The 72,089-nt window shown below is 36.7% G+C and overlaps 1 pseudogene; it reads left to right on the top strand.

Moving 5' to 3' along the window:
• Positions 1-35,058: 35,058 nt before the first annotated feature.
• LOC143563920 (cysteine-rich receptor-like protein kinase 15) lies at positions 35,059-70,061 on the top strand (annotated as a pseudogene).
• Positions 70,062-72,089: the final 2,028 nt, after the last annotated feature.

The following is a 72,089-nucleotide window of genomic DNA, read 5'->3' as shown; positions in this document are numbered from 1 at the left end:
AGATTATCCTCTGCTGAACCCACTTTAGGTAAGTCTGCATCACTTCACTATAGGCGATGAACAAATATACAAAACTGCATCTACTTTGATTTTTTAACATTTGAGGGTTCATACTTTCGTTTATTATCTTGGTCATGTCATTGAGTTATTTGGATTATAGATTTGTGTGTATTGAAGACGGTATATCAGAGGGTCCTTAATGTATGTTTCTTTGCAACTTGTACGCTTGGGATTTGGTTTATGGTTGGTTTTGGTTTTGGAAGTATATTGTTGCTTGCTTGAAGAAAATATTCATATATTATTAGAAAGTCCAAAATTAGATATAAAATATTCACAAAAAGAAAGATTAAAAAAAATATAAAAAATAACTGAATAAAATTCATAAACAACTCTCTGAATACCACCTGACCGTCCGCTTAACGTATAAACATATTGTCTTTAACTTATGAGAGGATAGAGGGAACATCAAATAGAAATAGTTTTTAAACATATTATCTTTTTATTACTTACAATAATTAAAATACAAATTTAATAATTCAACAAGTAAAGAAGCTGTAAGGAAAGTTCGTGAAGTGGTAAAAAACTAAAATGTAAGTATATTATTATTAGAGCTTTTATGTACTAAAATGTTACTAACTATCATAGTGTATTTGTGTATTTGTATGCAATATTAACTTAGCCTCTCGTCACATTGCTACCACCACAGGACGATTCTAACAATAAACGTAACAAGATGCTCTTAATCCGTAAGATAACCAAAGTCGACAAAATCATTTGCAATGTGGTTGGCCACATGCCACCACACATGCACGCAGATTCAGCTAAATAACTACTCCCTTCGTCCCGGTCAAAGTGTTTTAGTTTGAAAAACATAAAGTTTAAGGTGGATTGAATGATTACCTTTTTGGCTAACCAAATGACAATAATGCTCTTGAAAAATGGGTCCATCATATTGTTTATTAATGCTAGTTGTTTATGCTTAAGGGTAAACTTGGAAATTGGCTAATAAATTTTAAAAGTGGACATTTGTAATGAGACAAATAAAAAAGGAAATATGGACACTTTTAATAGGACGGAGGAAGTATCTTTAAACAGTATGCGTCTGATGTCATTAACCCCTTTATCATATCTTAGTCGAACAAAAGCGATATATATAACCCATTGTAATTAAGTTTCGTTGCCTTCCGTCACCATCTACAAATACAACAGTTATACATTCGTTTGTAAAATTTCAACCTGTTTATGAGAAGAAGTGTCACACCTAATAGAAAACATTAATGTCCTGAATTGTACCTTGCAACTTTAAAAAGTTTTAGAAGATGAAGATGCTCTTAATGCTGAAATAAGCATTATATATTCTGACAATCGAGTAAGAATGGCATATGAGCCCAAGATAGACGTTAGAGATTTGATCTTAATCGGATGTTATTTTTATTGACTATATTATTTGATACCTATATTGAGTATATTCTTTCATATCGTTTTGGTGCTTCGGCAGTTGTACCATAAGATATAGATGTGAAATCCATTTAAAAAATCTACCAAGCTTGAGTTTGTGCGAACTTCTGTTTCTTTATCTGATGTGTTGCTTTAATCTCGTATTTTCTTAAAAGCTGTATTCTAATTTATAATTATATAGAATTACAATTATAAATTATAACGGGGAGCGTGGTGTGGTGGATGGGTAATTTTTTCTCTGAAAATGACTAATTATAACCTGGAGGTGGGGTGGGGATGGCGATGAACGAGTACTACGTTTTCTAATCCGCAACCCAAATCCGTCCGAGTAGCCCAATCACCGTGCCTAAAATTAATATCAATATATCATGCATGACTACATGAATTGTACAATACAAAGGCCTTAAAACAATATGCATATGTTAGTGCATAGATGACCATAATTAGAAATGCGCCATTTGCTATGATGACAACGATCATAATTCACAGCTATAACGGGATAATGTAAAAAGCCGCACAAATGCTGTTAAGTACAAATGATCATATGATCATAATTCAGAACCATATTAAAATACACATCAAACACAAAGATCCAACAAAATAAGCATCACAGTCAATGCCACGGTCCATCCGTCCGGCGACCGTGGTAAGGATGATGCACACGATTAACACTCAACTAACAAAATTCCATAGTCGGTACCCGTACACGGTGTGAGCGTGGATCGTCCATACTAATATAATGAGTTAAGAAGTCAATTTTAAGCTCCGACTAACAAGTGATCAAATTCAAGATCAAAGAATGAGATATGGTAAATGATACAAAGATTACTTAAAAACCTTTTAACAGTGGCGGATCCAGGAATTTTTTTTAGGTGGTTCCCTCTTAATTTATAAGGTGGTTCCTACGCGTCTTCTATATATCCGTACACTATTATTTCGAAACTCGGGTGGTTCCGGGGAACCACCCGTTTGTATGCTGGATCCGCCAATGCCTTTTAAAGATCAAAACAGAGTTTTATAAAATGAAAATAGCTATAAACAAATCTAAAATCCAAATAACTGATCCTAATAAACCAATAGTTACTTGATTAAGAAAATCTCTCTTAACCTACTTTGAGAAACGTAACGTGTATTATAGTTGGTCCATGTAATGGATAAACTTCCGAGTGTGGTTAAAAAGTAAAAAAAAAAGGGGGTGAGATACCATGGGTATTAAAAGAGTGATATTCATTTTCGCATCAAGTTCTGGAGACTCTATGCTCTAACGTGATAAGTCGCATAATAAGTTAAAAATGTATTAGTTCAATTCAATTGATGGTTTTGCGTGTAACTTCACTGAAGTGAAGTGGAGATGAAATGTCAACGATACGACTTTCAATAACAACAATAATTTGGGAATAATGGTGCCCAATTTGGGTTGTAACCAATGTTTTCAGAACCGGCCCGGACATCGACCCGGACACATTACCGGGTCAAAGGTCGGACCGACCCGGGAGGACGGACCGGTGTTTGACCCGGATGACGTCATAAATAATTTAAATATATATATATATATATATGTGTATGTATATATATATATATATATATATATATATATATATATATATATATGCTAAGTATAAAATGAAAACCCATTTGAATTGTGAAAACTCTAGAAACTCATTCTCAACCACATGTTTTTAATTAATGTTTAAATCTTGTGGTTCACAATTAAAGTGAATAAAAAATGTAAATATAAATATAACTTTTTCTCTCTCCTGAAAACATATATAAAAATTAGTAAAAAAATGTTAAAAAATAGCAAAACATTTTTTTTTATGTTTCGATATTTTGTATTAAATGTTACAACATATATTACATGTAACAAAAAAAAACGATGTTACATAGGGTTTTCGCAGGTTTTCACAACTCAAGTGGGTTTTCATTTTAACCTTATCCTATATATATAACTAGTTTGAGGTCCGTGTATTACACGGTTAATTGATGAAATTTTTAAACTTTAAACATTAAGCAAAATACATTCAACAACACAATTATCATATATTGTCAAACATTACCAAAATATTTTAGAAATAAGTAAAAATTTCCTTGTATACTACGTTTGTGATTGTATTGGTCAATATCTTGTTTATTAATAATCAAAATCTTTAGGTCATGTCTGCTTGTAACTCTTGGGCAACGTACAGAAGTCTGTGTGAGAACACGGGTTCTTTCAAGTCCAAATTAACCCTAGATAATGATTGACCTCGGCTTTTGTTAATGGCCATCATGAAACATACTGCAAGGGCACAATGAAGTAGCATTTATTAAAGTAGTAAAATGGGTTAAAAAAAATTGATAAGTGATGAGAGCTTGACAAGTGGCACAATGAAGTAGCCTTTTATTAGAGTAGTAAGATAAGTAAAAATTTCCTCGTATACTACGTTTGTGATTGTATTGGTCAATATCTTGTTTATTAAGAATCAAAATCTTAAGGCAATGTCTGCTTGTAACTTTTGGGCAACGTACAGAAGTCTGTGTGAGAACACGAGTTCTTTCAAGTCCAAATTAACCCTAGATAATGATTGACCTCGGCATTTTTTAATGGCCATCGTGAAACATACTGCAAGGGCATAATGAAGTAGCCTTTTATTAAAGTAGTAAGATGAGTTAAAAAAAAGTGATGAGTGATGAGAGCTTGACAAGTGGCACAATGAAGTAACCTTTTATTAGAGTAGTAAGATTGGGGTTTGTTTTTTGGGTTGGGTGTGTTATGAAAAGAAATAGACAGAATAATAAAAGGATCCAGAAACCATTATTTGGGCGGGTTGACCCAAAATAAAAACCATTTATTGAATATGGGTGATATAATGTTTAATATATGTAAACCCCGTGTACATTTATTTAATATTTTATTAGTTTCGTTCGTTTTCTCGTAAGATTTGTATAATACTAACTTAGTATTATGTTTTAGGGTTTCGGGTTTTAATTCCGGTGAAAAGATGGCGAAAAACGAGCAAAAACAAGCCGAACAGGAGAACCGACGCGTCAGGAAACGAACTGGACTGAACCAGGAGTTATCCGAACCAGCAAAGTGGACCAGACCCCCCTAGGCTGGAGTGCCACGCGACGGGGAGGGGGAAGCCCGCTGCGTGGCACCGCGTGGTGGTGACGGTGCCCAGTTTCCAGAATCTTCCGTTTTAACCTATTTTTGGACCCCTGTTGCCTATAAAAAGACCCCTAAACTCACTATTAATCATACCTTGAAGTCTAGACGAATTTGGTGGGTTCCGTGGAGTCCGAGAGCAGTTTCCGGCAGTTTTGAAGTCGAAGAATCAGCTGGTGTTGCGCGTATTGGTTGAAGGCGAAGAACACGGGTTTTATCTTTGTTTCTTTCGTTTTCAGTATTTTATCGCCATGAATTCTTATTTATTTGTTTCGTTTAAACTTAAGATGCTAGGCTAAATTTCATGAACTGCCTAGGCTTATGATGAACTTATTTTGATGTTTTGATTTGACTTTGGGATTTATTTAAGTTATGGTTTTTATGGTTTAGTAAAAGATTTATCTATAATTGATTGATGCGTATGGATGCTTAGGATTGTTTGATGAGTTTTATTCCATAGTTTTCCTTGATTATTGTTTGTCATATGATAGGATTGCCATTAGGTCAATTACTTTGTGTTCTTGATTATTTTATGATTGATGTCATGATAAGATCCTAGGAATAATATTTTCAAATAAACCTAAGTGTGCTGCTAGCCTAAAATCTGTAAAGTGCTAGGTTATTGATAAGTCTTTACTATTTAATCTTGCTATATTTAGTTCTTCGTAAGGAGTCCGTCTAGGGTTGATTATTTATTATTGTCTATCAAATCAATTAAGCATAGTAAATTGCTTTTGATTTTCGCGATGTAAGGTAGGATTTCGTATAAAGGAACTAAATTATAAACAAATTAGGTGACCGTAAGCGAACTTGATTTTTAATACTGGTGTGCGTTAAAACTTGTTAGAAATCCATAAGTTTCTCTTGAGAAGTGTCAGGGGTCTTATTCAGGTTTTCTTATAAGTGTCTATTTTACAATCTCAGTCCATAACTAAATATTTTCCCAAGTCAATTCATTACTGAAATTTAGGGGAGTCTGGCCTAGGTAGTTTTCTCATCATCATCTTATTTTCATAAACAAACTTCGTTTTCGTTTAAATTACTTGTTTTCTTAATTAGTTTTTAAATATAGTATTAAATTAGTATTTTAAATAAAAAAATCCCTCAAACAAATATAATTAATAAGTCGCGTTTTGTAGTCGAGTCTAATTAGCTAATAAACGTAATTTAAAGAGTATCGTGGGTTCAATATCCGAATTTACTTAACTTTACCAGAGTCGATCGGTTCACTTGCCGGTTAGTAGTTTAGTCGAGTTTTAAAGAGTCTATTGTATTAATTAGTGTTATTTTTTAGTTAATAAATATTAAACTACTTCAAGCACATCAATAGGTTAAAAAAGTAGGAGTGATGAGAGTTTGATAATTGACACAATGAAGTAGTCTTTTATTAAAGTAGTAAGATGGGTTAAAAAAAGTGAGGAGTGATGAGAGCTTGACAAGTGGCACTATTAAGTAGCCTTTTATTATAGTAGTAAGATTATGGTTTGTTATTTGGGTTGGGTGTGCGTTATGAAAAGAAATGAACAGAATAATAAAAGGACCCGGAAACTATTATTTGGGCCGGTTGACCCGAAATAAAAACCATTTATTGAATACGGGTTAAAAAAGTGAGGGGTGATGAGAGCTTGACAAGTGCCATAATAAAGTAGCATTTTATTAGAGTAGTTAGATATATATATATATATATATGTAATTCGTATACATATAAAAAAAATAATAACCGAAAATAATAATAATAATAATAACAAAATTTAATATTTATGTTTTATAAATTGTTTTTTAAATATATATGATTTATGCTTGATCAATAAAGACATCTATGAAACTTGGTTGGTTGGCTCATGGATTAATTATTAAAACTTCTATCTCTAAAATGACCCAAATTCAAATCATGGCAATAAACATTCCATTGTGGATTTAATAGAAAATGAGTTTTACCGGTTCGCCCGCCGGGCTAACCGCCACCCGCAAAATCTGGTTGTAACCGGCTATAGTTTGGGTCAATAATATTCAAAACCGGCTTTATTGGAACAAGCTCGAAAAAAGTCTTGGGTTTGACCTAATTTAAACTATAAAGTTACAATTTGGTTTATAAGAGTTTGTTTTAAGTTTGAAACTCATTAAAACGCGACAGGAGTTGAGATAACATGATAATAATTTAAATATTTATGTTATATATATATATATATATATATATATATATATATATATATATATATATTTGGAAATTAAAATATTTAATCAGCGTTGCATAGAGAAAAGGTGGGATTCTTATTAATATAGTCAACTATATTAAAAGAGAGTTAAATGCCATTTTAGTATCTGTGGCTTGTCTAATTACACAACTTTAGTACTGTTTTTGAATTTATTGCCAATGGCTACTCCAAGTTTCTAAAACTTGCAATTTTAATACTTTTGTCTAACCCTATTTATTTTGTTTATTAAGTCAGGGGTACTTTCATAATTTTGTTATTTTCTTTATTTTTTCTCTTCTTTTTACCCCTTTATATCTAGTTATTTGGTTAGAAACTCCCTGTAATTATTTATAATACTTTAATCAGGAAACCCCAAAATTGAAACTATGAACCCTAGAAATCAAATTACTCCAATTGAACACAAAGCGCCTCTATCAATCAAAATTGATAGGGGGCTTTTGATTAAAGGATGAAAACTAGTAGAAGCCTTGTAACAATTACCCGGATAGGTGAAATATTGATGGAGATTCTCGAGCTTGGAGTTTCGGTTCATCTAGGCTTGAAGTTCGATCGTTCAGAGAGTAATTGAAAGTAGGGAAAGACTCTGTGAATTTCGGAGGGTATTCTAGACGAGTTTATATATGCCAAGACCTATCACAACTGAATGAATTTGATTTGGGTCTTTAGCTCATGTTTAATGGTAAAGTTAATCCTTTTGAAATGATACTGATGCGAGTAAACGCTTGAATCATGGTCGTATAACATTATGGTCTTACAGTTGACGAGGGAATCTAGCCAATTGATTCGATCGGCGGTGAGAAACGAGGTGGAGGCGGGGGAGACCACGGGAAAGATGAGGAGCAGAGGGGATTGGTTAGGTTTGTGTGTTTGGCAAGTATGGCCCCTAGAGTTTGCAAATGGGTTTAATTGATTTCAAACTTTAGTGGTGACAAATTTTGCTTCCAAAGGCATTTAGAAAAATAGAAAAAAATAAAGAAAATAACAAAATTACCAAAATATCCCTGACTTAACAGGCAAAATAGACGGAGTTATAAAAAAATACTATAATTGCAAGTTTTACAAACCTGAAGTAGCCATTTGCATAAAATTCAAAAACGATACTAAAGTTGTATAATTGAACAAACCATAGGTACTAAAATGACACTTAACTCATTAAAAAATCTTAATTCTTTCTCAAATACATACATCAGGTACATGCACATAAGGTGGTGTCAAGTATTATTGTACCGACTAATTATGTAGAAATAATGTATCCCAAATTTTACACGTTAAAGTTTTACATAAGGCCTATAATGTCACAAACATAATTAACTTGAAAAATAACAAGATTTATTGAAGAAATAGTTTAGTGACCGTTTTAATAAATAAATTCCGAAAAAAAAGTTTGAAAAATAAATTTAATACAACCATATGCATCTATGTAAATTAACATACACCTTTGGACCTAGTCATCTATAAGAGCATATTTTGGTTATGTTACATTGATGAATCAATAGCGAGTCCAATAGTGGCTTCAGAAGCTGCAATAGCACCTGCAACGCTCCCATCCGTAGCCGACGTGAAGCTAGGCGTACAACAGACAAGCAGACCTCCAACATAGTGGAGCTGAAGTTCGGCTTCAAGGTTTGGGGCTGCAGACGAAGAGCGGACAAGGGTGGGCCTCTCTCTCTCTCTCTCTCTCTCACACACACACACATATGTATACAATTTTAATTTTTTTAATGAGATTTGTATAGATTTGTTGTAGAAGAAAAAACTGATCGAGTGTATGTTTTAGAAACCAAAAAAAATAAAAATAAATAAATTAAATTTGATGTGGCATGCTGAGGTGGAGGTTTATGGAGGGCAACGTTAGAGATGCTCTAAACAGAATTAAAATTTCGCTTTAGACCCTAAACTAGGTTAAGTCGTTACAGCAATAGAGGAATGTTTATTAATGGAGTCTTTAGCCTTCTCCTTTCTACGAAATTCGGTCAGGATCTTCACTATGGAAATTTGCATACAATTCCTTGTGACTTTGTGATTCTCATTTGGAAAATAAGACCATAGTCCCACATATTCGTGTAGCTCCCTGGTACGAATCTTATAACTTGTTCTTGGATCAATCCGGGTTGTAAGCTTAGCGGAAGTCACTTACAAGAAGCCAAGATCTCGGATCTTGTTTGCTTGTGTTATTTTCTATATAAGGTAAGTTAGAGTGGATAAGTTAGAAGGAGTTGGTAACATGGTTTTTCAAAAGAGTTTTTTTTTTTTTTTTTTTTTTTTTCATGCTTTCTACTATTATAGTAGAAGCATGATCATGCATTTATCTTTATTTCCATGGGTCCAAATGGGCTTTGTTTACAAGTGGCCTTAGCCCAAACCTACATTTAACAAATTAAACGAAAGCAAAGTAAATTACAAACGTTAATTAGGCTAACAAATAAAAACGATACAACTACTTAAATGGGCTCTAAAATCACCCTCTAGTCTTTAGTATTTGTAGCAACTTCCGTATTTAGTCAGTTTCATACTAAAAAGCGCCGGCATGATCGATTAGTTAATTTTCAACAAGATAGAGAATAAACTTGTTGAACTGCCCAACTATTCGATTAGTGTTTGGCCGAGCTGGATCATCAAGCGTGTGTAGAGGAGTCTTGTACAACTTCATGATGTCCGCCTCACTGAATCGCATCAACTCATGCTTATCAAAGAAGAGGTAGGATCGCATCTGTTTGCAGTAAACTACTGCTTCACCAGTCTCACCGTCAAAGTGCCAAGAAGTGAAGTGTGAAAGAGTATCGGGCTCAAAAGGTACTCCATGATAGATTGCAATCCCATCTATCAGCATCTCGTACTTCTAGATCTTCCTTCATTTGTCTGTTACAGGATCAATCTCGGTTGTATGCTTGGATGGTTTCCCTATGTTGAGCTTAAAGTTGGGGAAGTCAACCTAGGCTTGCTTGTGCATGAACCTCTTGAATCATCCCTCAAACCCTTTCTCACCAACACCATCACCCACCGCCCTTACAAAGAAGTTCATGTCAAGATGGAACAGTGTACACATTTCAGTGTATTGCATATAGGTGAGGTCTCCATTCTGTCGTCTAATAACCCAAGACTCGTTGTCGGCATGCTACTTGCGTAACAACATCATTGACTCATCATGATAAGCATCATTTCTGGATCGAATACTTTCTTGGCTTCTGGCTTGGAGCAACTTCAGCGGTAGCAACAACAATGGTAGCAGTAATAGCAGCAGATGAGACGGAATCATTAGCAGTAGAAGTAGACTGAACAGTTAACTTGATCAAGTAGAGAGGATAAGAGATAATCGTGCTTGTAGTCAGAGTCTAAGTCTTTATTTCTATCTTGTGGTTCCGTACCTAAAGCAACATTTGAACTAAAAACATCATGAAAGTCACTTTCTAGCTCAACATCCCGATCCCTTATTTCCTTTGCAGCATCTCTAGTAGACGGATAATCATGGGGTGCATCATCAACATCATCGTGTGGAGCATATTGGTTTCCTGCTCCACTGCCACCACCAATACCATCACCACCAGCATCATCATCATTACCATCTGAGAATACATTATTCGAACGTTATACAAGCCTAGATCTAGTCACAAATCAATACGTCAATCCGTAATACATTATTAATGCGTTACTGGAAGAATACATTAGTCATGGAGAGAATCTGACAGCATAACGTTACATGAGGAATAAATACGGCACATATCTCTATGCTAATTCACTATGGAAGGGCTATATATAGTCAGTTCTCATTCGTTAACATCTATAATGAATGAGGTCTTCCGTAGCGAATGATCTCCCATTCGCTAAAGACCCTTAGCGAATGGGCATACTTTAGTGAATGACCCTTCATTCGTTACACTGTAGCAACGAATGGGCTCTTACATTAACGAATCAGCTTAGTCTTTAACGAATGGACCTCATTCGCTAAACATGCTTATCAAATGAGCCATTTTACATTAAATATAAAGACTAAACTACCCCTAGCTTATTCGAACAACTGCGGACATCAAATCATGCACTAACAGACTCCCCCTTTTCCATAGCTGTCGAATGCTTTATCTTCCAATACTTTTGCTTCCAATAATTTAACCTTCAAATACGTTAACGTCGAATACTTTAAGGAAGAATACGTTAACGTCGAATACGTTAACAACGAATACGTTAAAAGTTGAATACTTTAACGACCAATACTTTAAAGTTGAATACTTTAACTGCAAATCACCAGCCGTAATACTTCAACTCCCCCTTGACTGATGATTCTCGGCCTTATGCGGATAGACATAATATAACTCTTTGTAAGCAAACCAACAACTCGTAAACTTCTAATATCAGATCTCCCCCTCAAGTAAGCATGTCCAGGTGATAATCCCAATCATCCAACATACATATGATATGGATCAATCTTTCAAAGATTTGCATTTCACCTCGTCACACATCTTCATGAACAACCCGATCATTCAACATCTTTCACTACGGTCTTCACTCTCTCGATAACGTTTATCCCAAAATATCAACTCTTTGAAGCTCTTTGACATCCCATTCGCTTGGATGTGCTACTGTTTTGGGCATATGATTCGCAGTTCCAACCGCCATTAATCAATCATGAACGATCAGATTCTTCAATCCAATTACAAGACTCGTTTATTCCTCAATAAGATCAACCCATTCAAGAATTGTCCCCTCCAACAAAAGTAATCCGCCGAATACTCGTAGCCAACATTGTCAGGATCAAAGTCCTTCAGAAAGAAGTAAACGGTCAGACACTCATATCCCAAATAGTCAGGTTTCAATCTCGAACACATCAATCAGCAATCGATGACCAATTGCACTCTTGAAGTCAGTCTAACATAGCTTTCACACGATTTACCGTGGGCACGATAATTGGTACACTAGAGGTACATCCTTCCCGGTCCTCTCGTACTAGGGAAAGGTCTTCTCAATGCTCTAACGCCCTCACCGGATATGGACCGAACTGTCTCACGGCGTTCTGAACCCAGCTCACGTACCGCTTTAATGGGCGAACAACCCAACCCTTGGAACATACTACAGCCCCAGGTGGCGAAGAGCCGACATCGAGGTGCCAAACCTTCCCGTCGATGTGAGCTCTTGGGGAAGATCAGCCTGTTATCCCTAGAGTAACTTTTATCCGTTGAGCGACGGCCCTTCCACTTGGCACCGTCGGATCACTAAGGCCGACTTTCGTCCCTGCTCGACGGGTGTGTCATTGCAATAATTTTCATGAAACCCTTGCAAAGGTAGGAAGATAACAATCAAATAAACTCCTTGAAATTTTTATCTCCCTTTTCTTGACAAATTCGGCATGGTCTTGAAAAAATCTTCAAAGATTTCAAACAAAATCCTCTTTAACTTAATCGGGTACTCCCCCTCGGCAGTAGATAAGCGTGAAATGTCGGCCGGAAAATATGTCATCAAAATTTACAAGAAGAGTGTCCCGCGTATACGGAATATCCCAGAAAAATTTCGTTTAAGAAAAATTTTCCAAAAATATTTTTTTTATCCTCATACGTTAACATTATCCTCTTTCTCTAGAACAGTATCACATTCGACCACATCCATCCTCATTTGTTACACTTGAACGAATGGTTCTCATTCGTTAAATAATCTTCATTCACTAAACCCCATTAACGAATGAATTACATACATTAAACTCCCTCGTTCGTTAACCTTGTTAACGAATGAGCACATATGTTTAACACAACCCACATTCGTTAAATTTGTGAGTGAATAGTATCGCATTCGTTATTCCTCATTCGCTATGAAACTAACGAATGTCAGATAAAAAATAACGAATGAGTATTGGTAATGAATGAGTCCATGACTCTGTAACGAATGAGCACATAACGAATGAGTTGTTGATGGAAGTTACTATAGACGCCGGAAAATATTGTTACATCGCCGAAAAAACGGTTTTCATGCTGGAAAACTCATATTTTCAAGCTCCATTTATGGTGAACAACATCAAATCATCACAATTAACCACCAGATTATCTCCAAACACCCGGAATTCATCCAGGAACATAAATTAACCATCAATTTCAAAATTCACTCTCTAAATGAATCCGAAATCGATCAATCAGTACATGAACACGAAGAACATGAACTGACACGTTTCACGAGCAACTTCCTGGATCTGATACCAAGTTGAGAATACGTTATTCGAACGTTATACGTGACTATATCTAGTCGCAAATCGATACGTCAATCCGTAATACTTTATTAATACGTTAATGGAAGAATACATTAGTTATGGAGAGAATCCGGCAGCATATCGTTACATGAGGAATAAATATGGCACAGATCTCTATGCTAATTCACTATGGAAGGGCTATATATAGTCAGCTCTCATTCGTTACACTGTAGTAACGAATGTGGCCTCTCATTCGTTAACATCTCTAGCGAATGAGGTCTTCCATAGCGAATGACCTCCCAGTCGTTAAACACCCTTAGCGAATGCGCATACTTTAGCGAATGAGCCTTCATTTGTTACACTGTGGTAACGAATGGGCTGAATCAGCTTAGTCTTTAACGAATGGACCTCATTCGCTAAACATGCTTAGCGAATGAGCCATTTTACATTAAATATAAAGACTAAACCACCCCTAGCTTATTTGAATAGTCGCGGACACCAAATCATGCACTAACACCACCGTAAGAGTCATCATCATTATCATCTACCTCGTCATCACCTTCTTCAATTTCAGCTTCCTCCTCCTCCTCCTCCTCATCATCATCATCATCATCATCATTATCATCATCATCATCATCACTATCATCGTTACCAGCAACATCACCAACACCAGAACCACCACCAACAACACCAGCAGCAACTCTGCTAGGACCAGCCTCATCATACTTTCCTTCCTTCCTTCCTCTTTCCTTATTCTTCATCATTTGAGTCTTCCCAGCCTTAGAAAAATTTCTTTACTCGCCTTTTTAGATCAAAAGTGTCTTGATCTGTTTAGGCTCAAAAGCATATTTGGACTTGTCTACCAGATCTTCATATATCTTGATCTGAGCTTCATTTAATTACTTTATTCCTCATTCTTAGCCTTCAAATTCTCGATCTCTAACCCGAGCTGGTTGATCTATGTCCTTATTCTGTCTTCAAAATTGTTTGAGGACTCTAGATCATTCTCCAATGAAGCAACCATAAACTTGAGTCTTTCAACCTCGGTAGTTCGTTCAGCGAGTGAAAACGACTGATCATTCTTTAAGCGTTGTTAATTGTCCACTCTTGGCTGAAGGGTTAAATTCGAAACCTCTTGCCTTGCAATTTTCTCTTTATCTTACTCTCTCTCCTTCTCAAACTTCTCCATTTTCTCCTTTTTCTTCTTCTCAAATTCAATCATCGCCTTCTACCTTTCTGCCCTCTTTTTGTTCGATTCTTCCAATGCCATGATCCTTTCCAATATAAGATATGTGAACACAGGAGACTTCTGAGACTTGCCACTGGATAGAAGGGTTGGGGATAGGATCTTTGGTCAGGTAGTGGAGGGTTAGGTGTATGATTGGGTAGGTTGGGTGGTTGATTGTATAAGCATGGTTATGGTTATGGTTATGGTTATGGTTATGGTTATGGTTATGGTTTGGGTTTGGGTTTGTGTCACACCTGGCCTTGGGGCCTGGACGCATGACCAATAGGTGGTGCCTGTGTTGTAAATATATCAGAGTTGTGTTCTTTTAGCGGAAGTCTTTTAAAATATTCTTTTATAAAATGTCGGGATTTAATACCCGTTTGATAATACAAAACATATTCGAAAAAAATACTTTACATTATTTATAATTCCAAAATCTGAGCCATCAGATAGCGTCTAATGACTATATTTCCAATCTTCTATCCTGTTTTGCTTGTCAGATCTAACCTTTCTGATTTCCTGTAAAATGGGTTGGAAAAATACGTCAGCGATATGCTGGTGAATCGTTGACTCTAAAACATTTTCTGAAATATTGTTACAACACAAATATAGTTTTCTGTACAGCTCAGCAGGGCTCCTGTTTTGTCCCTGGGGCGTACCACTAACATACACACACAAGTCAACGGTACCTCCGGGAGCTGCGCCCATATGGAGATATGGTTTGAAACTGACGCATAGCATGCCTGCTACTTGTCAATTATGTATGAATCCAGACACATGTGCATTTAGTCTGAGTGCTTTTATTTTCTATTTTGTGTTATAATGTTTTATGGGCGTTTTGAGACTCATCAAAATAAATGGTATATTTGTCTTTTCGGCTCTAAGACAGATAACTTATATATCATTTTAGAGTAAAATAAATATGTTCAGACTCTTTTAAGATAAACAATATAATTGTCTTTTCAGCTCTAAGAAAATTAACATCTCTATGTTTTCAGAGTAAAAATTAGTTTAACAAAAAATTAAACATATTCATCTTTCGGCTCAGTTGGTGAATCTATTTAAAGGTTTTTATATTTGTAAATATGTTTTGACTCTTTTGAGACAAACACCAATTTATCCCATAAGAGTACGACCGTTAAAAAAGGATAGCGTATTCGCATTATAAAAGGTTGAACGTATTCACCTGACTTGGCTTCTTGTTTATTTTGAACCTTCTATTATCAATAGCTCGGCTCGGCTACTCAAGATCCGTTCTAACTAATGTCTGTAAGTGCACGGATTTGATGTCCGGAGCTGTTAGAATAGGATAGGGGTAGTTTAATCTTTATATTAATGTATAAAGGCACATTCGCTAAAGATGTTTAGCGAATGACCCTCATTCGTTAAAGACTAGGGCTTTTCGTTAATGTAAGAGCCCATTCGTTACTACAGTGTAAAGAATGGAGGCTCATTCGTTAAGGTATACCCATTCGCTAAGAGTGTTTAGCGAATGGGCTATGGAATGACCTTATTCGTTAGGGATGTTAACGAATGAGATGCCTCATTCGTTACTACAGTTCTAACGAATGAGGTATACCTATAAATAGGCCTTCCATAGTTAGTTTGCATAGAGATCTGTGGCATATTTAACCATTGTAACGTTATGCTGCCGGATTCTCTCTAGGCTTAATGTATTGATCTCCATTAACGTATTGAATGAACACTAGTTAACGTATCGATTTGCGACTAGATCTTAGTTCGTAAACGTTCGTATAACGTTTTAACAACATCACTACTCACCACTATAGCACAATAGATTACAAATATTTCCTATTCCTCTCCTTTATATTTCTATATAGAACCTTTTTATTTGTGAAGAGATTTTAAATTTGTCAGTGTATATATTGCTTAGTGAAGTCAGCAACTTCTGACAGCAATTAGATTAGTGGCATTTAGATAATACGTGTAAGATGTAAATGCGTACAACAATGATCAATTATGAATGGGTCATACAATTATTATTATTATTATTATTATTATTATTATTATAAAATGTGATTATCTGTTCACATATTTGCATTTCACAAAAGTAACGTGGTTTATCAATTAGTTTCTTTTTAATTTTACTTTTAGCTAATTGTCACTTTTATTTTTGAAAACGGCCACATCATATATTTATACATATATATACTTTTGCCTTTAATATTTTTATAAGTTAACACTTTCGTATGAAATTTTGTGGGTGTTACATCCTCCCCACCTTTATTTAAATCTCGTCCTCGAGATTTGTTATGTAAAGAATTTGTTAGGCCTGACAAGTTAAACTGTGGTCGGCTTCGGACAACTCAACCTAGTTTAAGTGTGGTTGATCAGTCTATGCCTACACCAGGGTCGAGCCACTTGACACCTACCCCAGTTATAATCATAGCAGCTAGTCTTGTTATTTATATTATAGTATTGTATATTAAACTCAAATTTAATAATTAAAGTTTTTTTTTTACTTATTTTAATGTTCACATTATATGTGGACTAATTTTATTTATTTATTTATACATATTTTTTTTTAATGAACTTCGACAGTCCAAGTGATAAGTGTAACTAATAACACTTTGTTTCATTTGTGAAATTCTATCAACCTCTTTCTTTTGATTTTTTTTCAAAAGTGTAGCTTCTTTATTGATCAATTATTAATATTATAATTATTACTTTTATTTTAATTATTCATTTTTTTGTTACTATTTTCATTCCTTCATTCTTTTATTTTAATTATTCATTTTTTTTACTATTTTCATTCCTTCATTGCTTACGTTTCATTTCTCTAAACCATTCTTGAATTGTGTTACGTTGAGATCTGGGAAAGTACCTTACTTAGCTTACACGACTTATTAGTTAATGGTCGCGAAATCGATTATAAAAATAATTAATAATAAACTTTTTTTAGACTTTGAGATATAGCCATTTTTTTTTCCGAATATAAGCACTTTTGTGTAAAGACATAATCATATGATAGTGTTCTTTTTATAATATAGGGATTTAAAGAACCTTCATCGGTTACAAAATTACTTGTCTTAAAACAAGTTTACAAGTAATTTACAAGACTTAAGTATACTATTACCTATATCCTATGCCTTAAAATAACATTCGTTTAACATTTCTTGTATGCTTCTAGTCTTGGTTATATATTTAGTTAAATGGTTTATGAGCATACAACATGAATATTCTAGCGTTACCTTTCTTAGCACCACTGCCACTTGTGTCAGTTGTCGGGTTCTTCTTTTTTGAACATTCTGTACTGAAATGTCCTTTCTCTCCACAGTGGAAACAAACAGTTGTTTTCTTCCTACAATTTGTTTCAGTGTGACCTATCCTGTTGCAAAAGGTATAGGTCACAGATGCGTCAAATGGATTCGTGTTGTACTTACATTCTCCTGAATGCATTTTCCCCAAGTTTTACAAACATATTTTGAAGAATGAGAATCCTTCTTTATTTTCCCTTGGTCTTTTGATTTCATGATTTCTTTTTCGTCTTTCTTTTCAGTATTATTTTTCTTTTCCTCTTCTTGGTTTTTGATCATGCTGTTAATCAAGTATGCAGCCAGTTCCATAGCAGAATCAGTGGTTTGTGGCATATTGGATCTTACCATGTCATTTATCTCTCTTGGCAGTCCATAAATATATCGTGTCACTTTATTGTATTCTGGGGTGACCAGATGTGGAACTAGTCGACACTATTCAAAGAACTTAGTGTTATATTCCTTGAGATTTGTACTAACAACTTTGTGGTTCCATAGCTGGGTTTGAATCTGATCCATTTCGTGGATTGGATAGAACTTTTGTAGAATGAGACTTTTGAATGTCTCCCAGCTTAGATTATATAATGCTTCTCAACCCTTGGTTTGGATCAAGGTATTCCACCATTCAAGGGCTTTTCCTTTGAACATTTGAGAAGAATATTGGATAGCTTCTTCACATGTGCATTTGCTAATGATAATAATTGATTCCTGCTCTTCTAACCATCTTATTGCGGCTATAGCATTCTTATCTCCATAAAATTCTTTGGGATTATAAGCTTTAAAATTTCTAAAGTTGCATCCCTTGTGAAGTTTTAATTTCTTTCGAGTTTCGCCTCTCAAGTTACTTTCAGCCGTAGAACTGCTATAACTTTCATTCTTTCTTGAATGAATAGAATTACTCCGACTTCGTTTGCTAGATCTTGACTGGCTTTGACTTGTAGAGATATTCTTGAGTGCGTCAAGAACTGGAGTCATGGATTCGTTGATCACCTTCTGGATTCCGTCCACGTATTTGGATGGAATTTCTTCATTGTTAAGGTTTTCTATGCTTCCAAATTTGTTAGAAAGATTGTTCTGAGAGTTTGCACTTCCTTCCTTCGACATACTAGGATAAATAAAAGATCAATTCAATATTCGTGGAAACTAAAATATAGCATTTATTTATGCTACAATTATAAGAGTGTACAAAATTACTACAACTATATTGTTTACGACGTTAAGATTCTTATTGTCTACTTCTTTCAGCGAATGATTAATTTCTTGATCTTACTGCCCTCTTTGGAATTCGTGTCTGCCTCTCTCTCTCTCTTTTTGTTTTTCATCTTCCTTTTCAATCTTGAGTATGGATTCAGTTATTTATGAGTATGGCTAAAACAGGGATCTTGGATTTCTGGGAAATTAAAATATTCCTGAGCGTATACTCCTGGATATGTTGTTGATTTTGTTGGCACCACTGGCTTCTTAGACCTACTTGGTCCTGCTCCATTTGTGTTCAGACTTAGATGACTGAAGCTGGTGGGGTTTCAAAATCAGCGTCGTCTGAGTAAGAATTTTCCTCCTTTGTTGTTTGAAGTGAACCCCCCGTCACTTGATAAGGCAATAGAGAATCATATCGTCCCTATGTAGTATTTTTTTCCTTTCCTGGTGGTAAGTGAACTGATCCTCCTTGGCTAAAATGACAATTGCAATCGGACATCCGCGAGTAGTTAGAATATGGATACGGATATTGTTATCCTATCTTATCCGTATGGTTAAATCTTATCCGTAATATTAAACATTTAGTGGTTAAATCCTAGATACTTTCAATCAATCTAATTCGTTGAAACCGATGGCTCTGATACCAACCTGTCACACCCGGCCTTGGGGCCTGGACGCATGACCAATAGTTGGTGCCTGTTTTGTAAATATATCAGAGTTGTGTTCTTTTAGCGGAAGTCTTTTAAAATATTCTTTTATAAAATGTCAGGATTTAAATACCCGTTTGATAATACAAAACATATTTGAAAAAAAAATAATTTACATTATTTATGATTCCAAAATCTGAACCATCAGATAGTGTCTAATGACTATATTTCCAATTTTTTATCTTGTCTTGCTTGTCGGATCTAACCTTTCTGATTTCCTGTAAAATGGGCTGGAAAAATACGTCAGCGATATGCTGGTGAATCGTTGACTCTAAAACATTTTCTGAAATAATGTTGCAACACAAATATAGTTTTCTGTACAGCTCAGCAGGGCTCCTGCTTTGTCCCTGGGGCGTACCACTAACATACAAACACAAGTCAACAATACCTCCGGGAGCTGCGCCCATATGGAGATATGGTTTGAGACTGACGCATAGCATGCCTGCTACTTGTCAATTATGTATGGATCCAGACACATGTGCATTTAGTCTGAGTGCTTTTATTTTCTGTCTTGTGTTATAATGTTTTATGGGCGTTTTCAGACTCTTCAAGATAAACGGTATATTTGTCTTTTCGGCTCTAAGACAAATAACTTATATATCTTTTTAGAGTAAAATAAATATGTTTAGACTATTTTAAGATAAACAATATAATTGTCTTTTTAGCTCTAAGAAAATTAACATGTCTATCTTTTCAGAGTAAAAATTAGTTTAACAAAAAATTAAACATATTCACCTTTCGGCTCAGTTGGTGAATCTATTTAAAGGTTTTTATATTTGTAAATATGCTTTGACTCTTCTGAGACAACCACCAATTTATCCCATAAGAGTACGACCGTTAAAAAAGGATAACGTATTCACATTATAAAAGGTTGAACGTATTCACCTGACTTGGCTTCTTGTTTATTTTGAACCTTCTATTATCCATAGCTCGGCTCGGCTACTCAAGATCCGTTCTAACTAACGTCACTACTCACCACTATAGCACAATAGATTACTAATATTTCCTATTCCTCTCCTTTATATTTCTATATAGAACCTTTTTATTTGTGAAGAGATTTTAAATTTGTCATAGTGTATAGATTGCTTAGTGAAGTCGGCACTTCTGACAGCAATTAGATTAGTGGCATTTAGATAATACGTGTAAAATGTAAATGCGTACAACAATGATCAATTATGAATTGGTCATACAATTTGCATAATATTATTATTATTATTATAAAATGTGATTATCTGTTCACATATTTGCATTTCACAAAAGTAACGTGGTTTATCAATTAGTTTCTTTTTAATTTTTTTTAGCTAATTGCCACTTTTACTTTTGAAAATGGCCTTATCATATATTTATACATATATATATACTTTTGCCTTTAATATTTTTATAAGTTAACACTTTCGTATGAAATTTTGTGGGTGTTACAGTTTGAGAGAAAGTGATTTGGTTTAATGGAAGGGTTCGAAGTTGTGGTAAGGTTTGGGTTTGTGGTTGGGAAGATGTAGGGATATGTATGGTAAGCGGTAGGGAAATGGGTGAGGATGTGAATGTGGAAGTTCAGACGGAGGTGGTAAGTTGTGAGGTTGTAAACGATGTTAACCTAAGTGGGGAGATTCTAGACAGTGTGTGGTGAGGTGAGTTCTTGGGTTGGCAGGGTGAGGTTGGTATGTGGATGGGCGAGGTTTGGTATTGCGGGGAGGGTTTAAGGCTAGGTATGGAAGAGTCATGTAGGATAAGCTTGGAGGGTTTGGATTTAGGTTTGATTCTAGGTACGTTGACCTGTTTACCCTTCATTTTCTCTATTTCACGGCTAAGAGTGGCGAGTGAGGCGACATGTGGGTCTCGATGAGTTATCTTGATTGGTGGTGTGGATGTCTCTATCCCTTAGAGTACATGATTTGTGACTCATTATGATAAGCATCATTTTTGCATCGAATACTAGCAAATTTGCGAAGGCAGTGCCACTTTCTTTTACTTGGCTCCTGGCTTGGGGCAGCTTCAGCAGTAGCAACAACAATGACAATAGTAATAACAGCAAACAAGACTGGATCATCATTTGTAGAAGAAACTGTAACATCTCTGATTTTTCGTATTTGTTTAAACCGATTTGGAAACGTAATTCGGATCTTTTGAACTATTTACAACTTGTATTTATTGGTATTTAACTTGGTTTAACTTATTTTATAATTTCATAACTTTCAATTATGCTAAATAGCCCTTATAAACCTTTAAAATCGCTTAAAATGACTAAAAATCGCATTTTTGGAACTACAGGACTAGTTTTGCCAATTCTTTCCTATTTTTGATTAAATTAACGAAAGTTAAACTCCAAGAAATGTTACAGCTGGTCCAATTTCGTTTTCTTGGTGTCCAGGCCAAATTTTGTTAGTTATTGTACTAGATTTTCTCATTAAATAGTTTATTTTGTTTCCTAATTTGTTTTTAGCATCCAAATCACTTATTTTTGGCATAAATCGGGTAAATTAAGGTCCAAGAAAAGGATTATAACTAAAATACAAGTCCATATTCTTAAATTACTGCAAAATCACGAAATCTTTGATTTATTACATCGATATTGTCATTAAAATCATATTTTGTTACTTGAATGAGTAAATCTTCCAAATATGGTTCGTTTTTGTAATCTCTATATAAACACATCATAATTCTCTACCATAAACCTGTATCCTAACCCTAGAGAGACCACCTAGCCGTCACCTACCTCTGACCATCACCAAACCCTTTGGTTTTTGCTTATTCGTTGAAGATACAATGCTTGTTCGTTTGACTTTGCATGCGTATGGATCTTTGACTCATCATATCTCTTGATTCTTTCACTTTCCGGGTAAGTTGTAAACTGTAAAATCATTCATATACCTTTCCTAGTCAATAAGCTTCAATCAATTTCGGTGGTTGAAGGGTGTTGACTGGTCAAATTGTTTAAAACTCGTTAAAGGGCATAATAGTCAACAAGTTTGACTACTCGTTTTCTCATGCTTCTGGTCAGATTCAACGTTCGGTCCAGAAGACTTTTATTCTTGAAACGAAATTTTAAGGCTACTGACCAAAACCCAACTTCCGACTCGCTGTTCGTATTCTAGTCAGTACCAACTCGCTTAAATCTTAAAACAAACATAACTTGAGTTCTAAACGTCCGTTTGGATGATTCCAGCGGCAACGATTTTGTTTTTATTTATATTATCATATCCTTAAATCTCAGATTCTGAATTGTTTATATCATTTGACATGTAGTGGATGACTCGCTTATTCATTAACTCGCTTAATCGTGTTTATATTCGTTTGTCATTAATCTAAGGTGAGTTTATCATTCCCCTATTTTACAACTTTTCTAATCGTTTTGAGGACATATGCGTACGTATCCGTATTTTATACTATATATATATTCAAACAAATGCATACGTGTTATTGTGAGTGATTTAATCAAACATACGTGCTACTTGTTTACTTGTGTTACCATTCAATCATTCGTATATTGGGATTACTATTCAATCAATCATATAGCGGGTGTTCCTGCTGGTGACCAACGCCCGATTCGCTTTGCAACGGTCTACATACTTGTTTACGGTTTGATATTATTTACCGCAGTTATCACATTATGCTATTTATATTGTTGTGTCAAAACTGGTGATATTCTCACTCAACTTTATGTTGACAAACTCCATTTTATACGCATATGCAGGTTTCTTGTATCGAAGATTGAAGTTTGGACACGTAGACAAGACCTTAGGATATAATCAAGATAATCATTATTTGAGCTTATATTCATGTATTTAAATTGTTTGTTGTAATTGCATAATGTGTGTATACTTTGAATAAAATAATTAATTAGATATTGTCACTTATATTTATGATAGTATCTTCGATCTGTGAGCAATCGGATCACGCCCCGGCATTTCCGCCTTAGGTTGGGGTGTGACAGAAACTGTTTCATTGACTTGATCAAATGGAGAGGATATGAGGTAATCATGCTCATATTCAGATTCCCAGTGTTTATTTCTTATTTGTGGTTCCGTAACTACAGAAACATTTGAACCAAAAACATCATGAAAGTCACTTTCTAGCACAGCATCCCGTTCCCTTATTTCCTTTGCCGCATCTCCAGCAGATGGATCATCATAAGCTGTATCACCAATGTTATCATGTGGAGTAGATTGGTTTCCTGCTTCATTGCCAACACTAATACCATCACCACTTGCATCATCAATATCTTCCCAGCAGACGGATCATCATGAGATGTATCATCAATGTCATCATGTGGGAAATTATGGCTTGTTGTTTGGGAGAGGTTTCGGAGCTAGGTGCGGGAGAATCAATTAGGATTAGCTTGGAGGGTTTGGATTTAGGTTTGGTTCTAGGTACTTTGACCTGTTTACACATCATTTTCTCTATTTCACGGTGAAGAGTGGTGGGTGAGGCGACGTATGGATGTCGGTGTGAAGTCTTAGGTGATGGTGTGGATGTCTCTATCCCTTGGCCTTTTGATAACCTTATTACCAAGGAAGGGGCCTTCTTGGAGTCCCCCGCCTTTCTTATTCGCTTCAACGGGCACTTGGGCAACTCTTCCCTTTCCTTAGCCTGTTGGGAAGAACCAACAGCAGGAGGTTTGCTCATGGTCTTCCGCTTCTTTTCTTGCTTTACAGCTTTCTTCACAATATTTCTTGTCTCAACCTTATATTCTGTATCATCCAGATTCATCACCACTTTCTTCTCTTGATTCATTCTAGTTATCTCGCTCAGTTTTAGCAAAAAGTCCCAATTTACTCCACCGAACTCTTCCCTATGTATTGATAACCCCTCTGTGAACTTTTCTTCAACATACAACCAAAAATAGATTCTTTCACAATCTTAGAAGGGTGAGGCTTAGATTGTGGTACCATTTCATCGTCGTCATCATACTCTATCTCATACACTGGTCTTGATACATCATGCATCTTGTCGTCCAATATCAGCAGAACAAACCTTTGTTGCAGTATCCACTCATTCTCCGGTCCCGCTTGAGCATGCATGCAAATTAAGAAGAACTTTGAGTAGTTAAGTTGCAGTTTGTCAATGAGATAGACCATAACTCCAGCCTAGTCCATTCTCAGGCTATAAAATCCTCCTTTAAGGACAGATAGACAATGATAAGCTATGTGAAACAAGTACTTCCAATAGGGTGGAAGGTACCTTTTCTCAGAAGTCCCCAACTCTGTATCATACCCCATCTTCCTCACAGTCTCCTAAACGTCTTCCTTCTTGAACTTTTGATAATGATGATGTGGAGCATCTTTGATTTTCAATGCCCTTCATACAACAGCCTCATCTATAATCAGCTTTCTGCCTGCCACCTTTGTAGTAATAATCAGTTTTCACGTCTTATTAGTGGTTTTCTTGGCATTCTCCCAGAATTCTTCAATCCAATAGGTATGTATTTATGGATCTGCTGATATGGCATAGGAGAGTGCACTTTCCTTCAATCCCTTTATCATTGAAATAAAAATCTTATGCTTTTTATCCTTTGGAAGTTCCAAGGGAGCAAACATGTGGTGTTGCTGAAAAATAACATCAAGACAGGACATTAGTATTGCTATAATTAAAACATAGAAGATAATAATAAGATTAAAATTAAAACAAAAAAGAAAATTGAAAAATTAAAATTTTGTAATTTTTGATAAATTTTCTAAGTATGGGAATCGCAATCGCATGCCAATCCTATTCGCAATAGCATTTCAATACAATCGCATTCACATTAAGGAGTAGTCAGAATGCGAGTGCGATTTGGATGGCTATGCAATTTGGTCATTAATGCGGTTTTTAAAGGAATTCGATTGCGATTCATATAAGAATGTGATTGTGATTCTCAAATGAATGCGATTGGGATTCTCAAAACTTAGGTTTTTCTAAAATCCAATTCCTTTTTGACGCTAGATCGCAACCGATCATTTAATACCTCTATACATTCTCTTTGTCCAAATAACACTTAGACTATTCTAAATCTCAAGAGAACAGTCCGAAAGAAAAACCCTAAAATTTTCAAAACCTATGAGAAGTATACAAACATCCAATTTAATTAGTTCATTGATCTAACATTATGTCAATAACAAGAGTTTGTTATCATTTTTGACAACAAACAACATATCTCAAGGTCCTTTGCATTACAAAACCTTTCAACTTTGAACCAACAACCAAGAACAAATCGATTTTGTTTAGATTAACACTTCTAGTGACACTTATTTTGTGAGCCACACATTCTTTCAAGAGTCTTTAGTGGCACTTTTTTGTTTTTTAGTAGCACTTTTTGTATGTCAATGTATGGCATTTTTTTTGTAGTGCTTGGTTGCGGGATCCATTTTGATGATAATCAAGGGTGAGTCAAGCATGATAACATATGCTAATTAGGTGTTAGGGTTTTCGATAACTGTTTCAGAGAGAGAGAGAGAAAGATGGGAGAGTTTTGTGGATTTCAAAAGTGATAGAATGAAAGAGAAAGTGAAATCCCTTTATATAGGGTAAATCTATCTCGCAAAAGGGCCAAATCCTCTCGAGTTTTTGAGATATTTTCAATCTCAAACCTCGAACTTTGAAAAATTTACCCTTATAAATCTGAAAAATATTTAAACACATAACCTGAATACTCAAAATATATACAAAATATATTTTGTTTGTCCATACGTTTGACAAAATTTGCATAGTCGACCTTGACAGAAAACAAGTAAACTTAAAGAAAGAAGACAAAAATAAAGGCAAAAATATAATTAAAATAAAGTCAAAAATAAAAGAAAATTTAAATAAAATAAGCTTAAAGTTAAGATTAGATTAAAACCAAAAAAAACAAAAATAAAATAAAAGAAAAAAAATTGAAACAAAACACTTCAAATTTGATTTTATAATTTTTGGTGAAAGATCACAAGATGATATCATATTAACCGTTAATATCCTAGACCAGAGTTCTATTTCAACATTATTATGGCGATAACCCAAAGTCGATTGTAGATATTTTTCCACTTTAAAATTAAGAAGTATTTTGGTGTCGGTGATATGTTACAGTGTGGATTAAGAACAGTACTTATGTGGGCCCCATTCAATCCAACAAATCGTAGACTCCATCAAATCTTGGGCTTAATTTGCTTTACATGTCTCTTCAACTTGACTTTGTCTTATCTGATCACAGTACGCTTATAGACACACCTTTTGCACGACTTATTTCATCTAGGAATGTTAAAATACAACATAAGTTCAGGGCCATAATAACCAGGTCGGACAATACCATATTATCGCGCAGAGAAAGTTCGAGACTTGAACAAAAAGAAAGAGCATAAAAACAAAACAGAAGATCTAGGTCCTTAACAATCAGATCTTATATGACTACAAACATAGAAAGTCCAGGGCTTGAATAAAATAAAGGAAAAAATAAGTTGAAACATCTTTTAAAAACCTAATACTTTTCCTTTTCTTTTTCTTTTCTTATAGTACAGACACACGACAACATAAGACAATAGTGATCAGGTAAAGAGAGGCTTGGGTATAACATGTTATTTATATTTCCGCCTTCATAGATATGACTTTAAGTAGAGACATGCAACCCGCTTCATAAATGTGTAACCACTAGCGCATGCGGATAATTTAATCTATATCACATTCACATTTACTCATTTATGAAGCCTATATTCACATCAAACATTGATCTTATTGTCTTTTGATCTACTATTGTCATGTGCTAGGAGCCATAGGATCAATATTTTATCATTTTCCAAAGGTCAGATCAATTTTCAAAAATTTTAAAATTTTACTAACTTCCTCTAAACAGGCGAACCTACTAGCTCCCTCTGAACCTTCTTTTTGAAATATTTTTTAATTTTCTTAAAGGAAAAGATAAAATCTTTTTGGTGAGACAAATGCTCATTTTTGTTTTTCTTAAAATTAAATTTAAAATCTTTTTGATGAGACAAATGCTCATTTTCTCCCTCTGAATTTGTGAGATAATTGAAAAATATTTACAAATTTATGTACAAAAAGATAGATAGGAAATTTTAATCAAAATAGTTCATGCCAAACGATTATACAAGATTAGGAATCGGGTACGATCAAAGGCTTTTGTGAAAAGGCCTGCAAAGTGGTAATCCGAGGGGACTTGTTCAATATTGATAACTTTTCGGTCACAATAGTGATGAACGAAAAGCATTCGGATGTCAACTGGTTTGTATTTGAGTGTTGGACTGGGTTTTTAACAATACATACCGCTGCATCGTTATGACACTTGATTGGGGTGTTAAAGAAATTCAAACCATAATCCAGCAGCTGATGCTGGATCCATATCACTTGTGAACAACAGCTGGAGGTGGCAATGTATTCTGCTTCAACGGTGGAGGTGGATAGTGTGACCTGCTTCTTGCTCGTTGCCAAGAGATCAAGCGGTCACCCAAGAATTGACATCCTCCTGTAGTTGACTTCATTTCCAGGTTGCAACCCACATAATCACTGTCGGTGAAAGCATGCAGCACCAATGGAGAATCTTTTGGATACCAATGACCTAAACAAGGCTTTCCCTTAAGATATCGGAAGATACACTTGAAAACGGTTAAATATGACCCCTTTGGATCTGATTGATATCTAGCACACTAATAAACAGGAAACATGATGTCCGTCCTGCTTGCAGTGAGATACATTAGGGAGCCAATCGTAGACCTGTAAAGGTGTTGATCAATTGACTTCCCCAATGAATCTGGAGCTAACACATGTCTTGTAGCAATCGGAGTGGCGAAATAAGTAGAATCCTTGAACCCAAACTTTTGAAAAATTTCATGGACATATTTCTCTTGATGAACCAAAATCCCATCTTTCTTTTATTAAACTTGTAGGCCCAAGAAGAATGTCATCTCCCCCAATGAACTCATTTCAAACCGACTCTGCATTACCTTTGAGAACTCTCTTCACAGATCATCAGTTGTTAACCCAAAAATAATATCATCAGCATACACTTGGACCAAGATCAGATCGTTGCCAACTTGTTTGACAAGGAGTGTTTGATAATAACACCTCTCCGATAGTCATAGTCATTTTCTAGAAAATGTTCAGCCAACGTAGCATGCCAAGCACTAGGTGCTTGATGGAGACCACAGAAAGCTTTGTCATGACAATAAACATAATCTGGACGATCAAGATCCTCATAACCTGGTAGTTGCTTGACGTAAATTTCTTCCTTTGCTTTTCCTTACAAGAAGGAAATTTTCACATCCGTTTGATATACTTTGAAGTTCATGTATGATGCATAGGCTAAGAATATACAAGTAGCCTTTCCTAGCAACAGGGGCATAGATTTCATCATAATCAAGACATTCACAATGTGAAAACCCTTGTACCACTAACCTTGATTTATTTCATATAATCACCCCCTCATCATCTTTCCTGTTTCTTAGCACCCATTTGGTACTAATTGGTCTCTTGTTCTTCAGCCTTTTTTTAAGTCTCCACACATTAAGCTTCTTGAACTGAAGTAATTCTTCTTGCATAGCTTCAACCCAGGAGTTCTCCATGAGCACGGAACGAGGATATTTTGGTTTAACCAGAGAAATAAAACATGCAAAAAGACACTTATTAATAGTACCAGACTTGCTTCGTGTTTGAATGCCGACAGAAGAAGAACCAATGATGTTCTCAATCGGATGTGTCTTGTGAATGGCCATATAGGGAATCGGATGCACTTGCAATTAAACAGTTAGATTCTCAACGGGATGAAAGTCCCTAGGAGCATTGATTAGAACATCAACAGCTGGTTGAATGTTTTCTGGTGGATCAACTGCATGTTTTGAAGCAATGGGTCCATCCCAAAGGTTTTCCATGAAAGGAGCTACAATTGCTGAAACTGGAATAGAATCAGTGGTGTTTGAAGCATCAGAGGGAACTTCATTAGCAACAGCATCTCCAGAAATGGTGGTTGGTGCCTCATTTTCAGCAAGAGGAGGTGTGGGTATAGACTCAACCACACATGGCTCTAATTGAATATCAACTACAGTCTCTGTTGATGTTGGATTAATGTTTTTTTCGATGTTGTCAGCAGACATAAAAGAGGAGTCTGAATCAGAATCTAATTCAATAAAATTACTCAAACTATGTTGAGGGGCTACAGGTAATACATTTCCAATTTAAGAACCACTAGATACGTTAACATTACCCAAACTGTCTATGAGTTTGGAGCAAACTACAACTAGAAGGGTAGACACAACACGAAACTGGTTGAACAAGTAATCATAATCAAACATCCAATTTGGTCATGTGTGATCGTCTGTTTATTTAAGTTTTTACCAATCAACGTTGAAGGATTCCACAATCACCCCTGCTTTCTTGTTGTAAACTCGATAAGCGGTTTTGTTGGAAGCATACCCAATAAAGTAACACTCATCTTCCTTTTCAGTAAACTTGGGACATGAATTGGCATCTGTATGAAATAGAGTGCATGGACATCCAAAGGTCTTGATGTAGCTGACATGTGGATTGATTTTGTAGTAGACTTTATATGGAGTCTTCTTTAGACACGTATGAGCAGCACAAGGTTCTTGATAAAACATGTAGTGTTAATTGCTTCACCCTAGAAAAATAGTGGTAGCTTTTAGTCTGACAACATTGTTCTTGCAACTTCGATCAGTGTTTTGTGGCGTCTTTCAGTAACCCCATTTTGTTTTGGAGTGTACGGGGCACTAAATTGATGATCAATTCCCTTGGAATGACAGAAATCATTCACTGCTCGGTTGCAGAATTACGTTCATTAATTATCTCTTCAAATGCACTTGATTCTTTGTCAGTTTGCTTCTCAACAAGGGTCATGAATCTGATCAAGAACTGAGTGGTTTCATCCTTAGAACCTAGAAGAAAAGTCCAACTGAAACGAGAAAAATCATCGGTAACAAGACAATAGGCTTTTCGACCTATTTCCAAAGGATGAATGGATCTAAATAAGTCCATCTGCAGCAGTTGAAGAATGGAATCTAGAGAATTAACAGTTTTGGGCATGTGAGGGAGTTTGTGTTGTTGTATTTTGAGCACGAAATACATTTTTCAAAAGTTGAAAAGGTTTTAGCAGGCAAAGCCCTCTAACGCTCACCTTTGACAAGTTTTCTCAAATTCTTAAAGTTAACATGACCAAGACGTCGATGCTAAAGTGATGAATCGCTCTCCGAGGCTTTGGATATAAGACATGAAGTAGTTTGTCATGAATATAAACTTTTCATGTCCAATATGTAGGCATCATTACGCATTGTAGTACGCATTAGAGTCCATTACTTGGGGACACTAAAACCTTATTTCAAAATCAAACATTCATTTTCAATGAACAAAGTGGAATATTTCTTACCACAAATTTGAGAGACACTGAGCAGATTTTGGTGTCTTCAAATGTTAAAGTGCCATTTGAGACCTTTCCTCTATTTGTTATTTTCCCTCCCATGTCACGTGCGAAATATACGGATCCACCTTCGAATGGTTGAACATCAAAAAGTAAGGATTCGTCTCCTATCATATGTCGGGTACAACCACTGTCTAAGTACTAATACTATTGGCAGGCCTCCTTGTTTGACCATACATGCATTAGCAATTAATCAAACATGGGTTCCAGAGACAAAGTTGTCTCGGAAAGGTTAATAATAAAGTCTCCAAATTGTATTTTATTTTTAGAAAAACACATCTGGAGACAATCTTCAAGGGCTTTTTTTTCTTCAAGCATCATTTGGAGATAATCTTGTGTAAGAGATGCGATGGGAACATCAACTGCAACACCATTTGTTATAACTGTTCTTCTGTGAGGTCCATTTTCAATAGATCTTATCATCCCATAGTCATTAGTTCTAGTAAAGTTCTTAAACCTCCATTTCGAATCTTCAAAGTTTCTTTCAAAGCTTATGAGTCAAGGTGGTTTGCTAGAGGTTCTGGATTTATTTTCAAGCATCAGTTAATTATTTAACATCATTTCAGAGTCAGAAGCCATCTTCAAAATATTCAGACATCAGTCTTGAAATCAATGAAAAGTTTGGAAAAATCCAAGTCTTTTGAATCGCAATCGCAATGAATATTAATGCGATTGCAAAATGAACAGTAATGCGATTCTGATCAAAATGTGATTCTAAAACATTTGCGATTCTAAGGGTTTGCGATTCGGAACGGATGTGATTCTGGATGGATGTGATTGCGTTCTGTAAGCGAGTGCGATTCGTATGCGATTGCGATTCCAAATGCAAATCCTATTATTGAAACAAATGCGATTGCGATTGTCTTATAAATGCGATTGCGATTTGTGTCACAAATGCGATTGTGATTGTCTCACCAATGCGATTGCGATTAAGTACATGACGATACATAATCGCAAAGAACGCTGTTATAAACGTAATATTCACTGAAACACCTTTTTTTTAGCAAAAATGAAGCTCCATTCAACGGAAATATTCCTTAGTATCTTTAAATAAACTCGTAAAAAACTAAAACAAGACCAAAATCCAAGGTCGTGACCCAAGAACCGTAACTAGTTGAGTCGAACCTCTGATACCAATTGTAGGTCCTTATAACTGGATCTCACAACTATTCTTGGATCAATCCGCGTTGTTAGCTAGCGGAAATCACTAACAACACTATGAATCTCGAATCTTGTTAATGTTTGTTTATTTACTACAAATGGTAAAAAAAGAGAGAGGTAAGATAGAGAGAGAAAGTGGAGTTGGTATGTGAAATTGAAAAGTTGGTGTGCATGCCCATGCTTGCACTATTTATAGTGCTAGCATGGACCCATAAATTCTATTCATCCAAAAGTCAGTAGGCTTATTTACAAAGATCTCGTGCCCAAACAATAACAAACTAAATGAAAATACAAATATTACATGTGATTATCAAGCTAATAAACATGACTTATACATCGTGAATGCGCTCTACAGCTTCACAAGATTTATAGATTTGGCATGCCTTCTTTGGTGTTTTCGGTACAAATAATGATTTAACGGTCCTCCATCAGTCTAGGTTTTACAATAATATAATAGAATGTACGATTTCGAATTCAAGTTTTCAATTTTTCAGGAATCGAATACAAGCACGACTATAATCTTGGTGATGGGATATATATCTGTCGTGGTCTATGTTTGTGACATCCTTCAGGTGCCCACAAGATGAGAAACGAAATAAATTTAAGTAGGTCTCAAGAGGCGGCAAGAAAGGATATTGAAAGATGTTTCGGTGTCATAAACAGAAAGTTGCACATAGTGGCCAACCAGACACGAGCATTGTAATATTCGTTAATTTTCAAACCGGAACCCGACCCATTTTTTAAAAATTTCAGATCTTCTTTTATTTTAATTGATATGTTTATTGATTAATAATGATATTACATTGTTTTTAGTTTGTCCTAAATTTCGTTTCTTGTATTTTATTGTCTTTAATCAAGTCCAGGGGTGTAGAGTGTCAAATTAAAAAAATCCGGTGAAAACACATCTGTCGCCGCGCTACACGACGAGCTCATGAACTCTACAATAGTTTGTCAAATTGTACATCTTTGAGAATTATTGGGAGAGATTATCAGAGATTCATTACAAAAGTTTGTGTTGAAGATTGATAATACATCTACTATAGCTCTTGTGAAGAATCCTGTATTTCACGGTCGGACGAAATGCATTAAATATTGGTTTCTCTTTATTCGTAATTGTATTGAAGAAGATGAGATCAAAGTCAAACACGTTAGTGGCAAAGTTAAGAAAGTCGGCATGGTCACGAAAGTACTAGCATTGATCAAGTTCAAGGAGAAGCGTATTTTGTTTGGAGTTGAAAACATTTCTAATCACAACTCAAAAATTAGGGAGGTTGAATGAATGACCATAGGGTGAGCATGGTGAGGCAGATCTGATTATCTTATGAGGAGTTGTCTAGCCCATTAAGAAATAATTAGGGCTTAATAGTTTTCTTCTTTGTCAAGTTTCGGTTACTTTATAAATAGATCATTATCAAGTACGATTTGATCAAGAGAGTTACTATAATTGAGTTTTGAGTTATTTTTCTAATTATAATAAAGCGAGTTTTCTTTCAATTGTATGTGTGTTTATTTTTTTCTCGTTTAACCTTTGAAATCATTCATATCTTTTTATTCCTTTAAAGTCTCTAAACATAAACATAAATATGTTAGTCCAGCGTTGTTTAATTTCTATTAATTTTTACTTTAAAAAAATGATGCAAATAACATTTTGGAATCCTAATAACTTCTCGTTGTGTTTCAAGTATGTTTAAATAATTCATTTATCTTCTACTTATCTCACTCAACAATTAATTAAGGGCTAAACACTTAGAGCATTAATATTGAAGTATGTATAATCATATATATGTTTATTATATAGATGAGAAAAATAGAGAAAACAACTAAAACGCTACTACGTTGGATTCTTTAGGATAGAGAAAAACTTAGATTAAACTAATGTATACATACCTCTATTTTTTAAAGACTCATATTCACCCCTATATAATTTGTTACAAATACATAAAAAAGAGGAAAAACAATAAAATAAATGTTCATGAGTAGGATACATGCATAGATAGAAAATTGAATTTGAATAATCCAAACTATTGACTAAATACAAATAACAGTCTCAACTAACGAATTGTCCGTTGGCCGTCCAATCTTTTAACATATTTGCTCCTAATAATTCGTATGTAACGGAATCCGAACGCTGTTAGTCACCGGTCTCCGAGAAAATGTTTTTTGGCAGAAAAACTTTTGACCGAAAAACTCAACATTTTCATCCCAAATATCTTTGAAACCTTAGATCTCAAACATATAAGAAACTTTGTATTAAAAGCCTCAGTTATTGAGGTCGTCGGAACCTTATAACCATCGTTGAAGTCAGTCGGTGGTGCTCAAGTGGTGGTGTTGTTAAGGTGGTGGGTGTCAGGGGTGTTGATGTTTAGATGGTGGTTTTCAGGTGGTGGGTGTCAGTGGTGTTGATGTATAGGTGGCGGTGGTGGTGGTCAGCGGTGGTGTTGAGGTGGTGGTGGTTGGCGGTGGTTTTCAGGTTGATTTCTTCGCGAAAAAGGTTGAGTTTTCCAGTAAAAAGACATTTTCTGGCGACCGGAGACTAACAACATTTGGATTTCATTTAGTCGCAGATCATTGGGACCAAATGTGTTAAAAGATGAGACTTAACATGTATTTCGTCAATCGAGATTGTTATTTGCCAGTAATTGAGATTATTTACATCCAAATTTATTGTAAAGATAGTTTTTGAAAAGTAAATAAAGAATTTCTTTTTAAGAAAGTATTTATATAGAGGTCCCAATACGAAAGCTATTGAATGATGATAGGGACTAAATGCTTGTTCAATGAATCGCCAAAAGTCCTAAATTTCCATTAAACAGCTGAAATGACTAATGTATGTGACAGGAGACGAATGTAATGGAACTGTGTAAACGTGACGTGCCACTTCAAGCAAGAGATTGCCGTGATGAAATTCATGTAAGTCTTTGAAAAACAATTGGAAACTTGTGGCAAATAATTGAGGGGGAAAGAAAATTAGTTTACGGGTCCCTTGTTTTTAATTTCTTTGCATACACTTCTTTGTGACCAAGTCAATAATACAGACTGCAAACGTTCCTTTAATATATGATCCAACTCCTTCAATCTGTTGCCATCTTCTCCTCTTTCCTCAATCACACGATAATATGTTCATCCTTGCTGGAAAACTAGTGTTACGGTTCTTTGTTATATTCATATATTTATTAATCGATACCTACACCACCACCTTAGCTCAACCGAACTTCATTTCCTACTTCTGCGAAAACGCTGCGAATTATAGTGTTAACAGTACGTACCAAAGGAATCTAAAAACCACCCTCTCCAACCTCCCCACCACCAACAGCGGCTTAGGGTTCTACAATCTCTCCACTGGAATAGGCAGTGATCGAGTTAACTCGGTTGCCCTTTGTCGAGGGGACGTCAATCCGGATGTGTGTCAAAGTTGTCTAAATGACTCCATAGTTAAGTTGCCACAACTCTGCCCTAACCAAAAGGAAGCAATAGGGTACTACGATTACTGCTTGTTGAGATACGACAACAATACTATATTGGGAAACACAAATAAAGTTTTATGTGGCTATGTTCAACACGCAAAATACTATAAATCTTGACCGGTTCAATGACGCTTTGGGCTCGATAATGAACGACTTGATAGGTGTTGCGTCAGCTGGCAGTTCGCTACAGAAGTTTGCCAGCGGGAACAAGACCGGTCCAGGGATCGCAACGATCTTTGCCCTTTGGCAGTGTACTCCAGACCTATCGGAGCAACAGTGTCGAAATTGCTTTGATGATATAGTCACTCGGTTTCCAAGTTTGTTTAATGGGAAAGTTGGAGGAAGAATTCTTCTACCTATGTGTAATTTTAGATATGAAACATATCCCTTTTTTAACGAGAGCACTACTTTGGTCATCACCTCACCTGGTCCACCACCATCAGGTATGAATTGCGTCCTCTCTATAACAGTATTATTCTTGCAAAATAAGATACGGAATCAAAATTAAATCATTTTTATTTTGACTACGACTAAATTAAAGGTTATGTACACACTTATGTCCTAATGCTATCCTTGTTTAGTTATTGGACTTCATGAGAAACACGTAACAACAGATGGAAACGGATCAAAAAAATTTTCAACGGGTTTACTATTTTTAGATGCTCTAATTTCATATGGCCGGAAATAAAAATTTTCGGGTCAGGTAAAGTTCATAATATAACAAAAATGCTATACAATTAGGGGTGAGCATACCTTAACCACTAACAGGGAATTAACCGATACCCAAACAGCCGATGGCATTAACCGATAACCAAACGTTAACCGAACCAAAACGATACATTAACTCTATCCTAATTTCCTTTTAGATGAGTATTGTCTGTGATTTGCTGGTTAATGGTAATCCACGGGGTGTTTGTTAGAAATTGTTGCTAATTCTACTAGATATGACATATATCAAACTAACCTCAATTTAGTGATATGTATTCTTTTATGATACAAACACAGTGCGGACAACGTATATTTGAGAGAAGGTACAATAGCTAGCTAGGGGGGCTACTTTAAGAAGGCTTGAACTATGTTTGAAAATCTCAACGCTTACCACTAGCTCTAGTAAGCAATTATGGTGGGTACTTTAAGTACAAGCCTGTTATGAGTTAAATTGCGTATGAGATTGGTTATCATTTCTTAATTGATGGCTTAATGCTAAATCACATGCAAGTTATAGAAATTGCTGTATAAACAAAGACTCGGCCCAAATTTGATCCGATATCGCTTGTGTTGGTCCAGGCGGATCAAATAATCAGAACAAACAAACGAACATGCGATATTGGGGTAACAACCCTCGACTCTTTTCATATAACCAAGCGAACTTCACGAACTTGTCAAACTTACATGGAGAAGAGAGACTTCTCTTATCTCATATAAAATAATAATCTAGACCCTATTTATAGATCTACTAAACTTGCTTTCCAAGTCAAACCTAACTTGGAAAACAAGACAACCTTATTCTAAAATAATCCATATTAAAATAAACTTAAGAAAACAAACCCTCAACTTTATCCGGCATAGAGTGCAAGAATTTTCTTACCAAAACATATGCCTTAAGAAACCCTCAACTTCATATGCCTTTAAACATCCAATCACATCTTTAAACACCATTGTTTCGATGTCTGTGAGTAACTCCATTAAAGAAACAAGAAGTAAATATTTATCCAGCATAGAGTGCAAGAATTTTCTTCCCAAAACCTCTTCTTCAAGTAGTACAGCGCCCAAGCTCTTGTACTTTGACTGTACTCAACCCCACTTCGCTGCATAATCATCAATACTTTCTGTATCCCCCATCTTTAATTCATCTGACTCGGCTCTTAGCATTTGAACACGAGCTTTTTGAGTTCTTTCTACAACAAGATAACGAACTCTTAACGCTTCCCAAACATCTTTCAATTCTGAATATATACTTAGCCATCTGAAGCATCACGTCTTCAGATAGGGTTTGGAAGATAACACCTAACGCCATAAACTTCTTTCTTTCTTCAATTCCAGCCCCCTTTTCCTATCAATCGCATCTTGCAAACCGTTCGCACCCAAAATAATTTTCACCATAACCGACCATACGCGTAGTTGGTCAAAGTTAACTTCGGTGCTTGCAAAACAAAACCATCTATCGATTCTTTCATTGTTCTCGAGCTCCCTGCTTCTTTATCACTGACCATGTCATAATCCTAACGCTGTCACGACACAAAAAAAATAAATTCTGGTGGGCAGAAAACGAACACGACTCCAAGGGTTACAAGTTTCGAACGGTAATCTTCTAGATAATATTATTGGAATCGCTAATTATGATCTTGAACAGAAGAACTTGGTTTCAAAAAATTTTCCGGCATTCGGTCTACTATAACCAGAAACAAACCAATCGTAACCGACCTTCTTGCTTTTCTTAAGAATTAATTCCACCTACTTAATTATTATATGCCTCAAAATAATTAACCTTTTAATTATTTTCTACTGTATTACAGTGCCAGCCAAATAACAAGTGCCTTTCTTTACCTTGCTCTAGACGACCAACCAAAACATGCAATCTTCTACTCCTAATATATTTTTCTTTCACGTTGTAGACTACTCCTCCCAACCAACTTCTCTTTGAAGAACGACTCTTCCAACCCTTCGAATAGGAAACCCACGAACTTCTACAAACAACGAGCCTAAGCTCTAATACAAATTGTTGGCCCATGCGTATCAAACAATCAGATCAAACGAACGAACGAACAAACAAACAAACATGCGATATTGGGGTGACAACCCTTGACTCTTTTCATATAACCAAACGATCTTAACAAACAAACTTCACGGACTTATCAAACTTACATGGAGAAGATGCTCTTCTCTTGACTCATATAAAATAATAATCTACACCCCTATTTATAGATCTACTAAGCTTGTTACAAACCTAACTTGAAAAACAAGACAGCCTTATTCTAGAATAATACATATTAAAATAAACATAACAAAACAAACCATCAACTTTATTAAATAATCCATATCAAAATAAACTTAACAAAACAGACCCTCAACTTTATTGATAATTCTGATTCAATTGTTTGATCTATCTAGGCAACAGCCGGTTGATCAAAGCTTACAGTGGAAATAGTACACTATAAGATCGTCCCACATCACTGGTGAAAAAATGATCTCATTGAAAGTTAAAATTGTTTTAGAAAACAATCTGAAAAAATAGAGTTAAGTGCCATTTTAATACCTGTGGTTACCCAATTACGCATCTTTAGTACCGTTTTTGAATTTACTGCAAAGGACTACCTCACACTCTTCTAAAACTTGCAATTTTAGTACTTTTTTTTAACCCCGTCTGTTTGGTCCGCTAAGTTAGGGGCAAATTAGTAATTTTGATTGTTTTATTAATTTTCTCTTTTGACCTAATTGTCATATTCATACCTATGGTTTGTTTAATTATGCAACTTTAGTACCATTTTTTGAATTTATTAAAACTGGATACTTTGATTAGTTTTGGATAGATAAGCAAACCAAAAGAGATATTACATATTACAATTAAAAGGTAACTAAAATACATGATATAAACAACCATGAAATGTATAACATATTTTTTAGCCTTTTGTTTTTGATTGCCAATTTACTTCTAGTAGCTCAAGATCCGAGTTCATCTTAGCCATTTTTCTTGCATTTTCTTTATGTGCATTGAAAATTTTTTTTTTTTCAAAAGTTTGGGTATGATAACAGTTTCTCTTTAACACATCGATTACAATCACACAACTTCGCACCTCTTAGTATAACATCAATTGAACTTGTAGATGAACAACGGTTGACGAATAACATGGGCAAAACAATTTTTGTTATATTTTTCCACAAAAATCACGAAAATTCATCTAGCACAGAAAGGTACAAGCAGCTATTTCGTTGCGCGACATAAAGTTTTGATTTGGCTAAAATTCCGTACTCAACCAAATCAAACAAGGACAATTGGGTTAGAATCCTAACTCAAATATTAAGTTTCAGAAGTTGAACCAACCCACTTAGACTTGTCAAGAGGAATTTATGATGTCAAGAATCAAGGTTAGTGAATCAATCCCCATAACATCCTTAACACACGTTTTTGTAATATCATAAAAACTATTCAAAACCTGTCCAAAAATCACATAATTTACCTTTATGGAAACTAGACCCAAAGTACATCATAGGATCAAGAACTAACGAAAAATATTTTGTTATTATCGAGTTATGGCCTCAATAAAAAGCACATTCGAATAAGACAGGAAACTGTTATCAACAAAACTTATGCAATAATGAGTTATGTGCAACATTTAGGGTTCCTAATCGATCACACAAACTAATTCACCATTCTAACAGGTTTTATAGAGAATTGGATACTAGATTTCTCATAATTCAATTTCAAGAGCACGAAGAATGGATCATAACATAAGCACTTTAATGGTTCTAAGACACTTTCTTGTTGTGTAGCATTAAATACAAAAGCATAATTACCAGCTTCTTTTTGTATGTTGCAGCTGGAATTATCTGTCTTCTTGGTCTATCTCTTACCAAACTATAAATAACCGACCCCTCATTCACAGCGGTGACCGAAGTCAAGTACCCAATACCTTGGGAGTGACCGTGCTCAATACCTACAAAAATTTTAGACAAAATCTCATAAATTTCCCCTACTAAGCGAAAAAATGGCAGTAACCGGGGTCACCCCGGGTCCCCATTGTACTTCGTCCTTTGGATCCATGCGTCTTCTAATTATTGTGTATTACCACTATCATCCCAATCGGAGACAAATCCAACTCAATCTGACCACTTTGATCACCAAGACACTAAACAAAAACATAAGTTTTATGTATCCATCACATCTTTGTTCATCACATGTGAAACGTCATGAATCCAAAGGTTTTCACAGTTGGCTTTACACATACAATACAGTTCTTAAATTTGGAGAAAATTGTGCGGATTGCATTTAAACATACAACGCATGTCCAACATATGATTTAAAGTTCCTAGAATCCAAACATGAACATTCAAAATCATTAACATGGATGACTGGATGCATAGTGGCGGATCATGAACATCTAATATGGATGGGCCGAAAGTCACGAGACCCAAAATTTCTTTTCCTACTTCTAAGTTTTGGGTCGGTAGTCCAGTTCGGGTCGAGTCGGGTCAAACAATAATTCCAAACCCTAACCTACTAAACTGAAAAAAAAATACAAAATTGTGAAATGCGAATTTCTGAACCTGGACTCTACTTGCTTCTGTTGACTGATTTGAGTAATCGATTTCACATGTACACGAGTCAGTTTCGAACCTCAAGCCTCAACAAACAGCGGCAACGCCCAAATCAATCAATTAAATGATTTCACACCCAAACTGTTTCATCAATTCACCTGCTTGTTTCTTAGCTTCTATTCCGACTTCTGTGCCGAACCTCACAAATTAGTAAGTCACACAGCGGCCAGCACACAATTGATACTCCGTTTGTTGTTGTGTTCGAACATCAACCAGGTGGTAGGGTTAGTTTTAGGCTTAATGCTTGGTTTTTTTTGGTTTAAAATTTATTTGGGCTTGGTCTTATTGAGCTTTATTTCTTAGCCTTTTTTTATCTTTACGTTTATCGGCTTGACAAACTTTATTTTTTAAAAAGATTCAAAGTTGGTCCGGACTCAAATAATATGGATTGGCCAGACTCAAATAACTGAATGGGCCGAACTCAATGCATGTATATATATTATTGATTTTTTCGAGAAAAACACTATCGAACGAAAAACGTGATGGGGCCACGGCCCGCTTTGGCCCATTAAAAGGTTCGCCGGTGGGGATGCCGGTCTTTAGTTCCTTATCAAATTCATAGGATGCCCGCAAAGCCCTTACAAAGCACCAGCACTTCAACCTAGAGTTGCACAAAAAACCCAAACCTGGAACCAGAAAAAACAAACCCGGAACTGGGTTTTTTATACCAGGGTTTTTCATATCACCCGAACCCGTGCCCGACCCTACCCGTAAGGTACAGATAGGGTGCATTTTAGTACCAAAAGTGTACCCGAACCTGACCCGGTTTGTACCTGATAATACCCGAAAATCGAAACCGGTTCCATACCCAGAACTGGGTTTTTCCAATACCCAAAATCAGGTTTTTCAAAAACGTGATCTTTACTCGAAATTACTCGAAAGATACCTGAAAAATACCCAAAAAATACCCCTAAATGTACAACCCCAAAAAAAAATCCAATATATACCTGAAATATACTTGGAAAAAAGCCAAAAAAAAACCCAAAGATATGGTTTTTCAATACCCGAAAATAGGGTATTAAAATACCCGGTTTTAGAATACATGATTCTATAACTGACCCGAACCAGATGCATCTAGTATGGTTTTTAGAGACAATAACTAGACCAGAACCGGACCTAGGTATTGCCCATACCCGTTTTTCCAATACCCTGTCATACCCGAGCTCGATTCCATACTCGAAATCAGGTATTTGAAAAACCCGATTTATGCACCTCTACTTCAACTTGATCTGCATACTAAAATTCTGTTTTGTTGAGCTCAACCAAAGAGAAAATAATATAATTCATATTTAAGTTCTAGTTAAATGATTTATAGGGACTTCCAACTTACCTTACGTCCCTAAGAATTAAATTAAAATTAGAAAACACGTAATACATTTATACCGAGGTATAAATCTATCTCACATACTATTATTACTCTAGGTTTTAAATATGAACATTTAATTTAGAGTTAACTGCTATTTTAGTATCCCTGGTTTGTTAAATAACGTAATTTTGGTATTGTTTTTGAGTTTATAGCAAATGCTACCCCATTTTTCTAAAACTTGTCATTTTGCTACTTTTTCTAGCCCCGTCTATTTTCTTCTTTAAGTTAACGGTAAATTGATAATTTTGTTTATTTTATTTATTTTTCTTTTGATTTAGTGTCATTTTCATACCTGTAGTTTGTTTAATTACGCAACTTTAGTATCTTTATTGAATTTATTACAACTGGATACTTTGATTACTTTTGGATACATAAACAAAACAAAAGAGACATTACATATTATTTATTACAATTAAAATGTAACTAAAATACATGATAGAAGATTAAAAACAACCATGAAATGTATGACATATTTTTTAGCCTTTTGTTCTTGATTGCCAATTTACTTCTAGTAGCTCAAGATCTGAGTTCATCTTGACCATTTTTCTTGCATTTTCTTTATGTGCATTGATTTTTTTTTCCAAAAGTTTGGATACGATAACAATAGCTCATTGACACATCGGAGGATCAAGCCAATTAACAATCCCACAGCTTCGCACCTCTCAGTATAACATCAATTGAACATGTAGATTAACAGTGGTCGACGGAGATGTAGATGAACACCATATCGTAATTCATTGAACTTGAAGATGAACAATGGTTAGGGTTTGAAGGACCGATAAGCACGCGTGCACGCGGGGGGGTGGGGGTGTTTGTGATCTGTTCATTTAGAGTTAGAGATTATCTTTTAATTGTAATGTGCAATGTCTCTATCGGTTTGCCTATGTATCCAAAACTATTCCAAGTATTCGGTTGCAATGCGTAATTGAACAAACCACAGATATGAAAATGACACTTAGCTCAAAAGAGAAAATGAATAGAATAAACAAAATTACCAATTTAACCTTGACTTAACGGACAAAAGAGATGGGGTTAAAAAGTACTAAAATGACAAGTTTTAGAAAAGTGAAGTAGTCATTTATAATAAATTTAAAAACAGTACTAAAGTTACGTGATTGGACAAACCACATGTCCTAAAATAATAAAATGACACTTAACCTTTTAATTTATTAGCAAAAGTTGAAAACTAAAAAAACGTGTTTGTAACCTTTTTACTTATCTCGCATGTACAACGTTGATTTTGGCTTTGTTGTAACCGTTTCTAAGTTAACATCGCTCATCATTAAACTTTCTGTTTGTTGCAGGCAGAAAAAATAACACAACTCGGACTGTGGTAATCGTTATCATTACAGTCATCGTTGTTATAACAATCATTTCCCTTTGTATCTTTTTTAAATTAAGAAAGAAGAAAAATAAAATGATGCCCCCGCCTCCCCCAGAAAGCAATCAGAGTAAGTTTGAAGTTTGGACTACAATTCCAATTTGCATCAATTTGCATTTCGCTACTAAATGACATAACACAAGATTTTTTATGAATGGTGACAAAATATTAAGGACTAACACATTCTTGCTAAAGCAACTTCTAACTCCTCTTTCTTTCTAATAGCTGAAACTACAGATATTGGCACAATTGACTCTTTTCAATACAGTTTTAGTATGGTGAAAGCAGCAACGAATGACTTTGCAGAAGAAAATAAGCTCGGGCAAGGTGGATTTGGACCCGTTTACAAGGTACAAGATATTTGCTAATTATCACTACACATATTTACATATACATAAAAATATTTCAATTTCTTCGTGCTAATATCATTTACAAGATGAGTAAGTGAAGATTAAGAAAAGATAGCAATTGTGTTGGACAGGAAAAATGTTCACACTTATAAACGGGCACTGAAATTAAATATGTTTATGATGCATAAATGTAAAGATTAGTTTTTATATAATCCGTTCTATGTGCTTCTCGTGAAAAACACCGATGTCTATTTGTACAAGTGTTGAAAGTTTGTATTACGTAGTGGTGTTAATGTATAAGGCTTTTACTGGACTTTTTATACAACTAAGACGGTGTAAACTCTTACCAGTTTATATTTGTACGCTCATAAATGTGTCAGTTTTGTATAAACTTTCTCGGGTAACGACAAAATTTGTTCATGTTCTAAGCGTTATCATGATTTAGATATTACTTGAGCATTAATTTATTCTATTATATGATATTTAGGGTATGCTTGACAACGGGAACCAAATTGCAGTAAAGAGGCTAGCGCAAGATTCTGGACAAGGGGACCTAGAGTTCAAGAATGAGGTTTTGCTAGTCGCAAAACTTCAACATCGTAATTTGGTTAGACTTCTAGGTTTTAGCATGGAAGGAAGTGAACGCCTTCTTGTTTACGAGTTTTTGCCAAATGCAAGTCTTGATCAATTTATTTTTGGTAGGTTCTTTGGGCACTTCTCTTTTTGGTAACACAAGTTTCATAGCAAAAATAGAAGTAGAATAATATATATATATATATATGATAATTTGAGAACTTTGCTGAGTTTTAATAACTTAAGAACTTAATTATTGACCACACATTTAATTAAATAGATTAAATTATATGGTTGAGATAAAATATGATTAAAAAATTAAAGTAAGAGAGAGAATAAAGATGTACAGTGATTACACTAATTTAAACGTTCGTTACATCTATGTAATAAGTCGACTCGGTGCGTAAAATATTCTGTAATTTTTTGACATATATGTAACCTATATATATTACGTATGTGTAAAAAATTCAAAAAAAAATTGTTATGTTGAGTTTTTTCGAGTTTTTAAAACTCAAATTGGTTCTTAAAAGAAATCTCCCACATATGTATAGGATTGATTTCTTTTGAGAACCACTTTTAGTTTTAAAAACTCGAAAAAACTCAACGTAACATTTTTTTTAATTTTTTTTACGCAACGAGTTGATTTTTTACATAGGTGTAACGGACGTTTAAATTAGTGTAATCACTGTACATATTTATTTTCTATCCTACTTAGTTTTTTAATCAAATTTAATTTCAAGCACACAATCTAATCTATTTAATTAAATGTGCGGTTAACAATGAAGTTCTTAAAGTTCTTAAAACTCTAACAAGGTTTTCAAATTATCTCCTCTCTCTCTCTCTCTCTCTCTCTCTCTCTCTCTCTATATATATATATATATATATATATATATGTAGAGAGAGGATCAAGAGAGAACTTCTTAAAGAGAGAACTAGAGAACTAATAAAGAAATATTTTTAATTTAATTTAAAAAAATATTTTTAAATTTCCGTTTTTGCCATTATTCTTATATTATGTTACCATTTACTCAAAAAATATAAAAAACAAAAAAAAAACTCGTTGTAGTGCACATATGCAATACATCGACTTTTTTTATTGCATATGTGCACTAGTGTGTATTTTGATATGTGCAATAATGTTGAATAGCATATATGTAATTTTTTGTATTGTATTAGTGTAATAGTGTTATATTATATACAAAAATACCAAAAAAACAATATAGTACATATGTGCATTAGTGTTGTATTACGTATATGCGATAGTTTGTTTCGAGTACAATTATTAGTGTTTGTATTTGCATATATTCAATAGTGTGTATTGTATAATGCAATTGTGTTGTATTATATGCAATAAAACACTATCGTATATATGCAATACACATTAGTGCACATATGCACATCACCGGGATTTTTTTTAGGAACAATATTATTTTATTAGAAGGAGGAAAGAAAAAAATCGCAAAATATTTTTTTAAAAAATGTTAAAAGTAGTTTTTATTAGTTCTCTAGTTCTCTCTTTAAGAGGAGTTCTCTCTAGATTTCACCCCTATATATATATATATATATATGGGAAGTATAGAATGAAAAACCCATTTGAGTTGTGAAAACCCTATGTAACATCGTGTTTTTTTTTACACGTGTAATATATGTTGTTACATTTAATACAAAACATCGAAAAATAAAAAAAAATTGTTTCGCTATTTTTTAACATTTTTTTTCTAATTTTTATATATGTTTTCAGGAGAGAGAAAAAACTATATTTATGTTTACATTTTTTATTAACTTTAATTGTGGACCACAAGATTCAAACTTTAATTAAAAACATGTGGTTGAGAATGAGTTTCTAGAGTTTTCACAACTTAAGTGGGTTTTTATTTTAACCTAACCCATATATATATATATATATATATATATATATATATATATGGGATTACAACAATTTAGCTGGTTTACCAACCAAATGCAAGCATCCATTGGGTGATATTTGGCAATTCTTAAGAGAAATCGTCTTCCCATAAGGTCATAAATAGAATCACAAAAGTGCTAACAAGTAACCCTTGTTTGAAATGAACTTAATGATGCTTGACCATTGTAAAGGGTAGCAAATGATGTTTCTGTTGTGCCTCCAGATCCAGCTAAATGCACCCTTCTTGATTGGCAAACACGATACAGAATCATCAAAGGCATTGCTAAGGGACTGCTGTACCTTCATGAAGATTCCCGCCTTACGATAATTCATCGTGATATGAAGGCAAGTAACGTTTTGTTAGATGAACAAATGAACCCCAAAATTGCAGATTTTGGCATGGCAAGAATCTTTAAAAGCGAGGAAACTCATAGAGACACAAATCGAATTGTTGGAACCTAGTAAGTACACTTTCTTTAGAGGGTCGGGACTTGGGACCAAAATGACATTTGGGCTAGTTATACCTAATGAATCACCACCCTTTTGCGAACTGCATCTAATGTGGTCGACCTGCTTCAAATTCATCTTTCCCTTTAAAAATATACAGTTTTTAACTATAACATATTATATGAACCAGTGACAAATCATTTTAAGTAACGATAATTGTGTCATAAAGATGTGTAAATGTACGATGGGCCACTATTTTATCTTTAAGCTTACCATTGCCACATACGAGGCGAAATAAGTAGTCCAATGCCTATTAGACTATTAATTATGATGTGGGCTTGAAAGCCCTCCACAATGCCCAAACTATAATGTCTCTTTATGGTTTAACGCTCCGAAGGACTTTAAATCTTTTATTTATTTATTTCTTTAACAAACACATAGAATAAAAATTAAATAATAATACTAATTAAAATTTATATAAATATAAAAAACATACAAATAAAAAAATAAAAATAAAAATAAAAGGCATACAAATAAAAAACATTAAAAAGATGAAAACATAACAACTTAAATTAACCAACATATAACTAATATTCGTCGTCGTTCTCTTCGTCTTCGTCCTCGACCTCGTCTACGTTCTCGTTTGCATATTTGGCTATTATCTTTGCTTTTATTTTCTTCAAAAAAGCCCTTGGGGCCGGATCTACATGCGATAGATCCTTTGCGAGGTACTTGAAATCCTTGTCTCGTTGCTGCTCCGATTGAACTTTCACCATGCATGGCTTTGTATTCCGCATGCATCAATTTTCTTACTTCATGCATTCTTGTGATTTCATTTGTTGAGTTTTTTTTAACCTTGGCAATCTCGGATAGTTTAAGATCCAAGTTGTCAAAACATGAGCTCACTTCGGAACTCATCGAGGATGTCGTTCTAGACGAAGATACTCCACCTCTAACCGCCATATTGGCTTTATCTCTTCCTACCGGACGTGGTAACTCATCCAGTTCATCAAAAACAAAATCGGGATCAAACTCGTTTAGATTAAATTGACAACGACCAACCGACGTGGCTTTATACGTCAATTAATCGGCCGAAGTAGACATTGTCTTTGACTGTTTGGACGACCGCGATAAAGATGACGGGACCGGATGCCACTTTGGTGAGCTCGTGCATTGTCTCTAAGCTTACAACATATTGAAATCTCCGTTATATTTGGCCCGATATTGTTTTAAGGCAAACTCCATCATGTTAGCATCGTTCATGCTGCTTTTTCTCCTATTGTTTGCAACGCGGGAGTAAATATTAGAGAAGTTGGTTATTTGTTTGCGCATTGCCTTCCATTTGTTGTAGACGGAACCCTCTCCGCGGTAGAAACATCGACCCACTGTATCAAAGAACTTAGTATGTATTTTTCCCCAAAACTTAGGGGTATGTTTACGTCACCTTCGATACAAATAAAAACTTAGTATTAGTCAACAAAAAAAATAAAACATGAAATATATATATATATATGTGTGTGTGTGTGTGTGTGTATTTTTATAATTTATCTTGAATTGAGTTTTCGGATGAATCAATCCACGCACGTGCCAACGCCATCTCCCCAACCGTTTCCTACTTTAGTCTTTCGAACTTTTCCCTAGTTGTTTGACAATCAGGTTTCTTTTTATGACTTTGTTTACGACGAAGTTGCGGTTTGGATACTTGGGTTTGGGGTATTTAGGTTTCGGGTACTTGCGGAGACATATATGGCATTGGCGATCGAAAAAACATATCGGTGAACGGTTGAATTGGTGGAGACATTACGGATCGATGACCTTGTTGGTTAGCAAAGAAATGGTTATTAGGATCATTGTTATTTTAATTTTACCTTTATTATTTTCAATTACAACCGGTTCTGGTTCGTCATCACTAACGACTGTTTCATCAACATCTTCCACCACCCATCGACCCGAGATGGTGGACCCCCAACCTTATTATCATACTTTTTCCCATTTCTTAAAATACTTACCTGATTGACGTGCTTCTTCGAACTCGAACTCGAACTGAGGTGCTGCGGGTTCACTGTGGTATCACTCGGTAACTGACCCGCGGTTTTCTGCAACTTTGCCATGTCTGCTGCGAGCTGACCAATCTGTTTTGACATTGCTTCTGCTGACTTGTCTCTCAACTCGAACTGTCTCTGCGTTTCCTTCTGATTATCAATCACGACCTTCAACAACGCATCTAACTTTGAATGTATTGACTCATCTAAATTTCCCGAACTACCCTTCTGCTGGTCTTGATTCTGATTACCTGACGAACTGTTACCCCAGTAACCGTCTCTGTCATATCCCCGACTGTTATACTAACTGTCTCTGCATCTCAGCCCAGCTCTCAATACTGTGCATCGGTAGCGAGTTGAACCAGTGTTTTGCTTTGTCTTTTAGTGAAAACTGGAACAACCGCAACCGAACCTCATCCTGATCATATATACCATCACCGATCGACCCGCAAATAGCTGAAAAATCTAACAAGTGTGAATACGGGTCTTCCGATCCCAGTCCATGAAAATGTGGAACTATGTTGATGTAGGACGGACGGGATTTAAATGTCGGTCGTCCATGCTCGTGAACCTGTGGGACAATAGGTGAGGCACCATCTGAAATAGCCAGTCTGAACCGACTGTTAACACCCTGAACCGGAGGCCCATAATTCCTGCGTCTGGCCCTCGGTTTCTCAAAACCTCCCCCGTTAACCTGAATCGGCTGTCTGCGTTCCTCCCGAAATCTTCCAATACCATCTCTGTCTCGGTTTCTGTTCCTCCATCTGTCACCTCTCACCCTAACCGGTTCCTGAACCTCTCCAACCTCTTCAAACTCTTCAATCCGAATACCCTCATCTGCATTTCTCGGCTCAAACCTATCATTCACTGGTCCTCGTTCTTCCTTATCCCCCTCTTCTTCGTCTTCAGTGTGAATACTGACATGGTCAAAATCTCGTATAATCGGCTGTCGGTGATGACGGGTATTGTTCGGGACTGATGGCCCCGGTCTGTCAAGGTTTCGGTTTCTGGATTGTCGGGCTGAATTTTGGGGTTGTTGATTGGTGTTTATTGGTGGTGGTAGGTCATTATTTGGTGGATTTTAATTATTCGGTGGGTTTGGTTCGGGTTGGAAAACATTGGTCTCGGGCGGTGGGTTTCGGTTTTGATTCTGGTTCTGGTTCTGACCTTCCATGTCTGACTGTCTGATCTGAGATCGGTTCTGCCGTGCTAACCGTTCGATTTCTGTCTCGTATATCAGCGGAGAGTTTCTTCCTGAATGGCGGGTGTGCATAAACATGTTACCTGCACAAATAACACACCCCGCGTAAAATGGGAAAACAAAATAAACAAAACTAAAAATAGAAATAAAAACTAATTTAAACAAAGAAATCAATTAACACAAAAACACTAAGCACACTAACTCCCAGGCAACGGCGCCATTTTGATGCTAGAATGTCGCTATCTAGTCAAAAACAAGTAAATCAGTGTCCTGATTACCTAAGCAAGCTAGGGTAAGTAGGGTGTCGAACCACGAGGAGTATGTGGTCAGTGTGCAGTGAAAATGATTCCTAATATTATGAAGTGATTCAATTAACGAAGTGCTGATCAAACTAGCAAACAGTTTGCTTTTAATATTGATTAAACAAGTATACAACTTTAAAGCAATTAACAAAGAAAAATTACACCCGGGGGTTCAAGCAAGTAAACAAATAGCTAGCTCATGCAATTTAACAGATTAACGATAAATGATCAACACAGATTGACTAACTAGAAAAACCTTAGGCATCCACGCTCACTAACACACGGCACTGGTTATCAAACGGTCCCTGCCAGTGTGACTCAACTAAGGGAAAACGTATGCTTCATCATATTCAACTAGTCAACACAATTCTATAAGTAATTATCATAGCAACTGACACAATAATAGTTCAGATCGGAATAAACCTAAACTGACTAAGTGCACAATAATACTAGACATCAATACTCATAGATTAATCAAAGATGGTTACAAATAATTCGTTCTTAATACATGAGAAAAACTGTTAAATACAATACTCTACATCCTGGGCATGACTCAAAGGATCTAGCCGCGTCTCGGCATCTCTCGGGCTTCGGTTATGATGTGATAGAACATGTATGATGCCTTGAGATGATTGGAAGTGATGGTAGCCCTCTTTTCTGCTCTGAAAATCGTCTAGAAAGTGAATAATGGCGTCTAGGGTCGTCAAAACGTAATATAAACTCAAACCCTAACTTTCACGATTCTGGGGACTTTCGCGTAGCGCGATGGTCTCCTGTCCTGGTCCATCACGCTACGCGATGGACCAAAGTAAACACCAGTAATAAATGAAGGGCATCGCGCAGCGCGATGCCCAGCCTTCCAAACCCATCGCGCTATGCGATGGGTCCCATTACTTAGCAAGTCCAAATAAATGCCTCGGTTTGCGTGCTAGACATCCCGGGTCTTTATTCCATGCTCGTACAGGTCCAAATTAAGCGCGTTAAGTACCTGTGACCTGAAACACAATAAACATGTATGAAGTACCAAAGTTCCTAAACTAAACGATTAAAATGACTAAGTTAGCAAACTAAAATATGTACAAATAAACCGAACATCACATCCCCACACTTATCTTTTGCTTGCCCTCAAGAAAAACTTTAAAGTAAACATTAACCGCCATCATAGGTCAACCAATTATCACCATTAATACTAGCAAGGTTTAAGGTCATACCCAGCTTCCCGGACTGACACTTTCTAGATTGACAACCCACAAATAAAGTTAATGCTACCATAAAACTATAGAATCGCCCAGACAAGTGTGCTTTGTTTCCGGTTAGGGCATGCATGTTCACACCCCTCACACTATCAACACTCCTCCCGGTTTAATATCTAGACTAGCAAAAGATGCGCCAGTATATGTCTCTACCCTCAAATTCCGAATATGAGTTACAACTTAATATGCTTGTAGGCCAGTCTTATCTCCACCCATTAACCACCGGTTGCATAAAGACTCGAACTAAGGGTTTTGCTGTGGCTTAGGTTTGGGTGCGGATTAAGCATATTTAGTGACTCAGGTGGATGAAACCCAATTAAACAAACCAATATACAGACTCACGAATACAAACGGACTGATTACACAATCAACTGCTATTTACATACTCGACTGCTAATAATAACTGAAATACCAAACTGATAACTTCTTTTTGTCTTTTTGCTGATTTTTCAAAATTTTTTTTACTAAGTGCGATAATAACTGAATTAACTGATAATTACAACTCAGAACTTGACAACTTTACAACTCGTCTAACTAAATACAACTCAATATATACAACTCGATAACGAACTGGATTTCATCACACGAGTAAAAATAAAATAAAGGCCAAGGCTGAAATGGTGTATAATGTTCAGTTTAGCAAACAAAAGAGGAATGTGGTCCAAACGGGCTCCTAGGGGATAATGTTGGGTAAACAATTTATTTAGTAGGGAAATATGTACGAAACGGGTTTTCTAAATTCCTAATCTCCATACAGGTGGTGGTATTAAGATCTCGAAAAGCATGTGACAAGAAAGTTCTAATTCTGTAAAACATACCGGTTTCCCTCAATAAATGACAAGACATGTTTTATATCTATTATATAATATGTGTATTAAGTATAGGGGCTAATCTCACAATATGTCTGGAAATATGGGCTGCCGATATAAAACATGTATACCCGTCCCCTTGACTCGTTATCCCGGCCTAAACGATTCCATTTTCAATTTCTCATTTTAAAAACATTTGTCGGAAAAACTATCGAGATGCTGAAAAACCAACCATGACCAAAAACCTCTAACTTGGCATTAATAGCAATAAGTGACAGTTAACAACTTAAGTTTCTAAATACTCTTCAAGTTACTATCGGGCTAAAAATTTTCAATTTTCCCCCATCCCCACACTTGAGGTTGACATTGTCCTCAATGTTAAAATAATAAAATAATTAATAACCATTTGGGGGACGGGGTTGAACTAAAAGTTTGACTACTTAAAAATTCGGGGAACAAATGTGATGACTAAAGAAAATTATACAATTACAATTTCTAAAAACTAAAATAAAAAATAACAAAATTGTTTATGAAACTGAAATCCCTTATAACAATGACAACGCAATGCTAAACTCGGCCCACAACTCTCAACACACTCGTGAAAAACGTCTCCACCATTGACCAATACTGTCTAACCAAATCTGCACAAATCTCAAGACATGTATAGGCAACCACTCACAAATATAAGACTTAGGTCTTTCGAGAGTTAATATTATTATTATATTGTAAAATTCATTACCGAGCCGAGTTAGTCAATTTCATAAAAAATTTTGATAATTAATTAAAAATAATAAAAGACCTAACTCACTATCGTAGGAATCACGGTTGCATTTAGCGTATGCAATAAGCCCTTTAAACCCCCCGGTAGCCGGGGTGGATGAGTAAGGTCTCGTGAGGGTTTATAGTGAACACACCCACAAAGTTCCAAAAGCAACACAAACATATAAACAAATATATACAAATCTACAAATCAAATACAATAGACAAACATCACAAAATATATATACAACTGTTACCCAACCGGTTACCCATACAAGTTTTCCCAAATATAATATAATATTATACAGACCATATTAATAAAAACAAAATAAATGGAAAAACATCCAAATACGGTAACCAGCGTCTGTTAAACAACTGTCTAATCACCTCCTGCTGGGTCAGGCTGATCAGCTGCCTGACCCGACCCTGACGCCTCCGCCTAATCTCCAGCCTGCTGATGTATCTGTAAGGATGCTGGGATCGGTACCTGCAGATGAGTAAATAATATGCGAAAATACTCGTCCTGGCGGGCCATGTGGGCCCGCATCTCCATCTGCTGCTGATGTATGCTCTCGAGTTTGACAGGCGGCTGCGGCTGCTATGGCTGGCGGAGAGGGTGCTGCTGCTGGGGTCTCATAATATGGGGGACATGGAAGGGCTGTCGATGTTTCAAGATACCCATCTGAAGCGCGACAGCCGCGTCTGTCCCTGGAGGTGGTGGTGCCTGAGGACCCTGTCGGACCAGGACGAGCGTGGGTGGATCAAGAAGCTCACAGTACCCGGCCATACGGGGTCCTCCGAAACGTATGGAGTCGTAGCAGGCCCTCGGGTAAAATAATCAAGCGGGTAACGGTCGAATACCCCGAGACGCTCTGCAATACGAGTGATATACGGCCCCAAAGCCAACTGGGTTGACCGACCATGACAACCACGGCTCCGGGAGAACGATGCAAGAAGCAGCGTCTCTATATTGGCCTCCCGGCCAGTGATCATCGATATCAAAGAAAAAAGATCAATGTTGCTGCACTTATCGTGACCCAAATGACGGCCCACGATAGAGCGAGCAACAATGCGATGAAGGTAACGATGGACAGGATCCCGAATGGACGACTCGAAAACGGTGCTCGAGTGGGCCCCGCCCGCTATTGTCGCCCAGAACAGGCCCAACTGGGCCTCGGTCAGCCAAAACTCCGGACCGGTCTGCGATCGTAGAGTATAACCCCGGACGCTCGTAAGGAACGTCGGGGCCAGCACCTCCTCTGCGGTGTAATAGCCAGTGGCGACGGCAAACTGAGGTACTGACATCTCAAAAGTCTGCCATCCCATGGCGAAAGACACCGCATAGGACTCGGAGAAATCGGTAGGTGTGTCTGAAAGTGGAAAAGAACTCACGTGTGAGCTCGACGTACTATGCCGAGTCACACGTGAGGACCTGGACCCACCGATCACTCAACATTGCCCGGACGGCCACCTCCGGGTCCACTACAAAGAGCAGTGGCCAGTCGATCGTCCGATGTCGGAACAGCTGCATCGCCACGAAACGACGATACAATGTCTGCTCCTCCGACAAAGGAGCAAATAGAAGATTGATATGAGGCATCTGGCGGCCGTCCCCCACGATCCACTCCTGAACCATATCGAGAGTGATCGGGATATCATCCCCATCGTACCTGATGACCCGTGGTGGGCGCACCACAGGCTGTGGGGGCTCTAGAGAACTTCTCGTTCGGGCTACGGGACCACGTCGTCCTGCGCCGGCTGGTCTCTGTTTCTTGCGCCCGGCGGCGCCTAACGAAGGTCCTGGAACATCCAACATACTGCAAAATCAGAATAGAATATCAATGATCAAAACGTAAAAAAAAACGAGAAAAATCGAGATATCCTATACACAACTAACATAACCAGGTATCTCTGCCCGAATGAAGATTGAGTACGGGCAGATATCCCAAATACGAGTAACGCACAAAATCCCGAAAAATCAACATGACACAAACTGACACGAATACAGACACGACTCGACTCGAACGATCAGACCCAACTTACAAGTGTCTCGAAAGAAGTGCACATAACGAACTCGACTCAGGACTCTCGAAATCGGGCGGATCGGGTCTCGATAATCTCTTATATTTATTATTATATTCTGTTAAAATCTTATTAAAAATTATAGATTAATTCAAATTATAATTATTTTGTTATTACAAAATTAAGTTAATTTAATAGAATATTATTAATATTCTTATTATTAGGTAAACTTTTAAAAATTACTATATTATATTATATATTATTATAATGTTAAATTATATTAATATATTAAAAAAATATTATCAATATTATTATTAGTATTAATATTATACATTAAAATATTAGAATTAAATTTTTATGATTATAATTAAAATATTAATTTTATTATAATTAAAATTTTTTAATGTATTATTATTATTAATTAAAATATGCTTATGTGATATTATATATATTAGATATTAAAATTAAGTTTTAAACCTTTTATATTAAAATAATATTATAATATTAAAATATATTAAAATAATATAAAAATTTTTGAAATTTTTATTTTTCTTTATTTTCAACACCCGACCCAACACCACATTTAAATATAACCCAAGACAAATCCAATTCAGCCCAAACTCAACCTACCAAAACAAATTTATCAAACCGAACAAAGCTAACCCATTCACAATTAAAACTTTTATACTCAGTTTACCCCGTGCGAGATACCCGAAACAAACCCCCTAACACAATCAATGTCAAACCAATAAACCACATAACCTGATACGAGCAAAATCCCATCATCCCAAAAATAAACCGCACCCAAATCAAAATCAATTCAAAACAATCATTTACTAACTTCGAAATCCGAATGACAAAACTAGATAACACAGGGACTGGAGTGGATGACGGTGGGGGAAGATGATGATGGTGGGGGTGGGTAGCAGGAGCGACGCCGGTGTACGACGGTGGTAAGGGTGGTTGTGGAGAAATTGACGGCGATGATGGTGACAGTAGTAACGGTGGTGGCTGTGGTAGAGAGGGACGGTGAGTAGACCGATAGGCGGTGGACTGTGGTGGATGAAGTGAGAGAGAGAAGAAAAAGAGAGAGAGAGGAGGGATGGCGATGATGAAGATAGGGAGACGGTGGTGATATAAATATAACATATTATATTATTAAAAAAATTCAAATTATCCACGACCCATCGCGTAGCGCGATGGGTTATGGAGGTAACGATCGCGCTACGTGACCCAAATCTAATTAAATTAGGGTTCAAACACCATCGCTTAGCGCGATGGTGGTTGGTCTAGCGTCATCGCGCTACGCGATGACGTCAAACGTCTGAGATGCCAAGCTGACCATCGCGTAGCATGATGGTTAGCTTTCTAGGGCCATCGCGTAGCGCGATGGTCCCCAGAAAACAGAAAGTTTTTCCAAATTTTGGGTCGGACATTTTCCGACCCAATCACTTTTCAACATCCCGACATCACCCTGAACAAGTTTCCGAAGTCGGAATTTGCACTGCGTACCTGGATTGAAGTGAATTTAACCAAATGCTTACCGAACCTCCATGATGCACACTTCACCAAAAGCCTCCCCACACTTGGGATTTGCTGCACATAACTCGAGACAAAAGTCAAACAATGACTCGACAAACCAGAAATACAATGGAACACACTTACAAACCCGGGTTGCCTCCCGGTCAGCGCTGAATTGCGTATCTACAGATCGACAATGCCTCACATGCTTCAATTATCCTCATAAACCGGTGAGGTCACAATAAAGCTCATTGATTCTTTTTCCATCTTGTGAATATCATCCATCTCTAAGTATGGCTTCAACTTATAGCCATTTACCACTTACCGAATGTGGTTATCGAATTCCTCGATCTCAAATTGCCCATGGTTACCAACTCCAACAATCAAGAATGGGCCCGTCCATTTACTCTTCAACTTACCCGGGAAAAGCTTCATCCTAGTGTTGTATAACCACACCTTTTGACCAATCTCAAAGCTTTTAAACCGAATCTTCACGTCATTAAATTTCTTCATTTTCGCCTTGTAAGCCGATGCACACTCATACGCTTCATCCCGCAACTCCTCGATCTCGCACAATGCTAATTTCCTAGCTTAACCTGCATCATCATAGCTAGTATTAACTTTCATAGTAGCCTAATAAGTACATTGTGCAATCTCAAACAGAATGACAATCCTTACCATACACACGTCTATATGGTGTAGTTCCAATCGGGGTTTTAAAAGCAGTTTGGTAGGCCTATAAGGCGTCGATCAACTTAGTTGACCATTCCTTCCGGTTCGTCCGAACGGTTTTCTGTAAAATCTGTTTAATCTGCCGATTTGAAACCTCAACTTGTCCGCTCGTTTGTGGATGGTAAGGTGTTGCAATTCTATGATCCACCCCATATATTTTAAGTAACTTTCCAAATTAAAAATTTTTAAAATGAGAGCCCCCGTCACTAATAATTGTTCAGGGGATTCCAAACCTTGAAAAAATATTGCTTTGCACAAAATTACAAACTACAGAGTGATCATTTGTCTTAGTGGCTATCGCCTCGACCCATTTAGAAACGTAATTGACAGCCACTAGGATGTATAAATTACCGTACGAGTTCGGGAATGGGCCCATGAAATCGATCCCCCACACATCAAAAGTATCAATTACTAGGATCGGTTTCAAGGGCATCTCATCCCTCTTGGAGATACTCCCGATTTGTTGACACTTCAAACAACGTGTCGCAAACTCGTGAGCATCCCGAAACAGTGTTGGCCAATAAAAACCACAAGTCAGCACTTTTCTAGCGGTTTTCAGTCTGCTAAAATGACCACCACACGCAGACGAATGTGCGTGCTCCAACACTGATCTAACATCCTCCTCCGATATGCATCGCCTAATCATCTGATCAGCTCCAATCTTAAACAGGTCGGGGTCGTCCCAAATATACTGCTTCGCCTATGACACTAAATGTTTCTTCTTCCTCCTTGGCCAATGCACGGGCAAATCACCTGCAACTTTCAAATTGATAATATGAGCAAACCAAGGGTTTTGAGAAACCGCCAAAATCTGTTCGTCGGGGAAAGACTCGTTTATGGGTTCGTCCCTGTCTCCATCTAACACAATCCGGGACAGATGATCTACAACGACATTTTCTGTTCCCTTTTTGTCCCGGATTTCCAAATCAAATTCCCACAACAACAAAACCCATTTGATTAACTGAGGTTTCGCGTCTTTCTTGTCCGTGAGGTACCAAACTGCAGAATGATCCGAATAAACAATTACTTTGCTACCCCATATGTAAGAACGGAATTTATCCAAAGGATACACCACCGCAAGCAACTCCTTCTCGGTTGTAGTATAATTCAATTGACCGTCCGAGAGGGTTTTCTTGCATAGTATATGGCAACGGGTTTCTTGTCAACCCGTTGACCCAAAACAGCTCCGACTGCATAATCACTCGCGTCACACATAATTTCAAAAGGCAATTTCCAATCAGGTGATTGCAAAATCGGGGCTTCCACTAATTTCTGTTTCAAAATGTCAAAGGCCTTAGCACATTCCTCATTAAAATAAAATGGGGCATCCTTTAATAATAGGTTACATAAGGGTTTAGTGATGTCATTAAAACCCTTAATAAATCTTCTATAAAACCCGGCGTGCCCGAGGAAAGATCTAATGCCTTTGACATTTTTGGGATGAGGTAGGGTGGAAATAACTTGAACCTTGGCTCGGTCCACCTCGATCCCACGACTTGACACAACATGGCCCAAAACAATCCCTTCCTGGACCATAAAATGGCTCTTATCCCAGCTAAGAACCAAATTTGTTTCAACACATCTTTCTAGAACTTTTTCAAGCCGGTGTAAACAAGATTCAAAAGATGTGCCAAAGATTGAGAAATCATCCTAGAAGATTTCTAAAGACTCTCCCACCATATCAGAAAAAATACTCATCATGCACCTTTGAAAGGTGGCGGGAGCATTACACAGTCCGAATGGCATTCGCCTGAATGCGAAGGTACCATACGGGCATGTGAACGTAGTCTTCTCCTAATCTTCAGGATGAATAGCTATCTGGTTATAACCCGAATAACCATCTAAAAAACAATAGAATTTTTGACCTTATAGCTTTTCCACAATCTGATCGATAAACGGAAGCGGAAAGTGATCTTTCGATGTTGCCGCATTCAGTTTTCGATAATCAATGCAAATACGCCACCCGGTTACCGGTCGGGTGGCAACCTCGTTACCTGAGTCGTCCTTGACGACTTGGATGCCCGCCTTCTTTGGGACTGTCTAAGTCGGGCTCACTCATGTGCTGTCTGAAATGGCAAAAATAATTCCAGCATCGAGCCAATTTAGCACCTCCTTCTTCACAACTTCCCGCATGTTCGGGTTCAACCGTCTCTGTGCATCATGCGCGGGTTTCACATCCTGATCTGTCAAAATTCTATGCATAACTATCATGGGACTAATCCCTTTCAGATCCGCAATAGTCCACCCGATCGCCTCCTTATTCGCAACCAGCACCTTCAGCAAAGTAGATTCCTGTTCCAAAGACAAATTAGAAGCTATAATAACAGGCAATATATCATTCTTACCCAAAAACGCATATTTCAGATGCCTCGGTAGCTCCTTCAGCTCGACTTTCGGTGCTTCCTGTAAAGATGGTTTCAACCCGGTATCGATCTTCTCGGGAAGCGGTTCCACTTGAACCGACCACGGGGGTCGATCTCCCCGTAAATCTGCAACCTCCAGCTTCTTCTCCTCCTCTTCCAGCTGCTTATCAGTCTCCACCTGTAACCTGTCAAACATAAAGCACGTCTCCGTTGTGCCATCCGTGTCCACGACCGAGTCGTATAACGGAATGCACTCATCAATAATGTCCGCCATAAAGCATTCATCATCGACCGGAGAATTATTTACACGTGTGAAAACATTAAGTCTAAGCTTTTGGTTACCAAATGCCACGTCTACAGTACCGGTTCGACAATTGATTTTGGCATTTACGATGGCCAAAAATGGCCTACCAAGGATAACCGTGGGCTGTTTGGTTCTCTCACCCGAAACGTAATCGAGAACCAAATAGTCAACTGGATAGTAAAAATCTTCCACCTTAACGATCACGTCATGTAACATTCCTCGGGGCAGTTTCGGTGTCTGATCCGCGAGAACAACGGTAGTCGCGGCTGCCCGAAGCGGACCGAAGTCATACTGATCGTACAGACTTCCCGGGAGGATGCTAATGCTAGCTCCAAGATCTAGGAATGCCCGTGTCATTTTAAAATCACCCACATGAATGGATATAATGGGCGTTCCCGGATCTTTTAGCTTAGGTGGAAGAGCACCCGAAAGAATTGCGCTTACATTATTTGTTAAATCAATTTGTTTAGGGATCTTTCGGTTACGTTTCTGTGTGCACAAATCTTTCAAGTACTTCGCATAGGCGGGAACTTGTTTTATGGCATCTAAAAGAGGAATGTTAATTTTAACTTGTCTAACATTTCCCACATTTCTTCCTGCTGTGGGCCTGTCTAGATGCCATCTTTACCTTTGATGGCGACAACAAGGCACCGGGATAGGGGACGGTTTTGGCCTTCCCCGTGTCCTTAGAATTGTTGTTACCATCCTTCAGAACCGGTTCGTTTATTTTAATTTTACCTTTATTATTTTCAATTACAACCGGTTCTGGTTCGTCATCACTGACGACTGTTTCATCAACATCTTCCACCACCCCATCGACCTGAGATGGTGGACCCCCAACGTTATTATCATACTTTTTCCCATTTCTTAAAATACTTACATGATTGACGTGCTTCTTCGAACTCGAACTCGAACTGAGGTGCTGCGGGTTCACTGTGGTATTACTCGGTAACTGACCCGCGGTTTTCTGCAACTTTGCCATGTCTGCTGCGAGCTGACCAATCTGTTTTGACATTGCTTCTGCTGACTTGTCTCTCAACTCGAACTGTCTCTGCGTTTCCTTCTGATTATCAGTCACGACCTTCAACAACGCATCTAACTTTGAACGTATTGACTCATCTAAATTTCCCGAACTACCCTTCTGCAGGTCCTGATTCTGATTACCTGACGAACTGTTATCCCGGTAACCGTCTCTGTTATATCCCCAACTGTTATACTGACTGTTCGACCCACCCTGTCGGTAGCTGTTCTGCTGTCGGTTCTGAAAGGACCCCTGAAAGTTCGGGTTCGATAGGTTCAACGCATTCCCGTATTTGGAATTCGGGTGATTCCTTAGGCCCGGGTGATAAGTGTTCGAAGTGAACCCTTGGCCCTTGGACTCCCCGTACGCGTAACTGACGTCCTCGTCATCGGTATACTCGTCATCATCAACCCCGGGGAAATCTTCAACCTTATGCCACAACTCGCCACAATCTGAACAAACCGGGAATTTCACCCCGACTTTACCAACCTCCTTCTTTTTCTCTTTCCGATAACCCACGAGTTCCGGTTCCAAATCTGCAATTCTGTCTGACTCGCCTGAGGCTAATTTAACTGTTCGGGTGACCCCGACTTTTCGTCTTCGTTCAGCAGCTGCTTCTGACTTGGAATCCTCACATATAAACTCAAGAAAATCCCAATCATCCTCTTCGGGTTGATTCAATAACATACCATTACACGATGATTTCAAATATTTTCTGTCTTCATAAGTCAACCCATCAACAAAGCACTTGACCAACTCCCACAACTCAATCTGATGGTGCGGGCACTTCCTAATCATCTCCTTATAACGAGTAAAGGCCTCATGAAATAACTCACCCGGTGACTATGAAAAATGTCGAATCTCCATCCAGGCCTCGTTAGTCTTAGACTGCGAATAGTACTCGTTAAGGAAAACCTGCTGCATCTCAGACAAGCTCTCAATACTATGCATCGGTAGCAAGTTAAACCAGTGTTTTGCTTTGTCTTTTAGTGAAAACTGGAACAACCGCAACCGAACCTCATCCTGATCACATGTACCATCACCGATCGACCCGTAAGTAGCTGAAAAATATGACAAGTGTGAATACAGGTCTTCCGATCCCAGTCCATGAAAATGTGGAACTATGTTGATGTAGGACGGACATGATTTAAATGTCGGCCGTCCCGGCTCATGAACCTATGGGACAATAGGTGAGGCACCATCTGAAATAGCCGGTCTGAACCAACTATTAACACCCTGAACCGGAGGCCCATAATTCCTGCGTCTGGCCCTCGGTTCCTCAAAACCTCCTTTGTTAAACTGAATCGGCTGTCGCTATCTAGTAAAAAACAAGTAAATCAGTGTCCTAATCACCTAAGAAAGCTAGGGTAAGTAGGGTGTCGAACCACAAGGAGTATGTGGTCAGTGTGCAGTGATATGATTCCAAACATTATGAAGTGATTCAATTAACGAAGTGCTGATCACACTAGCAAATAGTTTGGTTTTAATATTGATTAAACAACTAAACAACTTTAAAGCAATTAACAAAGACAAATCACACCCGGGGGTTCAAGCAAGTAAACAAACATCTATCTTATGTAACTTAACAGATTAACGATCAATGATTAACACAGATTGACTAACTAGATAAACCTAGGCATCCACGCTCACTAACACACGGCACTGGTTATCAAACGGTCCCTGCCAGTGTGACTCAACTAAGGGAAAACGTATGCTTCATCAGATTCAACTAGTCAACACAATTCTATAAGCAATTATCATAGCAACTGGCACAATAATCGTTCAGATCAGAATAAACCTAAACTGACTGAGTGCACAATAATACTAGACATCAATACTCATAGATTAATCAAAGACGGTTACAAATAATTCGTTCTTAATACATGAGAAAAACTGTTAAATACAATACTCTATATCCTGGGCATGACTCAAAGGATCTAGCCGCGTCTCGGCATCTCTCGGGCTTCGGTTATGATGTGATAGAACATGTATGATGCCTTGAGATGATTGGAAGTGATGGTAGCCCTATTTGCTGCTCTGAAAATCGCCTGGAAAGTGAATAATGGCGTCTAGGGTCGTCAAAACGTAATACAAACTTAAACCCTAACTTGCACGATTCTCGGGACCATTGCGTAGCGCGATGGTCTCCTGTCCTGGTCCATCGCGCTACGCGATGGACCAAAGTCAAATGAACGCGATGCCCAGCATTCCAATCCCATCGTGCTACGCGATGGGTCCCTTTACTCAGCAAGTCCAAGTAAATGCCTCGGTTTACGTGCTGGACATCCCGGGTCTTCATTCCATGCTCGTATAGGTCCAAATTAAGCACGTTAAGTACCTGTGACCTGAAATACAATAAACATGTATGAAGTACTAAAGTTCCTAAACTAAACGATTAAAACGACTAAGTTAGCAAACTAAAATATGTACAAATAAACCGAACATCACATCCCCACACTTATCTTTTGCTTGCCCTCAAGCAAAACTCTAAATTAAACATTAACCGCCATCATAGGTCAACCAATTATCACCATTAATACTAGCAAGGTTTAAGGTCATACCTAGTTTCCCAGACTGACACTTTCTAGATTGACAACCAACAAATAAAGTTAATGCTACCATAAAACTATAGAATCGCCTAGACAAGTGTACTTTGTTTCCGGTTAGGGCGTACATGTTCACACCCCTCACACTATCAACACTCCTCTCGGTTTAATATCTGGAATACCAAAAGATGTGCCAGTATATGTCGCAAAATATGTGCCAGTATATGTCTCTGCCCTCAAATACCTAATATGAGTTACAACTTAATATGCTTGCAGGTCAGTCTTATCTCCACCCATTAACCACCGGTTGCATAAAGTCTCGTACTAAGGGTTTTGCTGTGGCTTAGATTTGGGTGCGGATTAGTCATATTTAGTGACTCAGGTGGATGAAACCCAATTAAACAAACCAATATATAGACTCACGAACACAAACGGACTGATTACACAATCAACTGCTATTTACATACTCGACTGCTAATAATAACTGAAATACCAAACTGATAACTTCTTTTTGTCTTTTTGCTGATTTTTCAAATTTTTTTACTAAGTGCGATAATAACTGAATTAACTGATAATTACAACTCAGAACTTGACAACTTTACTACTTGTTTAACTAAATACAACTCGATAACGAACTGGATTTCATCACACGAGTATAAATAAAATAAAGGCCAAGGCTGAAATGGTGTGTAATGCTCAGTTTAGCAAACAAAAGAGGAATATGGTCCAAACGAGCTCCTAGGGGATAATGTTGGGTAAAGAATTTATTTAGTAGAGAAATATGTACGGAACAGGTTTTCTAAATTCCTAATCTCCATAAAAGTGGTGGTATTAAGATCTTGAAAAGCATGTGACAAGCAAGTTCTAATTCTGTAAAACATACCGGTTTCCCTCAATAAATGACAAGACATGTTTTATATCTATTATATAATATGTGTATTAAGTATAGGGGCTAATCTCACAATATGTCTGGAAATATGGGCTGCCGATATGAAACATGTATACCCGTCCCCTAGTCTCGTTATCCCCGCCTAAACGATTCCATTTTCAACTTCTCATTTTAAAAACATTTGTCGGGAAAACTATCGAGATGCTGAAAAACCAACCATGACCAAAAACCTCTAACTTGGCATTAATAGCAATAAATGACAGTTAACAACTTAAGTTTCTGAATATTCTTCGAGTTACTATCGGGCTAAAAATTTTCAATTTTCCCCCATCCCCACACTTGAGGTTGACATTGTCCTAAATGTTAAAATAATTAATAACCATTTGGGGGACGGGGTTGAACTGACAGTTTGACTACTTAAAAATTCGGGGAACAAATGTGATGACTAAAGAAAATTATACAATTACAATTCTAAAAACTAAAATAAAAAATAATAAAATTGTTTATGAAACTGAAATCACCTGATAACAATGACAACGCAATGCTAAACTCGGCCCACAACTCTCAACACACTCGTGACACACGTTTCCACCACTGACCAATACTGTCTAACCAAATCTACACAAATCTCGAGACATGTATACGCAACCACTCACCAATATAAGACTTAGGTCTTTCGAGAGTTAATATTATTATATTATAAAAATCATTACCGAGCCGAGTTAATCAATTTCATAACAAAATTTTGTTAATTAATTAAAAATAATAAAAGACCTAACTCACTTTTGTAGGAATCACGGTTGCATTTAGCGTATGCAACAAGCCCTTTAAACCCCCCGGTAGCCCGGGTGGACGAGTAAGGTCTCGTGAGGGTTTATAGTGAACACACCCACAAAGTTCCAAAAGCAACACAAACATATAAACAAATATATACAAATCTACAAATCAAATACAATAGACAAACATCACAAAATATATATACAACTGTTACCCAACCGGTTACCCATACAAGTTTTCCCAAATATAATATAATATTATACAGACCATATTAATAAAAACAAAATAATGGAAAAACATCCAAATACGGTAACCAGCGTCTGTTAAACAACTGTCTAATCACCTCCTGCAGGGTCAGGCTGATCAGCTGCCTGACCCGACCCTGACGCCTCCGCCTGATCTCCAGCCTGCTGGTGTATCTGTAAGGATGCTGGGATCGGTACCTGCAGATGAGTAAATAATATGCGAAAATACTCGTCCTGGCGGGCCATGTGGGCCCGCATCTCCATCTGCTGCTGATGTATGCTCTCGAGTTTGACAGGCGGCTGCGGCTGCTATGGCTGGCGGAGAGGGTGCTGCTGCTGGGGTCTCATAATATGGGGGACATGGAAGGGCTGTCGATGTTTCAGGATACCCATCTGAAGCGCGACAGCCGCGTCTGTCCCCGGAGGTGGTGGTGCCTGAGGACCCTGTCGGACCAGGACGAGCGTGGGTGGATCAACAAGCTCACAGTACCCGGCCATACGGGGTCCTCCGAAACATATGGAGTCGTAGCAGGCCCTCGGGTAAAATAATCAAGCGGGTAACGGTCGAATACCCCGAGACGCTCTGCAATACGAGTGATATACGGCCCCAAAGCCAACTGGGTTGACCGACCATGCCAACCACGGCTCCGGGAGAACGATGCAAGAAGCAGCGTCTCTATATTGGCCTCCCGGCCAGTGATCATCGATATCAAAGAAAAAAGATCAATGTTGCTGCACTTATCGTGACCCAAATGACGGCCCACGATAGAGCGAGCAACAATGCGATGAAGGTAACGATGGACAGGATCCCGAATGGACGACTCGAAAACGGTGCTCGAGTGGGCCCCGCCCGCTATTGTCGCCCAGAACAGGCCCAACTGGGCCTCGGTCAGCCAAAACTCCGGACCGGTCTGCGATCGTAGAGTATAACCCCGGACGCTCGTAAGGAACGCCGGTGCCAGCACCTCCTCTGCGGTGTAATAGCCAGTGGCGACGGCAAACTGAGGTACTGACATCTCAAAAGTCTGCCGTCCCATGGCGAAAGACACCGCATAGGACTCGGAGAAATCGGTGGGTGTGTGTCTAAAATTGTAAAAGAACTCACGTGTGAGCTTGACGTACTATGCCAAGTCACACGTGAGGACCTGGACCCACCGATCATTCAACATCGCCCGGACGACCACCTCCTGGTCCACTACAGAGAGCAGTGGCCAGTCGATCGTCCGATGTCGGAACAGGTGCATCGCCGCGAAACGACGATACAATGTCTGCTCCTCCGACAAAGGAGAAAATCAACGACTAATATGAGGTATCTGGCTGCCATCCCCCATGATCCACTCCCGAACCGTATCGGGAGTGATCAGGATATCATCCCCATCGTACCTGATGACCCGTGGTGGGCGCACCACGGGCTATGGGGGCTCTGGAGAACCTCTCGGTCGGGCTACGGGACCACGTAGTCCCGCGCCAGCTGGTCTCTGTCTCTTGTGCCCGGCGGCGCCTGATGAAGGTCCTGGAACGTCCGACATACTGCAAAATCAGGATAGAATATCAATGACCGAAACGAAAAAAAAAATGAGAAAAAAATCGGGATATCCTATACGCAACTAACATAACCAGGTATCTCCACCCGAATGGAGATTGAGTACGGGCGGATATCCCAAATACCAGTAACGCACAAAATTCCGAAAAATCAACATGACACGAACTGACAGAATACAAACACAACTCGACTCGAACGATCAGACCCAACTGACAAGTGTCTCGAAAGACGTGCACATAACGAACTCGACTCAGGACTCTCGAAATCGAGCGGATCAGGTCTCGATAATCTCTTATATTATATTATTATATTATATTAAAATCTTATTAAAAATTATAGATTAATTCAAATTATAATTATTTTGTTATTACCAAATTAAGTTACTTTAATAAAATATTATTAATATTCTTATTATTAGGTAAAATTTTAAAAGTTACTATATTATATTATATTATATTATATATTATTATAATGTTAAATTATATTAATATATTAGAAAAATATTATCAATATTATTACTAGTATTAATATTATACATTAAAATATTAGAATTAAGTTTTTATGATTATAATTAAAATATTAATTTTATTATAATTAAAAAATTTTAAGGTATTATTATTATTAATTAAAATATGCTTATGTGATATTATATATATTAGATATTAAAATTAAGTTTTAAACCTTTTATATTAAAATAATATTATAATATTAAAATATATTAAAATAATATAAAAATTTTTGAAATTTTTATTTTTCTTTATTTTCAACACCCGACCCAACACCACATTTAAATATAACCCAAGACAAATCCAACCTACCAAAACAAATTTATCAAACCGAACAAAGCTAACCCGTTCACAATTAAAACTTTTATACTCAGTTTACCCCATGCGAGATACCCGAAACAAACCCCCGAACACAATCAATGTCAAACCAATAAACCACATAACCTGATACGAGCAAAATCCCGACATCCCAAAAATAAACCGCACTCGAATCAAAATCAATTCAAAATAATCACTTACTTACTTCGAAATCGGAATGACAAAACTAGATAACACAGGGACTTGAGTGGATGACGGTGGGGGTGGGAAGCAAGGGCGACGGCGGTGTACGGCGGTGGTAGATGGTGGTTGTGGAGAGATTGACGGCGATGATGGTGACAGTAGTAACGGTGGTGGCTGTGGTAGAGAGGGACGGCGACTATACTTATAGGCGGTGGATGGTGGTGGCTGAAGTGAGAGAGAGAAGAGAGAGAGAGAGAGATGAGGGATGGCGGTGATGAAGATGGGGAGACAGTGGTGATATAAATATATATAAATATAATATATTATATTATTAAAAAAATTCGGATTATCCACGACCCATCGCGTAGCGCGATGGGTTATGGAGGTAACGATCGCCCCTCGACGGTGTTACTTCCCAAAACTACCCCATGAACGTCCATAGCGACCCGCCTTACAAATTTTTCATCATTAGTGACTAGGCTTCTTCTGTTAAAACTAATTTCAAAACACTCTAAGATATGTGTGTGTGGGTATGTGTTTGTGTTTAGGCAAGTGTTAACTTCTTCTTTTCTTTCTGTGCACCCGTATAGTGGTTATATGGCACCTGAATATGCCATGCATGGACAATTCTCCGTAAAGTCGGATGTCTTCAGCTTTGGAGTGTTAGTACTAGAGATCCTAACAGGTCAAAAGAACCAAAGTTTTCGAAACGGGGAGGCCATGGAATATCTTATTAACTTTGTAAGTACCTATTTCTACAAAGTTTGTGTACACACACACACATATATATATATGTAAGGAGAGGATCAAGAGAGAACTTCTTCTTAAAGAGGGAAGTAGATAACTAATAAATAAATATTTTTAATTTAATTAAAAAATATATTTTAAATTTATTTTCTTTCGACCTTCTTTTTTGTTGTTATTCTTCACTAGAAAAAAATATAAAAATAAAAAATAATAAAAAACTCGTTGTAGTGCACATATGCAATAAATCGACTTTTTTTATTTCATATATGCACTAGTGTGTATTTTAATATGTGCAATAGTGTTGAATAGCATATATGCAATTGTTTGTATTGTGTACATGCAATAGTGTTATATTGTATACAAAAATAAAAAAAATCGATATAGTGCATATGTGCATTAGTGTTGTATTACGTATATGCGATAGTGTGTGTTGCATATAATTATTAGTGTTGTATTTGCTTATATTCGACAGTGTGTGCTGTATAATGCAATTGTGTTGTATTATATACAATAAAACACGATTTTATATATGCAATACACATTAGTGCACATATGCACTACATTGGCCTTTTTTAGGAACAATATCATCGTATTAAAAGGAGGAAAGAAAAAAATCCACAAATTTTTTTTTTTTAAAAGTTAAAAATAATTCTTTATTAGTTTTCTAGTTCTCTTTTTAAAAATAGTTCTCTTTAGATCTAACCCTGTATGTATGCATGTATGCATGTATGTCTGTATGCATGTATAGAGGGAGGGGGTCATAATGTCATATTTTTTTGAGGAAACATATTCAGTTTCTAGACGTTACCTTTTCTTTTATGTCATATGAATCCCGAAATCAAAATTATTAATATCTTTTAGGCATGGAAACAATGGAGGAATGGGAACGCATCAGATATAATATTTCCCCCACTGAAGACAGAACTTGGTTCATTACGTGACATCATTAGATGTATACACATCGGGTTGTTATGTGTTCAAGAAAAGGTTGTGGATAGGCCAAACATGGCTTCAATTCTTCTTATGCTTAATAGCTTCTCTATCACGCTTCCAGTACCGACAGAACCTGCATTTTTTATGCATAGTAACGTTGATCTAGAAGTGCCACTCCTAAAGTACAGTTACTCTACAGGGACAAGTGATTTTGGAATTTCTAAAATATCAAAATCTAAATCAAGATCGTCTCAGTACTCCGTAAATGAAGTTTCAGTATCTGATTTTGTTCCTAGATAAGTATCTAGAGTGGCTTGATTGATCTACATGGCACAAATAATTTCATGGTTTCTGTTGAGAAACACTATTTGATTTCACCATTTAAGATTGCATGTTAGAACATGAAGATTTAAGTTTGGTTTTTTTTTTCTTTTTGTATCATAAATGTATTTTTATGTTTTTGTGGATGTGGATGTGTATCTAAAAGTTTGAAGAGTTGGACCAAGGGTTTACTGAAAATGAAATGACCCAAAATATTTAAATTCTAAAGAATGACACGTCGGGAGTCCATCAAAAGAAACATGGGATATAAAAGTATTTTTGAGTTCGTAATTGATTTTTCAGCTGGATGGTATTTTATTATTTTTTGTGTGTTGGGATTTGCAAGCCAATTAAAATCTCTTCTTCCTTTGACTTTGTTCACCGCCGTCCTGACACCACTGTCTCTTTCTTTACTCTCTTTATTTTGCTTGGGTTCTTCATACATGTTTCCTCATATATGTTCCGATTTGAACAAAACACACCAATACATCATGTACTGTTATTACAAAGTTGTTTGGTTGAAAGAAATTTAAGGGAATTCAAGGGAATTAGAATTTGAATTCCTTATGATATTTAACTGACTAAGAGAGCAAAGTGAAAATTGATTTGCTTTCTAATCAAATCCATTAATTAATGAAATTCACCATCCTTCCACATATCTAAGGAATGTTTGGAAAATCTATGGAATGCTTATAATATTTACCTAACTAACTCTAGCAAGATGCATATATTGTCGGAACGAGTGTAGATTGGGATGGGTTTCAAGTCGGAACGGACTTCGCGTCAGGACACAGGCCGGAACGGGTTCATGGTCAAAACGAGTAAGGCCAAAAAAATCATAACTTGCGATATTAAATTACGAAACTCATTATATATTTATGGTCAAGTTAATAATTTACGTCGGCTAGAAAACCGGACACGAAACGAGGGTTTCGGCACCCGCGTTTAGCTTCAATAGGATAAGGCTTCTAGAATATGTTGTGATAGGCTATAAATAGTAATATATGTAATATATGTAGGTTACATGTACGTAAAAAAATTACATAATTTTTTACGCACCGAATCGACTTTTTACATAGGTGTAACGAACGTTTAAACTAGTGTAATCATTGTAAATCTTTATTCTCTCTGCTGCTTTAATTTTTTTAATCAAATTTAATCTCAACTACATAATCTAACCTATTTAATTAATATGTGGTTCTTAAAACTCAACAACGTTCTCAAATTATCCCTCCCATGTATATATATATATAGGGGAGTGATTTTTTGATAACCATGTTGAGTTTTAACTTTAAGAACTCCATTCTAGGCCACACGTTTAATTAAATTGATTAGAATGTGTTGTTGAGATTAAATCTGGCAAAAAAGTCAAAGTATGAGAGAGAATAAAGATTTAACTGATTACACTAACTTTTACGTTCGTTACACATGTGTAAAAAGTCGACTCGGTGCGTAAAAAATTCTGTAATTTTTTTACGTGTATATAACATACATATATTACGCATGTGTAAAAAAAATTCTTAAAAAAAGTTTGTTACATTGAGTTCTTTCGAGTTCTTAAAACTCAAAGTGGTTCTCATTTGAAATCTCCCCTACATATATATATATATATATATATATATAGACTAAGTATAAAATGAAAACCCACTTGAGTTGTGAAAACTCTAGAAACTCATTCTCAACCACATGTTTTTAATTAATGTTTAAATCTTGTGATCCATAATTAAAGTAAATAAAAAATGTAAATATAAATTTAACTTTTTCTCTCTCCTGAAAACATATATAAAAATTAGTAAAAAAATGTTAAAAAATAGCAAAACATTATTTTTTGATATTTTGATGTTTTGGATTAAATGTTACAACATATATTACATGTAACAAAAAAAAACGATGTTACATAGGGTTTTCGTGGGTTTTCACAACTCAAATGAGTTTTCATTTTAACCTTACCCTATATATATATATATAGGAGAAGTATAGTTTGAAAACCTCTTGAGTTGAGAAAAC

The sequence above is a fragment of the Bidens hawaiensis genome, unplaced genomic scaffold (assembly GCF_021521415.1).
Source record: "Bidens hawaiensis isolate Kalapana, Puna unplaced genomic scaffold, B.hawaiensis_p1.1 tig00021656_1, whole genome shotgun sequence".
NCBI classification, from domain to species: Eukaryota; Viridiplantae; Streptophyta; class Magnoliopsida; order Asterales; family Asteraceae; genus Bidens; species Bidens hawaiensis.
This window is presented reverse-complemented; position numbering and strand designations above follow the sequence as displayed.